Source organism: Vanessa atalanta, chromosome 8, assembly GCF_905147765.1.
Source record: "Vanessa atalanta chromosome 8, ilVanAtal1.2, whole genome shotgun sequence".
NCBI lineage: Eukaryota > Metazoa > Arthropoda > Insecta > Lepidoptera > Nymphalidae > Vanessa > Vanessa atalanta.
This window is the reverse complement of record NC_061878.1, coordinates 5,661,753-5,733,841: the sequence shown is the minus strand read 5'-3', so window position 1 is coordinate 5,733,841 and position 72,089 is coordinate 5,661,753. Positions and strand designations below refer to the sequence as shown.

General features: G+C 30.2%; 1 protein-coding gene across 2 annotated transcripts; it reads left to right on the top strand.

The window, feature by feature from the left end:
* Nucleotides 1–11,640: 11,640 nt before the first annotated feature.
* LOC125065748 lies at nucleotides 11,641–67,728 on the top strand. 2 transcript variants are annotated; one of them, XM_047673545.1, is made up of 6 exons: nucleotides 11,641–11,984; nucleotides 49,318–49,484; nucleotides 50,560–50,743; nucleotides 56,554–56,693; nucleotides 64,398–64,600; nucleotides 67,294–67,728. In XM_047673545.1, exons 1-6 carry the CDS (start codon nucleotides 11,954–11,956, stop codon nucleotides 67,304–67,306), a joined length of 738 nt encoding a protein of 245 aa, XP_047529501.1. In that variant the 5' UTR covers nucleotides 11,641–11,953; the 3' UTR covers nucleotides 67,307–67,728. The 2 variants fall into 2 exon arrangements, with proteins under 2 accessions (XP_047529501.1, XP_047529500.1); XM_047673544.1 differs by having other exon boundaries at nucleotides 64,398–64,617.
* The last annotated feature ends 4,361 nt before the right edge of the window (nucleotides 67,729–72,089 follow it).

The window sequence follows — 72,089 nt, the reverse complement described above, 5'->3', positions numbered from 1 at the left end:
TAGTATTGTGTGCATATTTTTGGAAAAAGAATCAGCAAAACAGTTTTTTATATAGTATTGGCTGCCTCGTTGGTCTAGTGGTTAGCTTGTTACGTTAGTGTTCAAGGTTCTAATTTTAAGACCCGAGTCGGGCCCATGAAACGTTATTCAGTTAGACTCAGAAAAAAATCTTAATAGCGGCTCAAAGCTTCGAAGTCTCGTAGAGAGCTCGTAAAGCAGTTGAACCTACACTTGAAAGCTCTCTGGTCGTGTCGCTATTCTGTCACCTTGGATAATGAGATTGAGAAAAAGAGATTTCATCTATATTGGAGCTCATACTCGTTGGCAATATTATTTCTGCAAAATTAGTAAGTCTCAAAATGGTCACTGTGATCGAAAACGGTCTGGAGGACTTTATCGATGAATGACTTTAAAAGACAATACTTTATTACAATTTGTATAAAACTTATTTGCTTGCATAATCACTAACACTACACTAAAAAGGATTTGGCAAAATTTTACCGACGATGGCTGTTTGGTGCCAAATTGGGAATGCTTTTACTGGTAGCTTCACTCCATAATACGTGTGTCGATTGTATTAAGAAAAGCGCGTAACGAAACCAACCAACTATTATATCCAAAAATAACCAGTTCCAAATATAATATTATTTTAATTAATTCTAGACATATCGCTAAAATTGTATATTTGTAATTTATAAGTACTGTGAATTTTAGTGTAGTTGTAAGCTCTATCTTAATCCTGCGTTTCTGTGTATAATTTTGGATAGCTTTGTTCAGATTTGAAGGGTGAGTGAGTCAGCGTAATTACACCACAAGGGTTTTGACATTGTAGATCAAATGATTGGCAACGTACTAACAGTTTTGGGATTGATTTATACGCCATCACAAATGATTATTATTGATAGAGGTCATGATCAGTCCTTCGATTACAGTTAAGTTTGAAATGTAATAATTATAGGTATTGTTATAATAAGCTGAATGGATAAATTAGGATTTATGAGGTTCTTGCACAAAACGTTCTTATATACACGTCGACATAGACGAATTTCTCCTGGTAAACATTTCTTTCGTAGTGTAATAAATGTGGGCAATTTGTGAGAGCGTTTATTACCTAAGGAAAAGTTCTGACGACATTTGAAATCGGTATAATTTGGCACTGGAATTCGTGAGGTAATCAACCGGGCTATACGCTTATCATTTGTTTAATATATTTTATTTTGACAGTTAGGCTTAGTGTGGGTTACGTCTAATGATTCTTATTAATAGGGGTTCAGATTAAACGCACATTTTTACGGCATTTCATTAACCTAACATTGAATTATATATTTGTATTATTATTTATTTATTAATTTATGAGAAACTATTTTTTATGTTATAATAACTGTAGATTGGGCCAATCGTTAGAACGCGTGCATATTAACCGATGATTTCAGGTTCAAACCCAGGCAGGCACCACTGAATTTTCATGTGCTTAATTTATAATTCATCTCGTGCTCGGCGGTGAAGGAAAACATCGCGAGGAAACCTGCATGTGTCTAATTTCAACGAAATTATGCCACATCTGTATTCCACGAACACGCATTGGAGCAGCGTGGTGAAATATGGTCCAAACCTTATCCTTAAAGGGAGAGGAGGCCTTAGCCCAGCGGTGGGAAATTTACAGGCTAATGTCATGTATGTAATGTAGTAATATTACTTAAAATTAATAAAACTTCACCAGTTAGTTTAATGTGTATTTCAAATATTGCATCTGAATTTTATTTAAGTACATCGTGGCTGAAGTTTTGAACACAATGTTAATTTTGGTTGCACATATTTAATTTGATTCTTGGTAAATTCTTGTTCGTGCATAATAACGTTTTATTTTTTAAAATTTTAGCGAATCCAAACTTAAACTTTATTAAACTCAAGGTATCGAGAGTTAACGGTGAATAAAAAATAGCGGGTTAATATTTTAGTGACATGCGCTTATACAGCTGGAAAATTTATAATATTATTTCTCGAAAATCAATTTTCTCCGAAAGTACTGAAGCGAAGTTCGTGTCAACGAAAAGTCACGTATTATGGAGGTAACATACGTTGCAAAATAATAATATGTTTATAGCTTCAGTTATTATGATAGAGCAGACACGGTTCGTACGATACAGAATGTAAAAAATGCTGTTTTATATTATGGAATTCGGATTACATTTTTTTAATAATTAGATACTGTTTTAAAGACTTTTGATTGTATGCAAAAGTAAAATGATCCTACTCTACTCTGCGACACTACTGCGGCTTATATATGCATTTAAAAAGATATCACAAGTTGAAAAAAAAATCTTCGCGATTGACCAAAATGGCCACTGTGTATTTCTAACTATGCTGAGAAATGTTTGCAAAACTTGAGGTACCTCAAGTTTTGTATAACACATACAAAATAACCATCGTTATTTTTTATAACCATTACCACCAACCATTTTTTTATGTTATAGGTGGCAAACGAGCAGGAGGCTCATCTGATGGAAAGTGTTTACCACCGCCCATGGACATCTGCAACACCGCGGGCTTGCAGATGCGTTGCTGCCCTTTAAGGAAGGAGTACGCTCTTTTCTTGAAGGTTCGCAAGTTGTATAGGTTCGGAAAATCCGCCGGCGAAAGCTGGTTCCACAGAGTGGTTGTGTGAGGCAGAAAATGTCTTAAAAATCGCGCTGTTGTGGATTTTCGTTAACCATTATAACCATTATCATAACCATTATTTAAATTATTTTAATATTATTATTACAATCTATTAATATTTTTTATATAGCCCATTTATTAGTCTGAATAAAAATATGAATTAAAAAAATAAGTTCATAATAAGATCAAATTCAATTTCGAATTTGTCAAATGTGCAATATTTGTTGTATAGTTTACAACACTATACTTTACTAAGATGTAAAACAGTTGTAAAATATTTATCAGTTTCTTGATAAATATCTTTAGATTAAGAACATTCATAAATAAGCACACAGTCCCAAATGTTGTAATTTCATGTCTGACAAGATCCTTTTCTTATTTTGTAATGTAAATTTTCCTTGTTCGTCGCGAAGTTGTCGAAATCTCCCTTTGTCCGGGTTGAATGTTGGTTACGAAGAAATTTTATACGCAGTGTGCCTGTACTTCCATCTTCAACGGTTCTAATAAACTATAAAATATTTAATATGAAATAGTAATTTAAAAAGAAATGCAAATCAGAATCAATGATAAATAAACGTAGTATGAAAATAAAAGATACAATAAAAGAATGGCGTTTGAAGAATAAAATACTTATTCTATTTTATCAAAAAAAAAAAAGCGCTATGAATAGTTCTTAGTTCGAAATATAAATAATTAATTCCTTTATTCGGATAAATAAGGTATCATAAATGGAAGGTCTGGAAATGTTTATTGAATCGCAATAGAAAATCGAGATGAAAGGATGAATTTTCATTTATTTTATTCCATTCGAATGCTTGACCGAGTACGAATGTTGTATCTGAACCAAATAGCTTGTCATCGATTTGGTTAATTGATTGTATACTAAGAACCATTTGATTGGGATAATACGATTACATAATATATATATAAATATATTTATGTTGCTTTGTATTTATGATTGATTGAGTTTCTGAGACTGTTCACGTGTATCGTTTTTATTCATCTTATTTTTTATTACAAAATAATATTATGGGTTAAGTAAAATTGTGGAGACGTGTTATTCTGTGAGAACTCGCTTCGTATCTCACTCGTGAAATATTGAATACTCACTTTCGATATTTCGTTGTTACAATCGATACAAACAGTATCGCTTAACGCTTCCTGATATTTGTGATATGGTGTTTTGCGGTAGGTTTCAGGGCGATCTTAAAGAATTGTCAGTAAAGTGTTATCACATACTAAAGCAGAAAACTTTACAAATTGAATATTTTTTTTTTTATGATATCGGTACGCGGATCGTAATAGACATATATGCCATAGACAACAGCACTGTAAGAAATATTAACTATTCCTTACATCACCAATGCGCCACCAACCTTGAGAACTAAGATGATATGTCCCTTGTGTCTGTAGTTACACTGGCTCACTCACCCTTCAAACCGGAACACAACAATACTGAGTGCTGCTGCTTGGCGGTAGAATATTTGATGAGTGGGTGGTACCTGTAGACGGTATTTCGATGTTTATTATTATTCCATGTTTTCCCTGAAATATTTTATTATATAATAGATTTTTTTTATCCTTCTTTAAATATAATTCAATACTATAATATAAAGATTTAACAAAAGAAATAAATGATATTTTGATATGATTACACAAGGAAAAAAAAAATTTAATACAAATTCTGTAATCACTTTGTCGTATCGCTACTTCCATAGTTATATAGATATAATTCAAAAAAAGAATAAGGTCTTTGCAAAATTCATAAATTTAGAGTTTTACCTAATCAAAGGAATGTTTTACTAAGCCTACGTTGTCAGAATTAACTTTAAACTATGATAACTGGCCAGTAATAGACACAGAATCTTAAGCGCTTTGACAATTATTAATAAGCGCTTTCGTTCTGGTGAGAATAAATTACAATGACCACTTATAATCAGATGACCCACTTGCCAGTCAGCCTACCTATTATAAATTAATTAAAGTAGTAAGAAAATATGAAAATTTAAATTTAAGTTTATATGCAATTTTTCATCCGATGCTATGGCAAATGTTCTCTAAATAAAATCTATTCCTTTTAAGAAGAATATGGTAATATCCTAAAAACTCTCCAAAATAACCGTAACACAAAGTTATATGAAACACCCTCAAGTATAATTACATTTTTTAAAGTAATGGAATAACTGCTTACATCTTGGCACATGACCAAATTATCTTGCAGGGGCACTTGTTCGCGTGTAACTTTGAAATTCTTATCTATGCACTAATTTTCCTTAGTTCAACTTTTTCATTTACCATTAATGAATATTATAAAGTCGTTATACGTTATTAATATAATTCGAAGAGATTTTCATATAAGGATATACTTATGTATGATGTTAACTGTATTATAGATCAGTACAATTTATTTTCACTTTTAATAGTTTCATCGAATTGAATGGCTTAGTAATTCTATTAGCGTCCGTTTACGTTTTGATACATGATTACCATAGCCTACTGATGTGAACATGTTATGTAATATTTATACAGTTATTCTATAGACAGAGATAAAACACAGATCTAAATCCACGATCACGGCCATAGGCCTGACTTAGCACCATCAATTTTTACTTTCACGTAACTAAAAAATTGTGTTTAAAATTAATCTAATAGTTCGGTGTCATTTTTTTTAAGCGTATAAACTTATCAAATTTAGGAAATTAAAAATATATATTAAAAACTCGACTGTATAACCGTATTTTAAAATAGTATTTTTTTGTAATCTGCCTGTGAAAAGTTGGAGCTAAATGTTCTATTTACTCGTTGTATAGCAAGTTGCCGCGCTGTAGAAAAGCTATAATTTACCCGTTCAGAACACGGCAAGCCACTGACAAATCTGCGCTTGTGTGTAGTGTAAAAGACAGCCGCGCTTCGCGTTCAAAATACAACATAAATAACCCCTTTTAATTCAAAACAAATCATATCCAATATGAAATTAGTAAATCCAATTGTATTCCATTATATTGTGACAAAATGCGATATAATTTTACTCGACTATTTTCCTTCTACGAGTGACAAATACATCATTCGCAATAAATAAGATTTTATCACATAATAACTATCAAAATTATAGTATCAGAATGCGGCGGCGTCAATGACTTTTCGTCCGGTCGAAGAGTGTCGTATAATTGGATTGTGTCTGTAGGAAGATTTGATAGCCGATAAAATGTCACTGTGGGAGAAAGATAGCTTTCTTGACGCTTCGCGATAAGTAATTCATATTATATATCGTTGTAAATTATTATTTATTGATAAATAATTTATATCGGGTATTTTAATTAAATACATTTTATAAATTAAACTTAACATATAATAATTCATAATCAAACATAGCTAATGTATAAATCATGACTCCCGTGGAATTGCAATTCTGTTTCTTTGGGCGTAAAATGAACCAGCTCTCTTGTCACCAAAGGGAATACGACAAGGTGTTATTTTATTTGGTAATATTAAGAAAATAATGATTATCTTAATATTAAATTATTATAGGTATATATTATTATGCTCTCAGTCAAGATCTATGCTATTTATTTTCCTGGAAGTCTTTATATTATTTGGTGAAAGTCCTAAACGTTATGGTTTGACGAAATCGTACTCATGAATCGTTCTTGGATGAGTCAGATTCAAATTATGATGATAACCTTCAAAAATAATAATTCTAATTCGAGTTTCTTTACTTTTTAAACACTTTTACGACCATTACCGCCTCAGCATCCATTCCATCACCTGGGTTTAAAGGGATATAACTTAATTCCCAAGGTTGGCCGCACATTGGCGACGTAAGGAATGTTTAATATCGATGGGTTCTTCGTACAGAGACGAAAGTGAAAAAGTACATTTTGCAGGAGAGTCGTTTAAAGTTTGTATAAAAGATCTCAAAATATTATTTTATGATTAATGTTTTCAGATAAATCAGTTCACCTCTTTGAAGAAATTAAGGAAAATTTACATGATAAAATGAATCTACACACGCGGTAGCGTGTCAGCCAAGTTCTAGTAACAGAACTGGCGAGCAGCACCGTGTGTAATATTACACAAACCATTTGGAGCCGCTTTTGACCTCCTCATAACTCAAAAACTAAAGTCAAACCTTAGGCAACAATATACTATCCCAAGTTATAAGAAGAAATGATATTTTATGTAGTTATAAATAAATTTCAGAAAGGACTATTTAACTTGGCACAAATTTAGATCTCACTTCTTTTGTCGTTGAAGACAACAACCAAGGTATATATCATAATATTTAACTTGGCTCTCATTTTTACATTTATGTTTTTAATGGGATACTACTATACTAAAATACATATTCGATTACAACGATATTCGATGTTTATATTGAAATATTTTGATTAATGTTACCAAAGTTAATCTAGTTATTTTTATATGGTTCTAACTTACAGTTAATTTTAATTTTTGTATTTAAAATAAAAGATTTATCAAAAGTTAATTCGCGTGCAAGATCCTAAGTGTATATTCAAATTTTGATGATTTATGCAGTTGTTGAACATATTAAATAATGTCGAAATTCAATACATGTATTTTGTCTCGAATCAAAATTTATATTTTTAAAAACTAAAATGAGAACAGGTTAATATTATTAATATTAATACAATACACACTTGTGAAGTCATTTGAGCAACCACTTTTATTATTATATAGAATTACTAAGTATTACTATATTGTACTACTTTTTTAAAACAAAAAATAATAATCATTGTTCTTAATTATTGCTGAATATGTAATTCTTTAGTAGATAATTCTTGGAACACTTTTTAATTAGAGATGTGAGTGAGCAAATCTCAAATTAATTTATTCCATTTAGCATTCGCAATACTTTCAGGAATTTTATTTGTCCATAGTTTATTTTTAATATTTATCAATGACAAATCACCCAATATAGGTATAGTTAAAATAGACAATTTTTTTTTAAATCGTATAATTAAGTATTAATTTTCTTGAATTTTCCATAAGCACGTAGTTTTATATTTTGGAAGAACCAAACAACTGTATTAAAGTAATGTTACACTTTATTATTATTATTATCTCAATCAAAAATATTTGCTAAAATTTGAAAAAAAAAAGTATCGTTTAATTTGATTAAAAATTAATGAATTTGCTTCATTTATATAAGATAAACATTATAATGACAATTGTTTTATTATTTGGTTTAATATTGAATATCTACATAGAGAAAGATAAAGACAGAATAGTCCTGTATCTTACTCCTTTGTTTTTCAATAGATTTTCTTCGATTCGTTCGAATGAAAAATAATAAAAAAATGGAAATAGATAAACTAAGTTAATACTTAAAGTTAATTAATGTCAGTTAATTGTAATGTTAATACATAAAAATTCGAACACTGTCATCACTAGTTAAAAGGTGATATATTTTTGTATCTATTATTGTATATTATAAATAGGATTTTAATAGTTTTGATTTTAAGTTAAAGAAAGTTAAAAATTAATGATTGTATAGCAGTTACGACTAGTACTTTCATCGCGTAAATAATCGAGCAGAGCACATGCATCCGTATTTCAAACAGTGCCCCAGCGAGACGTGTTAAGAGGACGTAGAGGCATTTACGTGTCTTTGATGGTCAGATAAACCATTTGGCCAGTTTTTGAAATTAGATCTATAATTAAGAAATATTTTTTGATTGAACTAATATATATTTACATTAAGCCTTAACCATTAAAGACGTATGTGCCACTTACGAATGACCTATCCATATCTTTTCCAACGCCAATTACGATCATCAATTGTGTGACCACTTACCGGCTTATTTGCCCGTCCGCCTACTATTTTATAAAAAAAATATCATTAAAAAAGGTTTCAAGAATACAGAGGTAATAATTAAATTATTAGAATAAATATCCATCTATTGGATAGCTAAAGCAACCGCGATCTTTGGTTAAAATAGTTCGATCGACTGGGCCATCTCTGGGGCGATTGACCATTGTCTTTTCGAGTCACGTTCTATGAAATTTTATAAGACAGCGCACTAAAAACTTTCAACACATACTAACACATTAAATAATATTATTAATATTTTATTATTAAAATTAACTACTTTGTAGGTCCTTGAGGAGGAGTTTTAAAAATGTCATTGAATTAAGTAATCACTGAAGCATCTGTTCTTCTTTTAAAAAGTTATTTAATATATACATTGTTAATAGTAAACTTAAGATGTTTTTTAAACATGCTAGATATATGCGTTTCGATAGATTAATTAAACTTCAGAGGAATCCGTTTTGTTGATAGCAACTGTCTGTCAACATGTTGACGCTTGTTAAGTTTTCGACATTGATAATTATCTGATTCTGTTAAAACTTATTTCTATTAATTAATTTTGCTTTATGAATAGAACATTATTCTCCTCAGTTCCTTTCATCGTTTCGGTTCAGATCTGAGGTATTTGTTTTAAAAGTATTGTTAAGAAGTTATAAGATTCAATAGGAATCCTGTATTGAATAAAATTTTGTTTAGACTTTGTATCAATCAAATAATTTATACAAATAATCAATATTTATGTGTGGATTTACATTTATTTACAGTTTATTCAATTTTATCATTTATTATCATCAAACTTCACTTAGATTAATTAAAGATTAAACCAAATTTGTGTTTAAGATAAATAAAGTTCAATGACCTTTTTGTATTCATAGCGCCTTTAATAACCTCGATATACTTATATTTGTCTTCAAGATGTGTTATTTATCAAAACACTTATTATAAATATAAATGGTTCAAAAATCAGCCGGAACATTGTAACCCAACAAAAAAGAAAGAATAAAAATAAATCTTTTAAAATTTCATACAAAATTTAATAATTAATGAAATATTTTCATTCTTCTGGAAGCGCTTGACTGTGAATCGAATAATTTCACTGTTGTATATTTAATTAATGCAAACGATTATGGGCTTGTTTTATCCAAAAATAAACTCGACCAAAGGCTTTCATAATAAAAACCTTTAAAAGGTTATGAGCAATATCCAAGTATAAGTTTGTTTGTACACTTCTTGTTTTCATTACTCTGTAAAATTATTAACACTATCGTAACTATCCCTACTAATAGTAAAAATAATTACGATATGTAATTCAAATGACATTTGATCCACAATTTTCGATATTTAACAAAATACTGTACCGATTTATTTTATATCTGTTTTCATTCGCGTGGGAGGGACGGGGCCAACTTGTATGCAAAATTTCATAATGATCAGTTGAGTATTTGAGACGTTTCACGTCTACATATAAACACATAAAGTCAGTTTTATATTTATATCTCCAAATACAGCTTCGTTTCTCCCTTCACATATCGAGCGTCCGTAAAAAAATAACTAAACTTCTGCTCAGTTATATCGCACGTTTGGCTTTTTGGTAATACATGCGTGAGTATAGACAAAGTTTGCTAGGGGTTGAAAGTATGACGCATGAGGAATAAATTACTTTTACCCGTTTGTCGGTGTTTGTTGCCCTGTCAAAGTTCAACACCCTCAATCGTGGGACCGTTGTATCGTTCAGGGTGAGTAATAATATCACTACGAACAGTTTATCTTTGTTTTGCATACAGTTTTGTAGACTGTTATTCGAGATTATTTTGTATGATGTTTATTTTACTTAATGATTTATTTACCTTGTCGGTTGTAATTAACAGTATTATGTAATTATATTAATTAACTAAGTATAAACTCTAAGAGTCTGTAAATACACACCGCTGGGCCATGGCCTTCTATCCTTTTGAGGATGAGGATTGAAGCCTACACACCATGTATCACCAGCCTCCAATATCTGTTGTTGTGGTACACATGTGGTAGATATGTAGCGGATTTAAATCCGACATATTATACAGGCTTCCTCACAGTATTTTTCTTTGCCGTATGAGATGAATTTTCGACAGAAAATAGACACAGTTGTGTTTGTCCTAGGTTGAACCAATGAACATCTGTTAAAACTCACGTATTCCTACTGGACCAATTGAAGGCAATCTTATTCGATTTCATATTAAAACATTAAGTGAATTATGAAAAATATAATGATATTTTCATCACTACCAAGAGTGTGGGCAAAATTAGCTCAATCGGATGGGCGGATGTTGTATTTTGGCGGTGTTTGGGCGGCTAACAAAAACAGGCGAGGATGAACACCTACACTATTTATATCTATACATATATAACGTAATATTATATATTGCAAGATATGATGACGTTCTTTGAAATTTTTAACAAGAAATTAAAAAATTAAAGAACTTTACATCTTATTTTAATTTGTACAAAGTTATATAATATACATACGTATTTTTGAAAGAGGGTTTTATAATGATATTTACACGTTAAATAAAGTTATATATACGGGGATGTTATGATATATTAAATTATTACAAAAATATATTGAAATTAATTTTGATTGTTATTAATTATAAAGTTTTGTTTGATGTCAAAGTTTCTGTTATTCGACCGAGTTTACATATTGTTCAAATGTCGTAAGGTTATAACATAAAAGCAAGCATGGAGTTTGCAAATTGGCTTTCAGTGGCTTAACTTTATCACTAGTTTATAATGTATTTACTGAACGCGTCACAACCACCCTTCCGACATGATGCCTATTTGTTGGGTAGCTTTATCAGCCACCGGATGCAGCCGCTACTCCGCAAACTAATTAATGTTCTCTATTCACACTACGTAGAACCATGTATTGCAATATCTATAACAAGAAAGACGGGCGAAAGGAATCGCCGTTTTGATATTTTTTTATCAAAGAAAAATGGCTTATTTGAAACTTTTCACTTAACGATTCAACCTCTTTGCAAACTCGATCTCATTTTATCAATTGTCAAAGTTTAAAAACTTAATCCACTTAAGGACCCTTTCGGAGAGTTCGTACTGCGCATGACGTTAACCTAGCGGGAAAACCAAGGACATTCGGCGAACGGACCCACTGCGGGTAGAACGCCTCGCTCCATGCCATTCAATAATGGAATACGGACGCGTCCGGTGACTTGTAAACAACGCGTGAATGTCAACAGGATTTATTTATTCCAATATTGAACTATCGAGCGCGTTCTATCTGTGTTTAAATGGTTCAGACTTTTAATTTTTTTTATGTTGTGTGCCAGTAATTATAAAAATGAAAATAAGAAAAAGACTTTATTGTGAGTTTTTTTGTATCTGCTAAGTTTTTAACTTTGACAGAAGTGCTGGTGAAGTTTGAACGATACATATTATGTAAAGCGATCAGTGCACAAAAACAAGACAATGAAGTTTTTAACGCTCATAGCGTTATGCGGTAAGTGCCTTTACCTGTGAAATAGGAGGATAAAAAAAAAGTAGAAACATTTAGAAATATTTTTTTTACGTTCTTTAGCCGTGTTTTAATAGAATTCGTAAGAAATGGCGTGTGAATTATTAATTAGCTAATTTTCTTCAAAGTGGTCCCTGTCTGGTAGAAATTTAAGTACTTTAATAAAACCGTTTTAAGTTATTAAGAATTGTTTCAATAAAAACTACAGAAACTAGTCATGATTGAAAAATACATATAAATATATCTTTACAAGTATAAGTACGGTTATAAAAATAAAAGTTTATAAGCAATTATTTAAGTAGGATTTTTATTAACTGTGGTTATAATCTTTTTCTTTTTTTATTAAATGCATTATGCGGGCACTACAAAAATGGCAGACATTAAATAAATCTTCACTTTGTACCACTATTAATATTAGTTCAGCACAAAGAATCTTATCTCGCGGCAAAAAGGGGTTTCCGAGCTATCATCAAAACACCGAACCGAAATGTTATTATATATCTATTCGAAGGAAATCTTTATTAATCACCAGGAACAATATTATTAATGATTTGATATTTCTAAAGATATTAATACAAAAGGATTGTTGATATTACCTAAACCGTTTGACGCGTTCGTGTATTTTTGTAGTGGGTATAAATATTATAGTTATTTACGACGGACGTTGAGGAAGGGTGAGATATATTTCAATTATCTAATGGATAATAGTAAGGGCGAGAAAAAGCCCCCGTAAGTCACCATTGCATACAAATTACTTAGATCACAGTTAGTGTCATGCCCTTATTTAAATATACAACAATGTTTATATAAATTCATTTTGTATATATAAAGGGATCCAAAAGGTTTTATTTATAATACAAAACAGAAACTCAAAAAAACAACGGGCGTCTGAGTCTGTAGAGAAAGAGTAATTTGTTATATGTATTGGTTATGTTTTAGTATTTAGTTTTAATTTAATGATATCAAATGACAAAGGCTATCTGTGCGAACCGCGTTCGTTATCTATATATAAAAATATTTATATTTTAATTATGTGGAAATCACAAAGTTACGCGTATTTGAAATTATAACAGGAAAAAATATTTGTAATTTATATTTTGAGATATACCTATCGTACTATTAACACAATAGTTTCTAAATTACTAATTTTGCTTTAGCTTGTTTGTTCTCTGTAGTGGCTACAGTAATCTAAATCATTATTTCGGAGATACATACTTTATCAAACGATATCCTTTAAATAATAATTTAATTGGGAATTGAAAGAACGTAAAGCTGTGCCTTGACTTACGAGTTATATAATCGGTATTATATATTGGATAAGACAGATGATAAAAAGCGTGGATAATACTTGTTGACTTCTAGACAGGATATATTACATATATAATTGTATTTAACTAACATGAATGTATTGTTAAATGTTTAAAAAGAGTACTGAGTTTCTTGCCGGTGGCTTCAATTAATATAGTTTGTTAAATGACGATTCAAAAGTGCTTGTAAAAGCGTACTTGAATAAAGTATATTTTGATTTTGGAAATATTTAATAACTTTGATCTGTATTGTAATAGTATTGAAATTACTATTAAATTACATGAATACTAATAAATATTTTACGATTGTGCTTTTGGCAATGCTTACCTTTTAAAAACGATTTGATACCAACTATGTTTGAAACAAATGTACTTGGTGCTAGGGCTGCCCGTCTGCTGCATAGGTACCAGTCATTTATTAAAAAATTCTACCGTTGAACATTAATACTTAGTATTGATGTCTATAGTTTGTAAGGTATGTGAGTTAGTGTGACTAAGCGCACAATGATTATAAAATCTTAGCTCTCAAAGTTGGGTGCGCGTTGGCAATGAACGAAATGTTTATTATTTAATACAACGCTGATGTGTATGTGTGTATGTGTACGTGATGTGTATGATTGGTGGTGACCACTTACCATCAGGTGGCCCATTTGCCCGTCTGCTTTTAAAACTGATCCTTTTTAAAATACATACAGTCATAGTATGACGCATTTTAAGATTAAGCGTACATGATATGTTAGTGAAATTTATAAGACCGTCTATAAATAGAGACGCTAATAATTGATTAGGGTCGAATGGAACGAGAAAATCCCTTCCTCATAGTAAGCTATAATTTGTAATTCTGTACCCCGATCCAATAAGGTTGTTTAATTTAGTATACACATAACACATGTGACCAATATTAACCTAACAAACCAACTATTGTTCATGAATCAGCTCGAATTTATCAATTAAGTGGGGTTTTTTTTAACAGAATTAATAATTTCTTCATAGTATTTTTTTGACAGCGAGTTTTAATATAGACGTAACGTGTAACGTTAATTTCACAGGTGACTTTTGCTTTTGCTCTTATAAGCACTTTTTAATTATAATTTTAGAAGACTCTATTGATAAAATGTTTAATTGTAGATAAAATGGATTTCAGATTCTACTGAGAAGATCGAGCTCAAATCTTAAGAGCTGGATATATGTCGATGCTATTACGATATATATAAGCCCAATAGTACCATTGATGCAGTACTTTTCAATGTACTGATATTAATGAAAAAAAATCTGTGATAAACATAGAAGCAAAAAGTGTACTTATAATTACATAATGTACTTTGTTTATTTATTTCCAATACATATATAAATTTATATATGTATTAGAAATAAATAAACATAACAATACACAGTTTCTATAAATTTGTAAAAATATACACTTAATTTTTAGAAAATATTTTCTATAACTATTTCCTGGAAAATAGGATTTAATGTATGAAATCTTTTTTTTGTATCCAAAATAATAACCGTTTCTTGTAAATACATGAAACGGTTATTATTTATATCAATAAAGAATAATTTGTGATAAAAAATAACCTTAATGTACCGCCAAATAGCAATAATTTGTTCTGTTTCCCGGTTTGAAGGGTGGGTGTGTGTTACACACGTAACGTTTGTGTGTACAAATCACCATGCGCTCATCATGGTTTACCTTTAACGTGCAATCCATTAACATATAAATAATTTCTTGATACTATATTGAAATATAACAGTATTTGAGTAACTTTATTTAATCAACCTTCATTCTTATAACAGCAAGATTTTACTAGTATTTGATGACATTGGATAACTTTAAAATAGAGAAATAACTAATTAAAGTCCAAAAATAGCTTTTGAATTAAAATGGCATGACATAGAGATATTTTCTTAATGAAACCAAAGGCATCACATATATAGTTGCTTTTAATCAAATGTCATGTATTTATGAATCGTGACATTTTTAATTAAAACGAAAGTGTTTGTCCACTGCACTCGCTAATGTGAGTCAGAGGAAAAACAAAGCTGCAATATTTTTCTAAAAATAGAAGCACATTTCTAAGATTAAAAACCGTCGTCGCTGAAACTGAATGCTTTATTTGTCTATGAATTTTGTCAAGAGTAGTAGTATGTTATTCGAGCCAAAACAGATGTAAGTTTTAATAGACTCGTTCATAAAATAAGATTCACGGTACCGCGTCCTCGTGCCAGGATTCTGAAAAATAGAACGCATTCGTTTAAAAACTTCCAATGTGCCCCTTAATAAATCAGATGTGGATTTATTTTAAATTTTATCGCGAGGTGTATCCGTGTGTTATGTAACAATAAATATTTATTATTTTCTACCATTAAACTTTTGGCTTTTCGATATTCTAATTTAAAAATAGAATATTATGTTAATACATATGATTATAAATGCAAATACCCATTCCATTTTGATTTTAAATATGTAACACTCTTATATAAATATGTATACATAATAAAAATAATATACATATATATAAACACACCTAACTGTAATGTACAGTCTTTCTACCTTTTATTTTAGATGTGTGCATTCTACACATGAAAACACTATTTAATTTATGTTAAGTACCTACGTGTTATTTGTAAGCATTTTGATATTAAACTTATTTAGGCGTGATAAGAGTAGAATTTTATTTTTAGGTGATAGTTACCTGAGAACAGTGTTCCCAAATACAATGTTTATATATAAACGTTGCAACAATGAACTTTAGCTTAGCCAAGTATACTAAATTATAAGCACTATTTTTTGTTAATTTTTGTCTTTACCCTACCGAAACCAGTGCTAAGGCAATACCATGAAATCTTTCGAAGAATAATTTCGGGGTTTTAACGAGCAGTAATAAGGGTAAAACCCTCGTACAAAAGTACTCTATTATTATAAAGATAAACTAAATATTGTATAAATATTGATTTTGAAATAAAAATATGTAATTCTAAAGCATTAGTAATTTTTAATTTGTATTTTTTGATGATCATATGATAGTATGTTATTTTAATAAGTACATATATTAAAATGAATAAATGGGTTTGTAGAATGAATTTAATTAAATATAAAACACAAGCCGCGCTACAAAACTATTACTATTCAGACGCTTAAGAAGTTTTGATGTTATCCGTTTGCATTTCTACCTAAATTGTTAGGTATCGTTAGGCAGCTTGATCTGCATATAGATTAGACTGAATTTGTGGAATATAAATGATAAGACATTAAAATCTATAGCATACGGTAGTACAGTTTCAATTATAAAAGTGAAATTTTTATTCATTTTAAATCGTACGTATAACATAAATAAAAAAGCAGTTTGGATAGTTTCATTTCGATATCAGAATAGCTTAAAAACAATAATGAAAGATAAGGTAATATTACATAGCAATATAACGTTAATATTATTTGTGATAGTGTCGGATTTCTATATCCCTCAGGTATTGTACCTAGGTTGCCAATCTCCCAATTAATCAACTCATTTTGATTTCGAAATAAATTTATATACTCCCCAAGCGATACCACTAAAATGATAAATATAAACAAAAAGATAAAATAAAATTGAAGTTATCTAATGAAGAAATTATATTAGGGATTTATTTATTTTTAATTAAAAATTATCTAAACAGTCGTTTATATCGTTATATGTTATCGTTAAATGTTTATAAAAATTGATAAATATTATAAATTTAAAAATACTGTTTTTAGTTTGTTGAATTGCTCATAGAGACAGTTAATATTCCACCGTTGAAAAAGGTTTTCCACAACGCTGCTCCAATGTAGGTTGGTGGATACACGTGTGACAGTTTCCCTCGCGATATTTGTGGTTTATGAAGTATCATATATAAATATGTTTCTTCATAAACACAATATAACTTGACGAGGCGACATAGAATAAATACGATACAAAACATTTCTTAGTTATACTGAAATTAGTTTAGCACTAGTGAACTGTGCCTTAATCATACTAAAAGGCTTATTTAACTAATTCAAGAAAGATATAATTCTGTTAGCTTCAACATAATGCGGCTTAATGATTCGTAGCAGTAGCTACGGGTCAGTGACCTCGCAAACAGGAAAGATTTGTTAGATTGAATGCTGTCGAATGTTGCGTAAATTTTCCTTTTTTATGAAATCTATACAAATTCCAAAAAATCTCTATCAATCACGAGATTAACCGATAAAACAATATGCGAAACTTGAATTTTGAGAATTTTTAATAAATAAACAATAGAAACGATTTCATAGCTTTGATTGCAAAGAAAGTTACGTGTATGTTTTTTTTTTATTAGGAAAAAATAATGATTTAATAATTTATATATATGTTAAATATAGATTATATATTACAAAGTAAAGAAGGCTTTACGCATATTTTGCACTGCTCAAACAAAGCAGCGTCGTTTAAATGATATAAGTATCGAACTCGCAGCCTTACATCCATATTCTAGCTTAGGGGTGGAATTGTTCAACAGATTTCATGTTATTAATGGCACCACCTTTTATGTATCGTAAAATCCGTTCACGATAATTGAAGGATATATCACGTAACATACAAACAATATAATCTCCGAATTCATAACCTCCTTCAAATTTATATTATAATACGTCTCTTATAAAAATATACATATTTGATATTTGTTTTGTAATGAGCAGCCATCGTGATTTTATTTGTGTGGATTTTACATTAAAATACGATTTTACAACATCTGCACGATTCTTGTATCTGTCATATCTACCAATAAAGAACAATGTTAAAATAATGGCTTCTTATTTATTTATTTTTTACATCAGCATTACCTTCAACAATAACACGCTCAGTGATTGAGGCTGATGACTAACATTTATAGATTGTAAGTATATCCTTAGAATCCAACAAAGCATTATTGTTAAAGAAACACGGGCTTTTCTGTCCCGACGACGTTTTTCATACTCCGGTATTATTGACCCGAGGAACCTAAGATGGAAAAAACTTATTTTTGTTAAGATAAGATACTTCACCATAATTTTACAGTACTGACAAAGAGTGAATGCATTATTAATAATTTTCCTGAAGTCGTTATAAATCATATTAATAATTACGACTTTTTTTGCGAGTTAAATATCTGATTTGATCTGAAGAACCTAAGAAGGAATACATGTCACGCTTGTCACGTAAATAGTCTAAATTTAAAGCTGGTTAAACTATGAAGCACAGATGATATAATATTCTATACTAAAATCTTTTGATATTATTTTTAGTAGTTTTTTTTTTTCATTTTGGCATTACTTTAAAAACGTCTCTCTAATTATTAGTATATATTTTATTTTATTAAAAAATAAAATAGCAGTTAATGTGAAACTATTGGCGTACTTTTGACATGAAGAAACTATTTTATTGTCATCGGTAGTATTCTCTCTGAAAGTGAAGATCCTTGTGATGCGTGCAGACACGTGCAGACTACGACAGAGTATTTTTTTTTTTTATTTTTACTTTATTAGGGAAACAAACAGTACAAGTCATTCTTAAAGCTAAAGCATAAAAATTGTAATCAAATCCTTTGTTATCTATTATAATGCTAAGCTATATTGATTTCATTTGTTTTTTTTTTCAAATGGAATAAAAAATACCTGGAATAAACGGCTACAAGCGAAAAGTCTGCTTGCATAATTAATTAGTTATATTTTTTATTTCTTCGATGTTTTGTACATGAATAAAAAAAATACGCAACAGATAATAAACATACTTCTCTAAAATTAAAATCTATACAGATTTTTTTGAAAAAACTAGTATATGAGATCTCCACGGTTATTTAGTTACGTGTAGCTTTTTTGTAACCTGATTGTAAGCGGCGACCACTGTCCACATACATTGCCTAATTCTTACATAGCACCAATACACCACTATCCTTGAAAGCTACGATATGTCCTTATGCCTGTAGTTATATTGGATCGCTCAACAAACCGGAACAATACTTATGACAATGCTGATACAATACTGATGATGGCGGTAGAATATTTGATGAGTGGGTGGTACCCACCCACACCTGCTTGCACAAAGCCCAACCACCAAGTAAATTAGCCATTATGTTTAGTAAATAAAGTTAGTAATATGACATTTATTTTTTGTTTATAATATGATTCTTCTTTTTGTTTACTGGTGTACCATAAAGATTATTTTGATTTTGATTTTTTTTTTGAGGTATGGCATAAGAAATATATACCCTTATCTGTTATTTGGGAATGACAAAGATGTAACATCCTTGTACGTTAAGTTAAGTTGTGTTAGTTAAGTTGTCTTGCTAAATCTCATGTCAAAACTGTTAAATAATATAAACTTTAATTAACGTCCCCGATATAATTACATTTTAAGAATTGATATTTGGTGGTATCTATCGGTGAAAAGCATGTACGACAATTACTCCTAATGAACGTACTAAACACACTACTACGTACTTACAGCATATCAAATTATGATGTCTACCATTATTAAGATTATAATTTCGATCCATAAATTAAATTATAATAAAATAATTATTCAATAACCATAACGACACATTAGTATTTCAAGGTTGAAGAGTTTGTTTGTATTCGCTAAATAAAAGAACGTCCGATTCGATTTGCGTTAGATATCGCTTTTACTTAGCAAGATTATATATTGTACAATATTAGCGATATTGTACGATTAGCTAACGCCTACGCTTAACGAAGGTTAAAACCACGTGGGGCATCTAGTAGTAACATAGTTTTTTTTTTTTATTATGACAATTGGCTGCCTAAATGTTGTTAACACCAGCGCAAAAAAAGCAAAACATACTTGGTATAATATCGTGTTTATTTAAAATAATGGAAACTATATTTCGACGTGAAACCATTAAAAACTGATTAGGATGAAAAGTTGACCAAACATTTTAACAGCTAAAGATTTTAATAATAATTAATCTTATTATTACAATTTATGTTTCGTCGTTATAAATGATTATTAATATATATTTTGTATTAAGTACTTAAATGTATTTTAAACATAATTACTATTTCTTGTATTATTAAGTGCTTGCTTTTTCAATCATTTCATGTATTCTGTTTTTACTCGAATACGTTTCTAGAAAAAGTACATTAAAAGTTCCATTAAATCATTTCCGCGTTTAAAATATTTGTTGGTTAATTAATTCTTGTCGATGCGTCGAAAAAATTGTTAAAGTGATAAAAATAATCAAATTATTGAAGCTTTTTACTGCATATCAGAATATTCAGCATGTCAGTTATACTGACAAACATGAATTGAATAATTGGATCTCGCGTAGATATTAACTCGTTGCGTGTAATTTATACAAAATCATTTTCCATTCTTTTTGAAAATAGTATAATTTTTGTCGTTATCTCTTGGTAGAATTTATATTCCAAAATATCCGATAACGCTTGAACAGTGCTTATGTAAGTATTTTAAATGAAATATATTCTAAATTTGATTTATGAGTCTCTCTTAAATTTCGGACACATGCTGCGATGGAATGAAGCGAGAAGGAAAACGTATTCGATTTCCTAAAGCGATAAGATAGACTCATGACATGAAGTCTGATGACTCAGTCACCTTTCAAACTGAAACAATAATACGAAGAATTGCCTTTGATGGTACAACTTAGTATATACAATGTTAGGTTCCCAGACGGGCGTGCAAAAAGCCAATGTACCAAGTAATGTCTTACTTAGGCTTATAAATCCTCGAATGTAATACTTCATTTATTACGTGTGAATATTTATTAGTAAAAATTTTAAAGTATTTCGTTTTGGGTAAGAACGGGACGTAGAAAAGACGAACTTGCATTTCGATTACCAAACGGGCGGAGAACTAATTGCGCAACTGTTCGCTAGAAACTTCCTTGTTGATTTTATTAAATGAGTTGAATTCATTTCGCTTTACTCGGGGAAATTCCAATTTTATTTGCGATAGATTTGTATAAAACGTTTGGTAGTACAAGAATAATTACATTGTTATATAAAATAATCCTTACATATTTTGAAGACCGAGATAAAGAACTTGTGTTAAATCATCAGTTTCGAGTCAAGATCTCTTGATGTCTCATTCGCTTATCACCTCGGACATGTAGGGTTTAAGTCGGAAAAAATAATCCATTTAAATTCCTTCTTCATAATCTTTTTTAATAATTAAATTTTAATATATTTTTTATATAAATAATAGATAAGGCCAGAATAAGTTTTCTTGTCTGTTGATTTATTTATTTCGTATATTATGAATCTGTGTAAAGTGACAGATAAGAAATGCAATGAAGCGTCCAGTTTAGTCGTGTGTTAAGAAAATAAGCCGTATGTAAACTTACTAGTTGTTACCCGCGGATTTACATGCGTTTTAGGGGCCGGACGTTAGGTGTTTTTCAAATCCACAACGAAATATCATCAAATTTAGTTCAATAGTTTGATCTTGACAGAGAAACAGACTATATAGATATAGACTATGTAGATATAGAATAGAAAATAGTCTTTGCGCTCAAACCTATCGATATAAATTTTCATGGCAATGGTTTTAACGGCATATGAGTAGATGTATTGCATCAGTAGTGGTGAGTTACGGCAGAGTAAAAATTATAAAAAGAGTCGCCATTAAAAACGCCATACACGAGCCAACTTCATGGCGATCGCTCAAACGATGTCGAGTTCTAATCAAACATCCATTTTTACATGGATAAATCTCAATTTATACCGACCGGCTAGTTCGAAAGAATTGATTGATTAAATAAAACCGTTACTCGAGTTTAAAGTATAACTTTAACTGAGAAAAGTCATACAATAATTCACTAACTATAAGAAAGTTTGAGAATTTTATTGCGAAATAGAATCAAGAATTTACATGAATATTCAGAAAATGTATACGCTTCTTTACAGTTGTAATAAAAATGCTAATCACGCTGCCTTTGCTCAACTGGTCTTATATGCTCCCGTCTGTAATAGTCACTGGATTTTAAGTTGTACGACTTTTACATAAGTTTTAGTTGCTCGTTTTTATTCTTTTATACAAAAGGCTTAATCCGATTTTGTTGTGACCTTTTTTCAAATATGTACATCGTCTTAATGTTTATTTTATGTTTTCAGAATACAAAGCCTTTTTTGGTATTGTAATTGTTAATGTGGATTTTGTGTATGATACTTTAGATTAACTGTTCAATGTACTATTAAATATTATTTAAATGGCCTGAAATGGTTCGGAATGTACATTTCTCCGGAGAAGAACCGTCAACGGTACTTTTTCTTTTCCATGATTCAGTATTATTTGTGACAATATTTTTTATCTGTAAAACCTAGATGTTTTTTCTTTTTTTTTTTTTTTGATATCTAATTAAGGTGATGATGACGAAGAGTTTAGTTTTTATCAACATTTGCAACAAAACGAATCGCTTCTTGAGTTAAGTAACAGGATCAATAAGGAATTTTACTATTTTAACATTAAGAAAGACCTTTGAATTTTACTTTTCTTACTCGAATGCTTACTTTAGTTTTGTATTATTAAGGTTAAGCCAACGTTGATGTATAAGCATGTAATGAGAACATACAACTAATTTCACGCCTTATATTTAAAATTCACTTTTAATACAAACTGTAAACATCCGAGTGACATTAAATATTTATGTAAGAGGGTTACAGTAAATGTAATTACAGAGGCGGGCCGTTTTAATCCCGTCAAAGCCCGGAACTCGGAACAACATCCAGTGAGTTCGTTAACATCTTTAAATTAATTTTCATGGAAATACGTCAATTGGTCGAATTGAATGAATTTCGCTGTCTTCGCTATGGCTGGCAGTGGGCCAAACGTGTTTTCATTTATTCTTTTCGTAGGCAACGTATTTTCAAACAATGCTAGCGGAAAAAAGGGTCAAGAGTGAATCGAGCATACCTCAAAGGAAAGTTACCTATTATTATGAAACCACTATATTTTTTCTATATCTTTGGGATTATCTGTGTAAATAACTAAGTATAATAAGTTTATAATATGTGCCAGTATTTATTCTTATCAAAATATTACTCAGACGATAAATTACAGTATTATTTGTTGCACGAAATGGCCCAGTGGTCAAAACACGTGAAAGATAAGACTGTGAGTTAAATCGGGGCAAGCATGGTGATTTTTTATGTGTTCAATTAGTTGTATTTATAATTCATGCCGTGCTCGTCAAAGGAATATATAGTGAGGATCCTTCACAATATTTGCATGAAATTCCATATCTATGTAATAGCCATTGTAGCAATGTTGGAATAAACTCTTAATTATTTCAAGCCTCGAAAGCAAAGAAAGCCTCGGCTCAAAAGACACGGGATATATACAAGGTGTTACATTTATATTTCCAAAAATTCTCCTTTTAACGTAAATTCTGAACTAAGGTTATATTAACATCGTTTATCAGTTTAATATGACTCTGAGTGCGCAGGAACGAACTTGGAAACGCATGGTAAGCACTTCCAAGCTTGTTGCAAATGCAGTTTCGACAACATATTTCATATTACACTGTCAACAACAAACTAAGAATGCAATTTCTCTTAAGAGCGGTCGGAGAGTGTATCATAGGATTGAGGCCATTTGAATGATGCCGGTATTCGTTCAATATTGAATCATTATTGTTTATATTTGCTATTTTTCAATATGTCTTTCTGTTTTTTGTCTAAGCGATACGAAGCCTGCGGTACTTGTTGTACATTTATGTTTCTAATTCACAAACCTTCTAGGAAATTCTGTTGGAAACTGTAGTTTCCATGCAGGAGAAAGTTTCTATTTATTTCTATAAAAAAAAATCGTATTTCCCGCTGACTTTCTTTCGTCGTTTCTCTTCAGGTCCGAGGTGTTTATTTCCGAACCGGTGGTAGCTTTTAACAATAAATAATTAAGTGAAACGCTTCTTCATTAGGTGAAGATTTTGACTTAGACTTTGTATTTTATAAGTAATGAATAAAAATCGCTATCAAAACTTGAAGAACTTAACTATGTTTAATGTTTATATCTGTGGAATGTTCCCGTATAATTGACTACCAATACACAGATTAAACTAAAAAACAAATGGTCATTGTGAAATATTTCATTTTTAGGTTCTCTTTCTAGACACAAATTAATTCCAACAGTATTTTTGATTAAACCAAGATAGAAAATATAGTCATACTCATTTTTTTTTTATAAAAAAAGCTTAGGTTTTTATTGTGGACAAAACCTCGGCTGTTAATTCTAGATAATATAATGTAAATAACCTTTTTCATTATTCATAATATTTAATATAAAAAAAAAATGTTTATATAACTAAAAACGTTTAAATTTCGATCGCCTTTCACAATTGCTTCATTCGACCGTTCACAAAGAGATTGTGATATTTGAAAAAAAGTTATATAAACGGAAAACGTTGAAAAACAAACAATACCTGTCGATATAATATTTTATTTGTATAGCCTAGCTGTCTATGACATGAGAATCGTCGATGAAAAGCTAAATTGTTAATTCTATCGCGCCGTAACATACGGAACCATGTTTGAGCTGCGACGGCTTGGCAACCGGCCAGTCGACAATTGTACTTTACTACAGCGATTATTTTCACTGCACAGTTCAAACTGCTCTAGAATCCAGCGTCTGAATAGACATGAAAGAATTTTCGTGTGCACCGACCGACTGTAACGACGGCCGTTTATTTCTAAGGCGAACCATATACGCGATACTTAGTGAAAGAATGTGAAAAATAATACGAAATTAGTTTAGTTTATGTATTTCGTAGTCTCTAATAGTAATCATACACATAATTACGAAGTATTTTTTACAATGTGCTATTCACCAATCGTTTGCCATAATGCCACTATTATGGCAAATGTTGGGGTTTTTTATGGTATAGGTTAGGTCAGGCGGACGAGCAAATGGGCCACCTGATGGTAAGTGGTCACCACAGCCCATAGAAAATGAAAATATAAGAAATAATAATCATTCCTTACATCGCTAATACCACCCACCGTGGGAACAAAGATACGTAACATCTTTGTTCCCACGATAGTTACACTCACTTACTCAAACCGGAACACAAAATATTTAGTACAACTGCTTGGAGGTAGAATGAGTGGGTGGTACCTACCCAGACGGATTTGCACAAATCCCTCCCAAATTTTCACATTTATTATCATGAAATACCATAGCCCAAATATAATGTAAATAAAACTCTTATATAAATGTAATAAAATAATGTTTTGAAATAAACTAAGGCTCCACTATGTCAACTCAAATGAAGGCCTTTAAGGTTAAGTTTCTTTAAGGTTTCATTAAAAAAAGCATATGTTAGAGAGATTTAGAAGAATTTCTTTAGAAATCAAGACTTTTATACAGAAAAATACACATCAATATTTTTTTTTTCATTTAAGGCTTTTGCGCTATTAAATTTGACCCAAAATATCAATATTGGAAAAGAATATGAATAAAAGTTATCGAAGTAAATATTAAAATATGTCGACAACCCACTTGGCATATTTTTCTTTCCTTTATGTATTCAATAAATTCAATCATTCTTAAATTCATCTCGGTTGGATTTTATTTTTCTTTCTCTTAAATGATTCATATTGATCCGTACAATAGTTAACTTGATTAATTATTATTTTTCGGTCGATTTATATACGGTCGCAGATTCGACGTCTTAGGTTTAAATCCGATAAGAAATTATGGGATTTGTCCGTTAAAAAAACTCATTAACAGCTGGAAGGCTGGAAGTTAGAAGTATGTATACTCCCGAGCTTTGAAAATCACGTAAAGGCTTTGGTCTTGCGCCTGTGAGACTCTTTCTAGTTGTATCGGATTTGCCGTCCCATCGCTTTATAAGAGGGAATAAAAAGAGCAACTGTGTATGCTCATTATAATCCTGCTTATTAATCTGGTCTCTCTTGGCTGTATTCGGTCAGGACGACATCATCACCATATTAGTTCATTTATAATATTAAACTGTGTGTTAGGTGCTGGCTTGTAAGGCCGATTCCGCTCTATGTTAAAACCCGAGTTGGAACTATCTAAAGTTTTTTTCTGTCCGAAAAATCTCAGTAGCAGAGTGAAGTATGGAAGATAACAGTGTTAGTTCTGCGCGTAAATTCTCTCCTGTCGGGTAACCAGATCGGGTTATGAGAAATAGGGAATAGTGAGTGCTCTTTGAAAACGTAATAGAGTATTTTTGTATACATATATACTATGTGCGGAATATACCTTAGTACTGTTTTATTCTAGGCTATTTTCCGTTGAGAAACAGGCGTAACAGAAGGTATCCTACCGCTTATCTTAATTGTCATGTTGATACCACTGCATTTTATATCGTTATAAATATAAATGTATGACATAAAAAAAAATCATAAAATAATTGTAATATTTAAAATTGCAATTGAAACAAAAATAAATCTCAACTTTAATATAAATTGTAACAAAATTACGTTCCTCCGAGAAATAATTTATTACCTAAAATCTCTCTGTAAATTATATACTACACAATGAGGCGCGACTTACAAGGAAGCCAATATTGAGCGTCATAATTTATAACTCAAACATTGAACTCAAATATTAATTTCATTACTCGCACTATTTATCTTATAAAACAAGTTAGATTACATTCGCTATTAGTTTCTAAGCTTTTAATACATAACTAAGTTACATAAGTCGTAAAGTTAAAATGACATTCAGTCATATAACTTTCAACAAACATGACACCTACATAACATTAATTTCTGAGTTTCACAGTACCAATTAACCCGTTCCACGTCGTAATGGGACATAATAACCATAGCTAGGTTCTACGTATACGTTAATACAGTACCTAGGATATCTATACGTCTATTGCAATACGTTTTCACACAATATTTAAATCCTATAAATTGTATAGATCAGATTCTAAAAAAAGTTAAAAAGAAAAAATATATATTACGCAATTCATTTACATCACACTTGGTGGTCTGCCGTCAAATAGGAAGAGTATTTTTGTGTTCCGATTTGGAAGGTGAATGAGCCAGTGTAACTAACACAAGGACATAACATTCCAGTTCATTAGGTTGGTGGCGCATTGGTTATGTAAGAAATTGTTGAAATGTCACACCGTGTGATACCGTGTCATACGGTCCGGTATCTCCGGTGTTCCATTTGCCCTTCCGCCTACCTGAGCTATAAAATTATAATTTTATTATATAGACGATAGTACTACTAATACAATGTTAATATTTGAATTAAACTAAGTCGTTGACTGCCAGTAAATCTCATATTGTCGAAAGGAGTTTAAGAATAAGTCAACGTTGAATACATTAGTGTCACCGGCACACATTAGCTTCTCGTCTCTAGACTTACTACTTACGTTAATGACTGTCGTCTAATATAATAATTATTTAGACTAATTGTTTCACTTATTTGGTTTCGGTTACAAGTAATATAACACTTAATGTTATAGGTTATGCGTTTACAATGATTGACAAAAAATATATTTATTTCTTATTAATCGTTTGTGTGGAACTGGCCTAAAATAAATTAACACATTTGACACACTACCGGGCGAAGTTAAAAGCTTGTAAAGTGTATACAATCGAAGGTTCATCAGGCTTATGACCTTTGTTAAAATAGGTTTTTTGTCAAGGGACCTTATTTTGTAACTTATGACGACACGCCACGTAATTATAATTAATTTACCATTTATTACGCGACACTTGATATCCTTATATAACGCGAACCATATCGACTTGTTGTACAACAAAGTTATTACACCAAGATATCATTTGAATTATAAAAGTAATATTAGCATTAAGTTTTTTTTTGGACTAAATATGCGTCTCCTTAAATAAATCAAAAGATAATGCCCAGCTTGCGTTACAATAGGTCTATGAAAAGTGATGATTGCACTAACTCTACGATTAACACTAAAATATTTTCCATAGTTAATTGTCATGACAATCGCTTGATCGGAATATAAGTATATATAGTGCAGCACTATTAACGTTCTCAATTTTTTTTTTATGACATCGGCAGGCGGACGAGCAATTAGGACACCTGACGGTAAGTAGTCACTACCGCCCATAGACAATGGCGTTGGAAGAAATATTAACTATTCCTTACATCACCAATGCGCTACCAACCTTGGGAACTAAGATGTTTTGTCCCTTGTGCCTGTAGTTACACTGGCTCACTCACCCTTCAAACCGGAACACAACAATACCGAGTACTGCGCTGTTTGGCGGTAGAATATCTGATGAGTGGGTGGTACCTACCCAGACGGGCTTGCACAAAACCCTACCAAGTAATAAAAGAATAAATTAAATTGAAACGTCAAACGGTCCCAATGTCTATTAATATATATAACATATAAATAGGAAAATACGAAACCTTTCCATTCGTTGTATTTTAACAAATATGTTTTATCTGGCCTATCGTATTATATCAGTATTTATTAAAGTCGGTCACGAGGAAATTAATTCTTTTCTTATTCGATATTTAATTAAACAACACTCCATAAAAGACCCTCAATGAAACACTAAGTGCTCGGCAAATAAAAATAACATTTGGAAATATTTGATTCGGTTCGTTTATTTTGTTTTCATATTGAATAAAATTAATATTTATTTATATATAAATATATCGAACAGAAAACGATTCATTATAAATATTATTAAAATATTGTAATATTAAAACTATAATGATAAATGATATTGACGAGATCGTGAAAATTAATAATATACATACTCGTATAAAATTAAATTAACTTTAATTTTAAAAATAATGTTTGCTATTAAGCAACCGTTCAATCAATTTTAATATATTTCAATTAAAATGATAATATTGTACCCTTTTTGTAAAATAATTTGAGTAAAATATTAATAATAGTCCGCCTTTCGCAAACAATTAATGTTTTTTAACAGAATTAAAATAAAAACTTTATAACGAAAGACTATATTAGTTATTGTGCGAGAACGTCCTTCGGAGAATTTTGTATTGTTATTTATTAATCTTAAAATTCATTTTATTTTTATCATAATAATTTGAATGAATTGCTCATAAAATGTATGCCGTCGAGAAATGTCAGGTAAAATAACGAAAGATAAAATAATAAAAGTGCATACCTGTGTAATAACCAAGAATTAATCTCACAGTTGGCAACACAGGGGTAACTTTAGCTATATAGGGCAGTTTCATATGCGTCCCACAGAGAAGTAGAACGATGGATGAGTGCATATTGTTCATACGCGTTAGCGCGTGATACATTCCACGAGTCGAGGCTTACCTTGTATTAAAAAACGTACGTGAAAAATCATCTGCGATACTGTTGCGGTGATAAAAACTGTAAAAGTCATAATAAATACATATTTATCGCGTGATAATTAAAATAGATTATCTATATCAGCATTACAAGCTTACGCTGCAAATTTTGTGCATTTTTAATGTAAACATATTTTTATATTTTTTTATCATTGCAATCCAAAAATATTATTATGAAAATATAATAAAAAAATATTCGATTAATATAATAAAAATAGTGTAAAAGGAATATACATATATATCTGTGGTACTTCTAGGTTATCCATGTTAAGTCTGCAACTTAAAATTAATTATTATTTGTTTAAATACAATTACAAACCCACATTGAATTTAAACATACGTAACTTGTGCAACAAAACAAAATTAAAAATATATTTCAATTAAACATAAAACATTATACGAAACTCTATTACATTTTGTTCTGAAACATAATTAGCAACAAAAAGCAATTAAAACGAAATTATAATTAGTCATGGCAAATCTATTTTTCATGTAATCTTGAAACTTGCTTAAGCAATTCGAAGTGAAAAATACGACGGAGGCTCACAATTGTAAGAAGCGATTTTGGCTACCAGCCAGCGTTGGTGACAATCCCACCTTTTTGCTGCTGATAACATTCCACCGCGCAAAATATTTTATACTACAACTATTATTACGTACAACAACTTAACATTTTCAATTACGTAAAGAGCATCAGTTTTTTTTTTTTTGATTGACTTAACTCCGTTAATCTCGGGACTATATAGGATTGTTCTCCTGAGGTGAGTCCCTCTCAGTATCTTAATAGCTCCTAGTTTCCGTCTTTACTAACCAAAAATAATAGGGAACACGATTTTACTTTTAACTTTAGCTGCATTTGTTAACTAACGTCGAACGTTTAAATTCAGATTAATGATCTCGGATAGTAAATTGCAACGATTTGTGTAGCTTTTGTTGGGGTTAATGTCTGCGTGCACTGGCTTTTGTCTATTTTAAAGTAACTATCAAAATTCAATTGATAACTATCACAATATGATGATCGCCATCGATCAATACACATCATTATTTATAATAATTTATTATACATTTTAATATTCTATGTTATAGAAAAAAAATATTAAGTATACACAATCATATTCGAGTTTTTAAATTTTTTATTAAATCATAAATAAAATTATGTTTTGTTTTTATAAAAATTAGCATTTTATGGAGAATATTTGCGGTAAAAATCTTCATAAAAGATTTTGAATAAACGACTACACAGAAGGATGTGCTATGATATATATATAAAAATATCAACAAACGTAAAAAAAAGAACTATAAAATTTAGTGTTGGAATAAAAAAAAATTTCCTTATAATTTAATAATTTATTCACCCCGAAGTGGATTCACAATCAAAACTATTAGAAATGTAGTATTAGCTTGATTCTTCCATTTTTTCGATTATAGTAATAATGACAAATTATAGGCTCACCACCGAGTTCACACTCGAATCTTAATTACAGATTTCGGGTTCAAATCCGACCAAGCAATCCGGTGTTTTCTTATTATGCTTAATCTGTATTTAAAATTCATCTCATGATCGGCATTAAAATAATCGTCTTGAGAAAAGCTAAGATGAGAATAAATCCGCATTGAAGCACAAACGTCCAATAAGCAATCAACTTTTTCTATACGAGGTGAGAAGCCCTTAGACCAGTACTATGATTATAACAGGCCCTTATAATCATAGTACTGGTCTAAATCTGGTCTGATTACTAGAATAATTTTTATATACGATAAGTCAAAATATTTCCAAAAATAAATGCGCGTTAAAATCCATAACACTTTTTATGCTTTGATAACGTTATTTTATGAAAATACAAAATAATGTAAACGTAAATACTTTTTAATTCTGATTTTTAAAGTGCTGTTTGAAAAGGAAAAATATCAATCTTTGTTATTTTAAAGGCCATTTCAAGAACACTTTACGACATAGTAAATTAAAAAAAATACACTTTAAATATAAGAGGCGCTCATAAAATGCTTCTTCAATAAGAACTATTTTTGTTGAAGTATATTTTAATACATGAACAAGAATTTTGATAATTATGAAGCAAGTAGCTTATATAATGCAACATTCTTCACAATGCGTTTTTTTTCTGGTGGTTGTGATGAACCATTATCGGCCACGGCGGATATTCTTTAGGGAGATTAGTCAACTATACTTTACCGGCCAGACCTATTCGAACCCAGAACCGCGGAATCTAAGGCCTTGTTAGCCACTAGACCAATGAGGCAATCAAGTTATTTTGGTATAAGTATAAATTTTATCTTATCTGTAAAAAAGATATACTTTTCTTTGTGAAGGGGAGAGAACAAATGACGACCTTCGTCCACAGACAATCGAATTAGGCACAAGGAGCGTAATGTCTTAGTCCTCAGTAGTATGGCGGCGCATTGACCGTATAAGAAGTTATAGAAGGGTATTATTATGTTTTTGTTTTGTATTATATACACATATATAATTTCTTATACTATTGGCTAATTACTTGGTGGTAGGCCTTTGTGCAAGCCCGTCTGGGTAGGTACCACCCACTAATCAGATATTCTACCGCCAAACAACAGTACTCAGTATCGTTCTGTTCTGGTTTGAAGGTTGAGTAAGCTAGTGTAATTACAGGCACAAGGAACACAACATCTTAGTTCCCAAGGTTGGTGGCGCATTGGCGATGTAAGGAATGGTTAATATTTCTTACAGCGCCATTGTCTATGGATGGTCGTGACCACTTACCATCAGGTGGTCCATATGCTCGTCCGCCAACCTATGCCTCTCACTCAAAACAAAATATAACAATACAAGGTATTGCTCTTTGGTGATAGTATAGCACAATAGTGGGTGAATGGTACCCAGAGAGGCCTGCACTGAATCTTACCTTGAGTACTATTAACAAAGGTTTCATATGTAACTACATCGGAAGTCTATGAATGTGTAAGTAAAAATAATTTATAACAAATAATAAACAATTAATAGTACAAACTGTATAGAAAGTCTGTATAGAAATATTAATCAGTTTATGCAATGAATAGACGAATTTATTTGGCGGTAATTCATTCAAATCCACCTGGGTAGGTACCACCCACTCAGAAAATTATGTAATTCTACCGATAAATGACAATAAAAGGACAAACTTCATCGAGTTTAATTTGTTTTGACGAGCTATATTTTCTCCTATCTTCCATTATTTATGATTATTTATATATAAATAACAATACTGGATGACGATATCGAGCAACTTAATCTTATTATATACCACAAATAACCACATGAAGTTGTTCAATATACATAATAAAACAATTAATTAATATTATTCAACACTATTATAATCGTTATTATTATTATTTTTAAGTCTAAAACACGTAAAAAATGCATAATTTGTTTAGATAATGATTGAATTCAATATAAATAATACATAATCATCATTAGATATATATATATGTTTAGATATATGTACGTAACATATAAATAATAACGCTATAATTTTACGTTTTACGTACGACCGAATTTAACAAAGTTTTTTAATAATTGAAAAACTTACATCAGCGGTAATAAATTGTAATCGATAAAAAGGTAAGCCCACTGGGAGATTAGACACACCCTTATACGAGTATTTGCAGGGTTGAATATATGAATTAAGCTAATGTGTTAGACACTTACTTAATATATTTCAGGTATAATCGGTGTATTATATATTTAACGTAACTATGATTCAGCATTCTATGTAAGCTAGATTTTATGTTACTTATTTTTTCACGCAATGATTACATTGAAAATATAGTGATATATTTAATTTTGGACATATACAGATTCATTTTTATAATTATATTGTTTATTAAATTGGTCATACATCAAACTACCAACCTTATAAAAAATATATCTTGAAAAAAAATTGTCACTTAGGCTATGACATTCATCACTTATGTTCTCATTGAGTAATTAATGTTCAAACATTACATTTTAATATAAAATTATTAATAATAAATGAAAACGTTAGCGACGTCGCGTTTTCTGAAATATTTATAATGACCCATTTGTAATTAACATCAAATTACATATTCATTTTCTCTCCTAAGGAACTCTGTTATCTTTTTTTTTCGTTTACAATCGTCAGTAATGAACCTTAAATGTAATCAACATTTTAATTTAAATAAAGAACGTATTTCTCTTTTTTTTCCGCAAAATAAATTAATTATAGCTTGATTGAAATGCAGATATATATTTTTTCTTTCTAATGCGAATAATATTTTTATTATTAAATACAATTGGTACTGTTGTTTATCGTCGTCGTCTTTGTGTAATTACAAATACTAGTTAGTGTTCGCCCATTGGTCGAAATTCGGCCGTAATTCATTGCTAACAAAATATCGGATGTGTTGATTCGAAAGATACGTAGGAAAAACGAGGCGATACTTTGTCACTACTATAATAAAAAAAAAACAAATTTAAAAAAATATCATTGATTTTATTCTTTGATATGACTTGTGTTGTCATCGGTAGTATGAACGTAAACTATGAATGTTTCATATTAAATATTATCTAGATAAGCGTGTATGTGTTAAACGTAGTAGTGTGTGTAATGTTCTTTTTTATTACTTTGAAGTATTTTAATGCATATTTTATAAAAATATTAGCATTCTGCACTCTATCTCAACATAAACTATAATAGTGTCTAATTTCATATACCTTTATTCGCGTCTTTTTGGTATAAAAGAGTACAAAGTTATTGTTTCACGTATTAATATATAGATAACAATAACGTTATAATAATTATAGATAGATAATATTCTAATTATGATAATTATTAGTCCTAGGAATTAATCCCGTGGTTGAAATTATTTTTTTATGTTATGACCTTCAACGAGTTTGTTATTTTTTGTGTATATTGCTGGCTGTTTGTAAGGTCGAAATTTAAATCTAGTTTTAAAAATATTTTTTAATAAATAACACTATCAAACGACGGTATATATATATATAAATATACGTAAAACGTACTGTTAGCATTCTTTGATTTCCATGCCTTCTAAATAAATTTAATTGTGATTATTTGGTTTTACAATTATATTTGAGGAAAAGTGTTTCTTGTCGGTTTTTCTTGTTCAAATTTATTTTCCCAATGGTGGTAGCTTTACATTCAATTTAATCCTGCCTATAAGAGCCTACTTGAATAAAGTAAATTTTGTTTTTATTATATTATTGAGTAATTTTCGATCTCGTTTTATTAAAAAAAATACGATAAATTACCACAATTTTCGACGTTCATAAATTGAGGTAAATTTCTAGAGTAAATAATTGACTTTATAAGGAAATCATAATGCTCTTAAGCTTCATAAATATTTCTTGTTTTAATAATAAAAGCGGTTTTAACAAATATATCTATGAATTCTCTAGTAGATAAGTACTGAGTTTGTTGTTTAGTCAACCTGCAACAAATAATCAATAATTATATAATCTTACATCTGTATTGCACGTATTACACACATTATTATCACGCTGATTTTATTTGCTAAAATTTAACGTGTGTATCGTTTACTATTTTTGATTTTCTTAAATTTACGTTATCATACTGGAAACAATTATAATAGTAATAATATTTACTATTATGAAGAACTGAAAATAGAAACATCTATGCGACAGATATGTACCCAAACTATGAATGTTATAAATATACTCATAGCTGGTGCTTAACTACTGTCTAGTTGGTATTTAAGCGAGAACATTTTCTATCCCCCTTGAGGCCAGCTTCGGACAACCACAGGCGGATCACGGCACGGAAGGTGCTGCAGACGCGTGATGTACAAATAATACCAGACTTAGACATTTCTAGAATGGGCATTACAAAATGAAATGTGAGGAAAAAAATGCTTATATACCTTAATTACGTCTTTTCTCTGCGTCAAAAAATACATAACCGAGATCTTCTACCGTGACTGAAATCAGGCTAGGAAAATGTTTAGTATAAGGAGAATAAGGAACATATTTAACTGTCAACAGTGTAAGTAATTTATGCGTGAACCAGATGAATAAACGAATTTCAAAGCAATAATAACAACACAATTACTGTAGGTATAAAATTTCGTAACTAATTTTCCTCCCAAAATATTTCGTACACAAAGTAAGAATTTTATTTTAAAGATAAACACTTTATATTTTGAATAACAACGTTGTATGCGTCGTTTATCTCCAGCAACTAAACAAATTACACTGGAAACTCCCAACGATAATTATTATTCAACCTTTTATCTTGGGCAAATCGAGTAAATTCGTTCCAAAATTACTTTTATTGAAAGCATTTCTTTCCCTCCGACGAACCAAAGTGCTAAAGTAGAGTAAATGGACTGGAATTTCCGTTTGAGGAATAAATTATCTAGGCGCATTGCTGTAAATAAGTTCATAAAAATATGAAGACAATTTGTTACAATATATTGTGGATTATTATGATACGCTCGATTTTTCATTCTTATAACGTCACTTCTATATTAACACAATGAAAAAACTACATATAATTTTTTTTTTTAAATATTGACTTTGCTTTTTGTCAAATGATATACAAACTCGTTAAATGTAAATAACATATATTTTGTGTAATAGTTAGTCGGGTGGTTAAATGGGCCATACCCTATAGAATGGCGTTGTAAGAAATATAAGGATGACCAATGCGCCACCAATCGCGGGAACAAAGATGTTATATCCCTTGAGTCACCCTTGGCTCCGGAACACAATTATATTGAATATTGCTGTTTGACGGCAGAATACCTGATGAGTGGGTGGTACCAACCTAGACGGGATGAGCTAGTCATATTTGTCACTATTAAAATCCTGCAGATTTTTCCAAACGTTATATTAAACTATGCATAATATTTTTATTTTCATTCAAAATGCTTAATAATATTCTGTATCGAATTTTGTCAAGTTATTCGTTGAATTCATTATTTTTGTCGCTTATTTTATTATTTGTTGACGTTGGAATTTAATTAGCCGAAATAATATACGCTATAATAATACGAGAAAAACAAAATAATAAAGTATCTTATTTATAATTGTATCCGTGTGATGTACGATTCAATACTGTATATGAATAAAACACAATTATATTTCGTTAGTATCATTACCTCAAGTTCATTCACCCTTTACCTGATTATAAGCTGACAATACAATTTAGGATTCATAGAATAGAAATACAATTAAATTTATTCTACATACGACGGTGAACTACCAAGTAAAACATAGACGGTAAAAGGACAGAAACCTGTGAAGTTTTATCAGATTATTATGGACTTATGATAATGTAAGCTTACCTTAGATCTATAAAAATATTTAAGTTGATGCAACAGGTTTATTAATGAATTTATCATTCGATTTCTTACTTAAGGATATTTTTTTAATTTAATTTTAAATTATCAGTACGAATGAGCTATTAATCTGCCTCGTTAGGATATTGGTCAGCGTATAAGGCTCCAGATCCTGTGTCAGATCGATATAGAGTTATTATGTTTATTATGTCAATTTTAATGGCAATACGTAGTTCAAAAGTTAATGTGTTTACTTACGTGCCCTAATAAGAAAGTAAAGCATCCTGCACCTGAATTCGTATCGCATTATGAAAGTGAGAGGTTAGAGTGATAAGGTGTTTATTCACACATGTGCAGTTGGCTAGTAACCAATGAACATATCCTTTGATGTGTGTGTAATCATTACATGAATCGATAACGCACACTGTTACGTAATTACAACACAGCTGAACGAGTAATAAGGCATGTCTCATTTGACATAAAACATCGCCAAAATTATTATCCTACAAAATGTAATACACCCTTCTTTATTAAGAGATATCAATCAAGATATATAATTATATGTAACAAGCAATTGCGATATACTCATATTATTATGATTCATTAATATGACAGTATACATCGTGATAACTTATTTACAAGTTATATACAGCTGTTATATTTTGACTTTTATTAATAAATAATGTACAATAAAAATTCAATCTTTAAATATATGTATGTATAAAACGAGTAAAATATATTTTATTATTTCTTATTTGTACTTTGGACGAATAGTTTTCGGCCGTAAACGTGTTTTAAGAGAACACATTTACTCGTAGAATAAAATACGGAGCAACGCGTTTATGATCTATTAGCACTTTGTTTGGTGCGTGATCATTGAACTTTCACATTGAATTTTAATATTACCCGTCTATAAATAAATATATCACGATGATAATGAGCCTAGATGGCCCAGTGGCTAGAACGCGTGTATCTTAACCGATGATTTCGGGTTCAAACCCAGGCAGGCACCACTGAAATTTCATGTGCTTAATTTGTGTTTATAATTCATCTCGTGCTCGGCGGTGACGGAAAACATCGTGAGGAAACCTGCATGTGTCTAATTTCAACGAAATTCAGCCACATGTGTATTCCGCCAACCCGCATTGGAGCAGCGTGGTGGAATATGCTCCAAACCTTCTCCTCAAAGGGAGAGGAGGCCTTTATCCCAGCAGTGGGACATTTACGGGCTGCTAATGTATGTATGATGATAATGATCATGAGTATCCACGTTGCTTGCTTGGTGGTATAACCTCCAATACTTTCCCTTAAATGAAGAAGAAGCCGGACCAGAAGAAAGACATATAAAGTAAGGGCTAATATAAAGAGTACTGCAACTGCACCGCCACCGCGCCTCTAAGCTGTGTATGTGCGACGTTGCCAGCCCGATAACGCACCACCACCGTGTTCGTACAACATCACTTGCATTTGTTTAGTACTTGTTTTGTTATTCATTGTCAGCTACCTGTGCACTGCACACGCTTATTCGTTAGTTAGCAATGTAATAAGTGATATAGCAAGAGCAGTGGAGATGGTGTGACTTCAATGTTTAAGCGCGGCTTAAAAGAGGCCTGTTAAGTTATCATGTACTGGGTTGAGGAGAGAGAAGATGAAGAGAGCTTCTTAAGAAAAAGGTTTGGAGCTAATTCCATCACATTGCTCCTATGCGTGTTTGTAAAGGACATATACGGGCTGATATTTAATTCCTTATTTTATATCGGTATGTATATAAAGTACCTTTTTCTTCGTTCCACACGAAAAATAAGCACAAGTCGTAACTAATCATAATAAACTCCCTTCCAAACTTCGCTATTATGTAGAGAACTTGCTGAATATTATTAATACTAGTATATTGTCAACAAAATTGTTGAGAAGTTAAGACAATGTCAACAGTTATTAGCTCGGAGTTAGACTAAATATGTGTTCACTTACATATAAAATTATGTACTTACTTGGAATAAAAACAGAAAAAATGTGTCCTCCTAGTTTAATACATTCAACAATATAATAATTATAATTGCATTATAGCTTAAAAAAGTACTCTTACAACTAATTTAAATCACACACCAAGAAGGCTCATACGTTTAGAAATAAACTATTTATATTATTATTTTCTTCTGAGTAAACAGTCAATTAAAATCATCAATCATACATATTTTGATATGTTATAATCATATGCACAGTTAAATTAATGCATTTTGTAGGAACGAATACTAAAACCAAGGTAGAAAAGCGGTGCTTGAAATATATTCTTTGGTAGTTTTAAAATTATATTCGAGATAGCATATGAATCAAATATCCTGTCTCAGGATGCAGGATGCATCCTGTATTGAATTTTCAAAGACGAAAATTCAGTGTCACTGACTCATATTTACTTATTATGTTTATAAAATGTTTGTCACTGTTTCGATAAAAATAATTGATGTCGTGATTGAAACCGACGATGTTCTTGTAAATGTATTGTGACGATATTTTAAATATTCGTGCTTCGTTGAAAACACCCTCAAGGGGGATCTTGGTTTGGTTGGTTAAATAAATATTATATATCTAAAGTGTTACTGCAAATTTATATATCAGAAGGGATGTTATTATGAAAACAATCAATATATTCAAATCGAGCGATATCGACAGTAAGTTGTCTAACTATTCCAATCATGTGTGCTTCTGAGCTGTCTATCTTTATGGAATGACAAATGAAAATTCCAGTGAAACTTTGAATTTAAATTAATTTGTAAAAATATCGAATTATATACATCAATGAAATTATACTGAGATATGTTATTTATCATAAGCAATTCACGTTATGATTTACATTGAATTAAGACAACACTTATTTATCTTTTTCCTAATAAATTTTTAATAACAAAGATATCTTTTATGAAAAACAAAAATAGTAAACGACCAAAAATGTTTATAAGGAACAATTTTAGTTTAATTCTAGAAAAGTTTATCTCATTTATAGAAACTTGTTAAGTTCTTGATACATCAAGAGCTTTTTCTTGAACATTTAATGTTTAAATTATGTTATGTGTCTACAAAAGCATTTCTTCGGCCACCCAATTTAATGCTTTAGATATTTCAGAATACTCTTAAATAAATTTCTGATAACTCTCGTGTAATTTACCTGGTGGTAGGTTTTGTGCAATCCGTCTGGGTAGGTACGACCCACTTATCAGATATTCTGTCGCCAAACAGCAATACTTGGTTTTATTGTATTCCTTCTTGTTGTTTGTTTGCAGGTTGAGTTAGCCAGTGTAACTACAGGCACAAGGGACATAATATCTTAGTTCCTAAGGTTGGTGGCACATTGGCGATTGGTTAATATTTCTAGCAGCGCCAATGTCTTGGCGGTAGAGATCACTTAAAAAAACCTTGAGTAAGTCAGGAGAGATCACTCAAGAAACAGAATCGCTAACAATAAAAAACCTTTTATACGTACCTAAATATCGTTAAATCCAATTTATGTTTTATATATTAACTAGGATTATTATCGGCTATGTTTATAATGAAAATTTTGACTGAATTAGTCATATGTAAAATGATTTATAATTGATATATCATTGAATTTTACTGAGAAAAACCATATTAACATGTACCTACGCAAGGTATTAAATTAAACAATTTAGAGGAGGTAATTAAACTGACGCTTAACGCCGTTTATTTAACAAGCCTACGTTGTAATCGTCACACATAATTATATATTATGTATTTATTAGTATTAACATATATTTAAGAGTCACCTTAAGCGAGAATTATTCTCCTAGAGACTAGCAGTGAATACATATCTATTTTATATTTATCAATATAGTCGATCGAATGAGCCTTTACGACGTTTAAGAACTACAATATCTTTTCCTAATAATATCAATGATAATTCACTCTTACGTAACAACTTCACAGAGCTTCGAATATTGAATATGGAAAATAATTTAAGGCAATTTAATGAAATTACTCATGCTTTGGGAATACCTGAAAAATTAGGACTACGAGTATAATCAATACTATATCGCTCGACACTGGCTTTTAGTAAATTTATATCTTATGGTTTCAATATAAGCAAATTAAAATACAACATTTTACTTCTTTAGATCTGACCCTTTCGTTTGTACAATGACCGCTAAAGTTTTTGACACGATCCCCAACTTCGCACCTTAATTTAGTCTGTCAGTTTGGGACTGCATAAACTTTAAATTAAAAAATTTAAATTCAGCTAGCGAAATACGAGTTTCAAACTTTTTAGTTTTAAGCGCTACAATAATCTTAAAGTTGCTCTGTAGTTAAAATTTGCTGGTTTATTTGTTATACGATAAAAGCATGACATAAGATTTTAAATTAACATGGTTATTTTTATTACTATAAGTATTTGAAACGGGATATTTACCGTTTGGTAGTCCGATATGGACACTTCTAATGCCGTCAACATCTACCCGCAAACTTTAGTCTCGTGAACAAGACATTCGTAAATAATGTCGAAATATCGAGCTCCACCAAATAAAAATAAAAAACATGCTAAATATCCCGCAAATACTTAAAGCATGACATTATAATTATGTGTGTTTTATAAAGCACTTGTCGAGTTTAACGCTTGAAATGTTGAATATTTTTTTATTTACATGAACTTTGATTGCCAATATAGTTTTTTATATTTATTATTTTTATTTATTTGTCTTACATAAGACATAAACTAACTTCTAATACTTAGCAATATTATAAGAATATAGAGTTACGTTTCCCTAATAGATTACTTAAAAATAAAAATAAAAAAAATGTAAATATTTCATCAGTTAATTCTAAAAATAAAGTTTGCAAAGGTTCAAGGGTCGTTTTATCATTATCACAGAATTTAATAACCGTCATGGCTCATCTAAGAATTTACGTGTTTCGTCTAAATTAAGTATTCGCAAATGAATCGCCAAGAATAGCTTAATATCAATCATCATTTTGACACATCAAGGTAAGAACTATGAACTAACATTTTAAGTGAAATATTTTTTATAGAATATACTACGCGGTAGTTCATTGGTGACGGCGAAATAAGGTTGGAAAACTAGACTTTCGTCGGTTGTTGAGCAACGCAAATAGATGGACAACTTAGCCGAATTAAATTTCTCTCCATCCTTTCGAATCAAATCAAAATATTATACTTTATTCAAAGAAGCTTTTACAAGAATTTTGGGATTGTAATTTTTCATGATTAAATTATTTGTAAAGTAACTCCCAACTCAGAATATAAGTTCTACCTAGAGGAGCAAAAGTATAGAATCTGATTCTGAATTCTGGCCTAGGATATCTATAATATCAGATAAGCTTTAAATGATGATTAAAAATTTTATTTGAAATTGGTGTTGAAAATTTTCTGTACCAAATTAAATTACATAGTCGACTTTAACAATAATATTTGATCAACTTTATATAAATTGTAATAATAAATTGTCATGAGCAAATAATACGTTGGTAATTTTAAAAATGTTTTATCTCATATATTTACATTAAGAAAATAAGGGGACGATTTTTGCGAAAATACAAAAGACTGTCCCATTAGAGAATACTTGTTTAGTTTTAACTTATGTATGAATCTTTAGATCAAGAGATTTCTCTTCAAAACCTTTTACAGATAGTACTCAATATAATTGGCAATATTTTTTTTATTATATTTTTTCTTTTTATATATTTTTTCCAATACTTTCTTAGTGGCTTACATTATAAATATTATAGTGAATATGAAATGTATATATAGGTTTTTTTTATGATATCGTTTGGCGGACAAGCGAAAGGGCCGCCAGATGGTAAGTGGTCACCATCGCCCTCTGGCAATGGCGCTGTAAGAGATATTAACCATTTCTTACATCGCCCATTCGCCACCAACCTACGGAACTAAGATGTTTGTCCCTTGTGCCTGTAGTTACAGCGGCTCACTCACCTTTCAAACCGGAACACAACAATACTGAGTAGGAATAATCTGAGTAGGACTTACTGCAAGCCTGGATACGTACCACTCCTCTCTTATTCTACGGATATTTAAAATTTCTTTCGCTTTCTATGATTTTAGGTGACAACTGACATTTGCCGACGAATCAAAGTTAAAAAAAAGATATGTTTTACCTGAACCGACACATTTAAAAAAAATACCTCAAAAAGAACTAAAATATAAGAAAATTATAATATAACGTTATTTCTTTATTACCCACAATGGAATTGTAATACAAGGTACAGTAAAATTAATGTACCAAAGAACATAAAAAATAAATAAAGGCAATAGTGTGAATGGTACATTACCGTATGAATTACGATCGAGAATAATGACATAATGTTGCATTAAGAGATGAGCGAAATGAGGAAGCCCAGACGAATTATTTAGATTGATAATACTCTGAGTCACTTTCCTACTTTATGGCCCACCATTTCTCGTGCCGTTATTATTATGTCACAGATCCGTTACTACATTGCCGCCTACATTTCAAATTAGAACTCAAGCACATTCCTACATGGTGACATGCGTTTAGTGTTCGTGACATCATTATGAAAACATTTAATTGAATTTGAGTTCGAAAATTGAATTGATAAACTCAAGATATTTGAGTTATTTATTCAGGGTATTCACTTTCAGAATACATGTTTATAAAAATAACAATACTCGAATTGTAAAAAAGAAGGCAATCGATATTAATCTTAACTCATGTGCACGCTCAACAGAACACGCCAAATTACATACTATCGTACAAAATCCTTGACCGTACATCAAATGCTTCCAATAAAGCGAACAGTCAATTTGCCGTGACTACTGGGCGTAGATTGATTTATATCAATGGTCTAATCTCGGGACATTTGACAGCTTCTTTCGTTATCGTAATGACTTCTTTTAGGGGACGGAAACTTAGTATCCGTTGTCGCTAAGTCATTTTATTCTATCGAGAAACTTTTTATTTTGATATTATATGTAAGATTATATTCAGTTCTTGAAAATTTCATTTCTTAAATAATATTGAAATTAGATTTTTTCTTTTCCATTTTTCTTAACATTTTATGGATTATATTATTATTCTAATTTAAAATTTAAGACATCGGATAATTAAATATATATATAAAGGATACAATAAAATAACCCTCATAACAAACATTTAATCTGATATAAAAAATGATATTATAAATTTCAGTAAAATGAACAAAATTGTATTAAAAAGGCAGATAAAATGAAAACCTACGTTTATAAAATACAAAAAAAAAAAAGTTTTAAAGAAGCAGCCCAGACTAAAAAATAAAAAGCCATTATTTTTATCGTCCAATGTATTAAAACGTTAAGTTTGTATTCAAATTTATACATTTTATTATTTATTACTTTATTATGCCCATTCATAACAGTAGCAATAAATATATGCGTCAGAGCTGGCGGGATTGCCACTTCAGTGAAGATTTTCAATTTAGATAAAGCTCAGTGTAAAATGGGCACTGTTTTATAGCTCTCCAATTATTATTGTTTCAAACAAATATCGTTGTTTATTTTAAGTAGTTTCAGAGTAGTTATTCCTTTTATGCTTTTAATAGTGGAAAATAACTCTTTTCATTTTAAATAAATTTAAATAAATTGCTTTATGGTAAGTATTTAATTGTATTATATTAATTATTGCAAATTTAAAAGATATTTCAAGTAAGAATAATTTGTGTATCATCCATTCCTTTATCTAATTCATCTATAATATAATATATAAAAACAGAAGAAACTCTGTATGTCTGTCTGTTGTTCTTTTAGGGCCAAACCACTGAAGCGAATTTGATATAGTTTGGTATAAAGCAAGCTTGAACTCCAAGGATAGAAATAAGCTACTTTTTATGCCTTATACTCGACGACCAACCTGCGAAGTGAAGTCGCGAGCGATAACTAGTTAGTGTATAAAAGACTAAACGTTTATAACATAATGTCATTGTTATTACTCATTTTTATAAAGATATAAATTAAAAAAAAAAAAATTTTTTTACTATTATTATTATTTTGCAAGTTTAGATCTATAATACCGATAGTTAAAAAACATAAAACCTTCTAATAATAAAAAAGTGTAAGCGACTGGTTTTATAATATGATGAGGAATTAGTGAGAAGTTCAGCTTCAGTCAAATTAGTTGCATGTTTGTGTAGACCGAGCCCGTACGACCTCTGTAAACATTTGTTTCCTTTCCTTATTATGTTTGCAATGTACATATTTTGTCTAATTCCAGAGCACAGGCAATATGACTTTGCGTTTTGTTTCAGCATTAGGATATATTAAGATTGACCGTAGTGGTCGTTGTTAATTCGTAATTAGATACAAACACTCATTAGATGCATGATTGTTCAGTTGTGTGTCAACATTGGTTTCCTGTATTATATTTGCAGCTTATGTTATTTTACCTATATATACGTAGCTATAGGATGCGTTTTGTTAGTCATTAATTTCAAGAGCCTTTACTGTCAATGAAATGGTATATTTGACCAATGTATGCATATTAATGTTTCAAGCACGCCATCAACAGCCAATCAAAAAGTTGAAAGCGAATATTTTTTGACATAATAAATCTTTGAATCATCATCATCATCATCAGCAGCCTGTAAATTTCCCACTGCTGGCCTAAGGCCTCCTCTCCCTTTGAGGAGAAGGTTTGGAGCATATTCCACCACGCGGGTTGGTGGAATACACATGTGGCAGAATTTCGTTGAAATTAGACACATGCAGGTTTCCTCACGATGTTTTCCTTCATCGCTGAGCACGAGATGAATTATAAACACAAAATAAGCACATGAAAATTCAGTGGTGCCTGCCTGGGTTTGAACCCGAAGTCATCGGTTAAGATGCACGCGTTCAGTGGTTACACTGGGCTATCTCGGCTCTGTGAATAAAAATGTTTATATATAATATAATGAAAAAAGGCAATGCTACTGAATAAAATAAGTGTTCAATGAAACAGACACTCATCACAAATATTTACCTCATTAGAAATTTAATTCAAAACGCGTATACTCTATTTGTGTTATTCGAACAATTTGAGAAAATAAAATCGAATCAATATTCTACTAACGTATACTGTGTTCGGACAATTTACATACTTGTACGCACGCCCTATACCAAGTCAAGTGTTGGTGTAACAGGTGATGAAAACTTATTCGCTACGAGTGTATGTTTCGTGTTGTTGTTTTTCAGTGTTTTTTTCTGTAGTCGGTTTTATTAGTAGGTAAGGCTTAGTGTATGGTGATTAGAGAAGGAGATGTTATATCCATGTTGTATATGGCTGTATTGTGAGTAATACTATACCAGCCTGTAATTAATGGTCAATGCCCTTTACAATGTAAATGTATTGATAAGTAAAGTGAGCGAAATATGGGAATTTACGTCAATCGTTTACCTGAATGTAACCTTTTCAAGTATCAAAAAGTAAAACTTAAAATATACCAAACGTACATAACTAATACTAATATTTAAGTAAATTGATGTTTGTTCGCTCAAAAACTTTGTGCACATTTAATTAAAAACATCGTCTGTATAAATTATATCTTAACTCCGAGACTCTTTTAATAAGATTAATTAATTAACGTTTTCGTCTTTTAAGTACATTTAATTATTTTAAGTACATAATTTATTGAATAAAATAATCAATACAGACCCGCCAAGCACCTCTGATATTTCATGTGCTTGATTTCGGTTTATAATTCTTTAATAACTCACATTCAGAGTAGTGGAATAAACTCTCTCCTCTATTGTTTTGAATATAAAGTCAGCAGTGGTATATGTACAAGTTGTTATTTTCGCCTAGCTTATAAGAAATTAGATACCACATGCGGCTTCCTCTGCGTGAAGGCAAAGGAGTGGTTCAGGTGATAAAAGTACCCGAATGTGCTATACCAGACTATTATCTATCTCTATGTCAAATTTCATTCACATCTGTTCAGCTATTCTAGCGCGATTGAGCAACAGACATCCATTCAAACTTTCAAATTTATATATATAAACATTTTTAACACGCGTATAAATAAAAAACGTTAAACTTATTTTATATTTCGAATGATAACAAAATCTTAAATTGTTACAAAACGAATAGAACTGAAGTGGGCCCTCACAAAACCATTAGGCTTAAGTTTCTGAAATATATTCCGACTGTGTTTATGTTAATGTACGAAGCCACTTCAACATACGTGATATTTCTGTAAAAACAGTGCAGCTTGGCGTCGCATTGAAATACCAGTTCGAAAGTGTTTACCACTTAATATGGTAATATTAAATTTACATGAAATAATAATGTTTTGTTAGCGCAGGATATTGTACTAGCTCTATGTTAAGTAAAGTAATTACATTTGTTCGTTTGGATTCAATAATATATTCAAGGTTTGTATACATAAATATTAACTTAAAGTACATTGTTATATTTAATGATATGGTTAAGGAAAAACAGTCTAGATACAATATGTTAACAAAAGGTGCGAAATATAATGGTTATAAAACACTAGTTAAACTGTGGCTTTACTCGCGCGAAAAAAAAAAACTACCAACCCCTGTTTTACTTCCTTAGGGATGGAGTTTCGTAAAATTCGTTCTTAGCGGATGGGTAAACCCTATGAACCTACCAGCCAAATTTCAAGTTTGTTGGTTTTATTGTTTTTGAAATTTCGTGATTAAGTAGTTTAAAATAACTTTTTTTTTGTAATGCCTAACTGAATAAGCTACTAAGAGTTGAAATTCTCAGCTTTTTATACATAAAAACCTTATTGATGAAAACCGCATTAAAATACGTTGCGTATTTTAAAAGATCTAAACGTACAGACGGCGGGAAGCCACTTTGTTTTATACTATGTAGAGAGCCTCCCCTGCTTTAAATTTATATTTATGTTGTTGTATTTTTTACAAACGGGAATTTGATGTTCTTTTTAAAAATATAAACCCCTTATTAATAACATTATTAAAAAAGAAATGTATCACTCACTTACTTAAATTAAGAACTGAATTTATAATTATTTATAAATTTTAATTAAAAATAGTTACTACTAAATCTTGACCGCTTGGAATGGTGGCAAGAATGCTCGCAGCATTTCCCCGTTGAATCGCAACTCAGATCCTCTGAGCAAAAATCAAACCAACCCTCTTTTAGCCTCAAGTGGAGGCAATAAGGTGCGGTGTTATAGTTTGTAATACTGCTCCAATGTTCGACTGTTTCAACAGCAAAATTTTGGAATAAGACACGAATATTTGGATCAGTATTAATAATATTCATTAATATTAATTGAAATAGTAAATGTTCCTACAAATATTATAATATATCACTTCGAATTTATTAAGAGAGCTTTAATAATACATTAAAGTAATTAATATCTATTTTAATGTCGTACTAATTAGCTAAGTTGGTTTTAGGAAAAGTGGAACAAGATAAGTTGTCAAAATTAATTTAATTAAAATTTTAAAAACCTCCACGGACAACGTTGTGACATTTTGAATTAATATTTCTTTGTCCTATTAATAAACTAACGGAAAAAGGTGAATAAAACATAAAATTCATTCTTTTAAATTAGAAATATATAAAATAACAGTGCCACAGAGTAATTAAAAGATATGACATCTTTTTGCTCATAAAACGATATTAATGTAAACAGTCTGTTGTCTATCACAAAAGTAATGTTTAAAAACAAAAGGTTTTTATTTTTTATTCCAAAGGGTTGCATTAATACAACACGAAACGTATTTACAGACTTTAATTAAATAAAATGTTGCCATAAACATTAAATTGCGTTTAATTTTTTTTTATTAAAGAATACGTTTTATATCTAAGTTGGGTTAGGTTAGCCTTATTTTAAAGCTAGAGGAGTATCGATATTTCATATTGATACGCAGTTTTAATATATCTTACCATACCCGTAAGTTCTTGCTAACATCTGGTCTAAGTTGGACAGTATTAACTTCTAAGTTTTAATTTATGGATTATGATTAAATTTATGTAATGATAAGTTATTTCGTAAGAATTTTAATGTGTTATCGATAACGATCAACACGATTCTTATTTGATAATTATTTATATAACATTTTAGAAATATCTCGTAATGTTTTATTGTTTTATGATTTTCTCATAACATTATGAAAAAAAATATATATTTATTTATTTGTGTCCCTAAATTACAGTATTATATAGTTTTTGCGCGAATCTGTCACGATCAAACGCAACTTGCTACTGAATATCAGTATATATACCAATATCTATAATAATAGCATTACAAGTGTTTCTACAATTTGATGTGAAATTCGAAGTTGTTTTTTAAGAAATTAAATACCATTAGTACTGGTGAAAATGTTATATTAAATGCTTACAAATCCAAAATTAAAAACATGCCTTAAAATTCTTAATTTTGTTCCAGCTATAACATCGGCGCACAAAATCACTCAGCTAAAGGTCCCGCTGTACGCTGACCCTCGGCGAGCGGCGGAGCTGAGCTGTCATTTTGAAATGGACGATCAGAAACTGCACTCTGTCAAGTGGTACAGAGACATACACGAAATATTCAGATACAATCCCTCACAGAAGGTAACATTGATTTATACTCTGTGGTGTATTTAATTTAAGTTTGTAACTCACGAATAAAATATTTAACCGCTTTGCGTGATTTGAAAAACATGTTTCTCTTCTGATATTTTTTGGTTTAATTTTATTAAAGTAAAATGTAATTATTTAATGTTCATTAGTAATTAAATTAAACGTGTAGGTAAACTTTTAATTAAACCTTTGAAGACTTCAAATTAGGTCGAACAATTGTTTTTATTTAACAAAAGTATTAACGGTTACATACATAACATTTACCTCCCGTATGCTATGATGGGATTATAAAATATAACAGAATAATAATAATAAGCGTTAGTAACGGCACCTGAATTCTCCTATCCAATATTCGAAACTATTTCCAAATGTAACCTAAATTGTGATAAAAAATATCGTATTTATCTATTCTTCTTTCTATCTTTCTCTTTATATTTCTATCTATCCTTTTGACTTGATAAAACGAAGTCTCGTGTCCACGTGGAGTATGCTCACTGTACATTTTAATGAGATACAGTTGCTCAAAGTCTATTTTTAAGTCCTGACTATGTATTAAAATGATATTAAAGTCATTAACGACATTAATTAGTACGTTAATGTATATCAATGCAATTTCTGAGGTATAATATTACTTTAAATTTTGACATCAATTAATTTCATCAGGACATGAAAAAAAAATCTTACATAATTTACGAATCAAAAAAAAATTTACCGAGTTACTTATTTATTCCTCTTGGCTAAATCTACATTCCGAAACGGTGGTAGCATTAAATTTATCCCTGTGAAATGACGATTCAAATGCTCGTAGGAGTGTACTTGAATAATAACATTTTTATTATGTCAGTGAATTTGTGTAATTGCTTTCGTTTGTGCACTACAAAAAAAAATCTGAATAGTGCGACATGGGTACTAAATTTTGCATAATGAGACATCCATTATGAATGTAAAATAACTTAATAATTTTTAAAGTTTTAAACGTAAAATCAAACATAATTAAGCTCACTATACGGTTAATTGCACCCATAAATATATTGTATAAAATATTAATAATAGTTAATCTTTCCAGCCACCTATCCGCCTGTTCAATATAACGGGAATCATGGTGCAAGGTGGTGATTGTCAAAAAGACTCCTGTATGGTACGCGTAATGCCACCCCCCATCGCAACACGCGCAGCGTACAGCTGTGAAGTATCTACAGAAGGGCCTAAGTTTCAAATAGCGAGGCAAACGAAACATATGACTGTAGTTGGTGAGTTTCTTTAGTTTTTATTATCTATAAATAATTAAATAATTTTTAAGTAACTCCACTTTCTTCTTTTAAAATTAAAATAAATATAGACTTATAAAGACTTACATATAAATCTTTAATAGCATATTGTATCCATTTTGTAAGGAACATTAATTATAAGTATTTTAATCCATTACAAATTAACAAATATTTTTTTTATGGAAAGCCATTTTTTCACTTATTATTATTCGGATACAGTTAAATATGTTAGTTACCTTGGACTCGTATTAAAATTATCTTTTACATTATTTTATTCGAATGTATACTTACATCAAAAAATATGTGCAGCGAAACGGTTGGTTGGATAGTTGTAACAATAAAAATTTTAAACTCGGCTCTTAAAAATACCCAAATCCTATAAACCGTGGACAAATTGTGATCAATTTTTAAGAATAAAATTACGATTCAAACTTATTTCTTCGTCCTTCCTTGGTGTGCAAGCTTGCTTCATACTAAATTTTATTAAATTAGGTTCAGTGGTTCGTCCATGACAGAGCTTAGCTAAGCTAGCATTTAGCTAAGCGCACTTTTCGTTTCCTTTATTTGCATCCGTACGAAGCAGAAGTAGTTGACGATGGTAACATTCCCATATACATTGGTTCCGTAAGAAATTGGAGTGATACAAGCATAATGTGATGTGATCTCACGCATTATGCATGACAACAACATGCCACTTCATAATTATACTTATACAGTTCATATCTATCTTTCTATCCGTAGGATAGATAGATAGTAACATAACGTAACATGACAAACAAATTACAATACTAAAATACCGTTTAATTGTATACTACCGGTTTTTTATAAGGTGACACGTTAACACATTTTTTTCTTAATCCATCAAATAAAATCTTATATATTAATAGCGTAAGCCGATTTCTGTCCCAGTGATTATGGGACGTTAGCTGCACATAAAAAATCGGAGCTCCAGCCGTAGATGTGCAGAAAATTAAAGTAATTTCTTGATTGCATTTTACTTAATTATTACAATTTAACAAAGAATTAATTTTAGGGAGACGAAAAAAGGTACGAAAGTCCTAAAAAATCTTTTGAATAAACACGAAGTCTCGCGGGAGACCCACTAATTAATAATTAATGTATCATTTCTTTCCAAACACAAATATAACACATAATTGTTAATTATTATGAAATTTTTATTATTATTTCGATTCCATAATAATCGTTTGCTTTAATTAAAGCGATCTAAATTCAAGTTTTGTTATTTTCTAATCACTATGTATGTATATGTAAATTATAGAATATTCGGGCAAGTTTATTCAGTAAGTAGAATTTGACGGGCGATTTGGTCCTAAAGTTAGGATTAACAAACATGTTTGTCTAAGCACATGAGCTCAAACTCTACGTTCGTATCATATAATTAATATTTTCCGCCCACGTCTTGCGTCATTAATTTACTATATTATAAATATCACCTTTTTTAAGTAATATTAATAATGCCCTATTTTAAGTTATTCACCCCTCCAATTAAGCTTACAGCTTGTGCTAGAAATGGGAACGACAATAGCTCAAGGGTTCAGGATCAAACTTGCGACTTTTTGCATCGCGATCTTATTTTATAAAAAAAACGATTATAAATTAATTAATGCTTAGAAATAGATATAGAAATTAAAGGTATTACAATATTATATAATAGACCATGTTAAACATGTGTAAATAAATAATTGTTATATGAAGAAATTGCAATTAGCTAATGGTAAAGTAATTTTTAAGAAAACTCTATTTCCCCGGCTTTGCATTATTTAGTCATCTTGTTTTATTTGTAAGCGCTAAGGGTGCATTTCCACTACGTTCGTTCCGCTGCTCCATCTATTAGCGGCCCATTACGAAGTTCGGCCTCATAAGTGGTCCAAATTAGTCACAAATACTACTATTACCTACTGACTATATTCATAAATAGTCAGTAGTTTTTAATAACTGGTCAATACTTTGTTAACGATTTTAAAATCCAAGGTCATTGAAAAAAAAAATAACGGGTCAAATTAATCCTAGGAATTGAATCTAAAATTATTTGAATTGGTCACGATTGGTTAGTTATTTTTTATAAATGGTCAACGTTATTCACAAATCAATTTAGAAAACCATTTTTTTGTGGTTTTCTTGTTCCCCTGTAGTTCTTTTTGAACTGCTGCGGTAGTGAATAAGTTTACGCTTTTGTAGCGTGCAACGTTGCGTGCTGTACAGTAAGCACTCCAGCTGACGGCGGCTTTTGTACGAAAACAAAGCGGAGCACTATGTGATCGTGGCCACTGGAGCAGTTACTGATGCACATTTAGTCCACCAACGTAGTGGATACGCACCTTAAAATGCTGCTCGTACTTTTCGTATTAGAGATACCTCGTTGGATCTCACTCTGTTAAGCGCACCCGAAATGTGACATGTAATGGGACCAGCTCATTCTACACAGCCAGCGAACTCATCTTTCACTTGTGAAGATGCTAAAAATATGCTAATGTAGATTAACGTTTTTAATATCTTATTGGGATTATATTCAGTTATTTATTTAATCTTAAGTAGATTATATATATATACTTATAATACTGTGAATTTATTATTTTTAGACAGCGCATTTTAGAATAATGTAATTTGCTATGAACGGAAGATGTATTGACTCTAAACATCGTCTAAGCGGTATGAGCGGCTTAGAAAAAGGCTAGGCTGCTAATTGAATGGATACCTAAATAACCTAATTGTCTGCAACAAGTACGTTATAGATAAAGACTCATTATTGTAGTTGCTATTGTATAAGGCTGAAATTTCCGACGCTATGGGTTAAAATCTTTAGCCTGGTCAATAGAAATCTATTGACTTTTTCTAACAAAAAAATTTCAGTTACAGCCCAAAGTTTGAAAGTTATCAATATTTACATCCCTTGCCTCGAAAACTATATAAAGCCGTTGATGCGTGGGTCATGGATTGCGAGCCATCGGATTATAAGTGAGATGGAAAAGAGAGAACACCTGTATTGCCGTGACCATATTTTTGTTCAGAAGGAGATCATAAAATCAGACCAAAGTCAATCCTCAGATTTGATAAAGAGTCTTTTTCAAAATCCAAATTAATTTTCGTCCGATAACAATCATTTGTCTTTTCTAGGACAGTCAAACCCCGAAACTGAAATTAATAATATCAACGGTAAATTAGGTACCTACTTGTGTAATCATATAATATGAATATTTTTGTCTATGATAAAACTAGTTTGAATATAAATGTGTTAAATATAAATGGGATTGAAAAAAACCATAAACTATTTTTTTAATATCAAACCGGTAACGTAAAATAAGTTTTCATATATTAAACTTCTATAACACCAATAAAGTTATGTCACTAAATAAACCAGTGAACAGTCAAAACTTGTACAATGGAAGTCATACATAAAAACCGGTCATTATTTGTTTTTCTGGTACACAGAAGAAGAATGACGGAGAGTTACATTGTATTTACATGAAAAAATAAATTCATACTAAATATATTAATTTTGTAGAAAATTAATGTAATCTTTTCGTAGGCGGGACTCGTTTGAATAAATATTTCTATTTTGTTCGGAGAAAATGACATTGTTTGATTCTACTAAATTTAACTTGTAACTTTTGTGTGTGTCAAACAATAAATATCATAAGGATATATAATGCTCAGATATAATCTTATCTTTCTATTAAAAAGATTTTTATGCGAATTTTGCAGAAGTCAAAAGTCAGTATGTCTCACAGAGCTGAAGCCTGCTATATACAAAAATGAACGTGGCTCGTCGATAAATATACGAGTATATTATCTAAAAAACGAGTAGAAGTAGCCTGTAAATGTTCCACTACGTTTGTACATAAGTTTATTTCGTTTTGAGAAGGTTCGAAGCCATTTCAATACGTGTTAGTAGAAACACATAACTGTTTTTTTTCAATTACAATGTTACTAGTGCTTCTGCGAGTTTCCACCCACAATATTCGGTTACAATTTCAATTTAAATCTTTATCAACGTTTTTTTCAATTGTTATATCAAAATTACTTATTTAAACATTCTTGCAAGTATTGAACATTATTTTAGTCACTATGAAGATAGATTATAGGAGTAGATGCTTCTAGAATTGCTCTTGTACATATAAATACAGAGTCAACCGAGGATATTATTCTATATATTAAGATTTTCACGCTACTATTTGAAACAGCAGGCCTTTAATGATTTTTTTTTTTATTTAATATACAACATACACGGGCTCACAGTTGCCCGTACCTTTTTTTACTTTTTACTTTTATAAATTTTGGCGTTACTTTATATTTTTACTGAACATCAGCAGATGGACTTTGAGCTTGTCGTCTTCTTGGATGACGTGGCCACACTGACATTTTTTTTTCATTTTAAAAAGATTTAAACAGACACAGGACATCATCTGTGGGGTTTTGTTCGCATAATGTTATTACTAGACTTAAGTATATTTTATCTATATGGGGCTTTGATATATCGTCTTAAACAATTAACTAATTAGCACAATTTGCAGTTAAAATCCGTAAATATATTGTTGGTTGGTATTGAATAGGGATTACATTCAAATTCGAACTGGAAATTCGAAGCTAGAGTCTAACAAGACCAAGTTGTACCGAAAACTTTAATTACGCACACATTTCTACTATTCCACACCAAAGCGCTTTATGTTACTGGAGTTCCTTTATAGGATTATCTTAATCGCCAAGTTCTCTGCTATTTAGCTAACGTCCCTCTCACTTCCTAATTCAGACAACGAAACTTTATCCGACCTTATAGATCTTTTATGACTAAACGACATTGATGTACGAAATTGGAAATCTGTCAACTGTCGATATGTTCTTTTATGTTTAAATATTCGGTTTAGTGTTCATGTTATTTTGTTAGTTAAAAGCGTGGGTACAGATGTTTTTTTAAGCGAGAATTTTCAGAGGTTTTTATCAATTTACTTGTGGACGAAAATAACTCATTAAAATCAAACTCGCCACTTTGTCGTAGAAAAGATATCTGTAAATAATTAACGTATTAAGACCTATTATTTACGTATTATATCAAATACGAGAAATAAAAAGATACATATTTATAAAACTGGAGAGAATACAAAAAAAGTTCATAAGATTTCTTTGCTTCAAGCACTTTAAAGAATTTAACGATTATGTTGATATATGTAAACAATATAATATTGAAACATTAGAAACGAGACGACGACATTACGATATGCATGTAGCATATGCAATAATAACCGGAGATATAGATTGCAACGATTTATTGAGCGTTTGGTATTTTAGAGTTCCTAATCGCTGCACACGACACACAGCACTATTCCACACGCCTGAGCTAAACACTAATTATGCACACAACTCTGTCCTTAATCGCATGGTCCACACATATAATTCAAAATACTCAGAAATAGATCTGTTCAGCATGTCAAAACTAGCTTTTAAAAAAGCTATAATTAAAAAAGATAAAAATTCACGCACATATTGGATTCCCATCCGTAAACAGTTGTACTTTTACTACCGTCTTCTAGTTATAAATATGTTTAAGTTACCTGTGTAATCCTATTTTGGTTTTAATTATATGTTATATAATAGTCAATATATCAACTTATATAAAACAACTTGTATAAAAACTGTTGGATTACCAAATAAGTAAATAAATAAATAAATATTTTGCTTCAGAAATAAACAAAATAGAGTACGATTTACGTACAATTTATGTGACCAAATAAGAATCATTATTTGTATGCGATTTACTTAAATCAATTTCTTTGCAGCGATGCCGGACAAGGACCCCATAATAATTGGAGCTCCCAAATTAGTGAAGCCTGGGGAGCAAATACTACTCAACTGCACGTCCGACTACTCGCTTCCGCCGTCTGACATTAATTGGTATATAGACAATGAACTCGCAAAGGTTCGTATATATTCACACTTTTAACGCCAAAGAAATGCTTAGTCGTAATAAATGTCTTAAAATTTGTAAACATCTTTTGCATATTAATAAAAGAACACTGAAATGTTAATTGAAACGATTATTAATTAAACGATATCGTACTAAATATTAAATACTAAGGAACATTTGTTACTCTGAGACGTTGTTTACATTTAATCCAGTTGCTAAGTACAGTGTTTAAATAGCTGTCAAATTAAAAACTCTATGAATCTGTTATTTAGATACGCTAAATAACTAAATGATGTTAATGGTTAGGCTGGTGATACTGGTTATGCTAAGGAACTATCAAAGAATAAACTACTTTCGTGGAATATTTATACTATCACTAAATAAATTACTGCTATAGTGCAGTCCAAGGAACGAACCGAGTGGTACACTTAAATAACGAGCAAGCCAAAAACTTAGGGATTAAGGTCTGCAACCTCTCGCGGAGAGTCTAGCTCTATGAAGTTAGCACTTTATTGTCACTGTTTCTTAAAACGGTTGCGGGATTTTTCTTCATCTTAAAACAAAAGTATTATTTGTTCAGACCTTTCTTCCTTCCGCCATCTTGACTTTTACCTTTATGCGAATGTGGAGCTCTGGGATAAATATAAATAAGAATAAATAAGAACGACTTAAAATTGTTGTATACGTTTTATTTACAGATTGTGTTTTAAAAATGATGCAGTTTTTCGAGGTCAATAAAAGAATACTTTTAAACTTTTGCGATTTATGTAAACTATACTTAACTGTATTTGTTATATTCGAATTTTAAAAGTGATCCTTTCTTTCTTTTTCATATATTTGCCTGACGTGATTTATTAGTTCTAAACGACAGAAATGTCGTGGCGAGCTGACGATCACACGCTCTCCGTCAGCGACATTTAGTATCTTTTTTCTTCTACAATGGTCCGAATAGAGCTAATTGATTTAATTTTAAGAAAATGAGAATTTAAAATATTAAGTTTCTTAATTTCAATCGCCTACTAAACCTCGATTGTCATTTTTGTCCTTCAAAAGAAACTTTTGCCTAAATATCTTTACGGCGTTTCGCATCACCATATAAGTCGTAACCTTGATATCGTAAGTATTTGCTTAACAAATACAGCCTTAGATTTATGAGACCCTAAACAAATTGAACATGAGCTGATACAATATTCAACAGATACTAAAATAATAAAAAAGATATGGTAGCAGTTAATAACAGAATATAAAAAAAAAACATATTAAATGATCAAAATTAAAGTTTATCTATATACGTTTTTATCTTTCATACTGATTTTTAATATTCTTACCAAGTTTAGAATATCGAACTATCCGAACGAAAATAAAAATGTAAATTTGAATGAGGTATAAAATTCACGATCCAAAAAGAGTACGTATTTATGTACTAGCTGCTGTATCAGTATCGTGTTAAAGGATTTATATACGCCTCGCATTTTTGAATTAAAACTTCTTAGAATTCAGTAGGAGTAAATTTTCAAGTGGAATTTAAATACAACGTTTTTGATACAAACTCATTTCTATCACCTATAGGTGGTTGGATTTTAGAACATTTCCAAACTGCAAAGTGTAAATCACCATTTAAATTATTTTTAATAATTAATTTTATGCATGTGCTTAATGAAATTATTTCACATGGAAGTCATTCCATATGAAATTATTAGCAATGAAGCAGCGTGAAAAACTTCCAAATCATTGGAAGCCAGCAATGGAAAATTTACAAGCGGATTTTTTTAAATAAATTGCTTACAATATATGTTAGTATTTTATAATGCTCTGATAATTATGTCATTCTTAATATTACCAATTTAATTAACGCAAAAATAAATAAGGAGTTTAATACTGTATACAAATGCTATATTCCCATTGGAAACTTGAAGCTATGAACTCCAAGAATTAAAAAAAAATAGTTATAACATAAACATGATATTCAATTCAATCGTATCGTATTATTATTCACAAACAATTCGTGAAGTCCCTTTGCTGGATAAAAATAATTAATTAAACTATTAACAATATAATGACGGGTTTATTTACTAGATTATATAATCGTTATTATTAGATGCGCACTTGACAATATTTACATATGGTACACGGTATTTGAACTACTGCAAGCCTTTAAATTAAACTTTTTACACATAAAACCTACCTACTATTACCGATATTATACATTGTCACAAGTTAATAAAGTTAATTTAAGAGTTTTTTCAGTAAATAAATATTAGAATTGTAATACTTTTATATTTCAAAAGTTACTTAATGTAATTACTAGAACATTTATACATACTCTTATCCTTATTCTCTTAACACATATTAGAATAATAGAGATTGTCAATTAATCCCTATGATATAATTAGGAACCATTAGGTTTAGGTTACGAGGTCATGTCTAATATCGTTTACAGCGTCAATGTGATTAGCATATCATTGGATTACATTGAGTCCGTGACCAACTTCCGCTTACAAGACACAATACAGGTAAATATATGTATATAAAAATATATCAATATTGGATTTTCTATGCATATTAAAGAATACCTTTCATTTAATACGTGTTTCATTAGTTGATGGGCGGGCTACGTGGAAGCTGTTGTGGTTACGTACCACCCACACTTATTATATAACAAAAACCCGAACAGAAATTTTCTAAAGAAATAAAATACTAAAATTGCTTTGACTACACCCACGCTAAACCGTCTGTTTGAAAATAAATGCAATTATTTTTTATATGTGACTTAAGTTTCTACAATACGAACAAAACCAACTAACATAGAGAGAAAATTAAAACAACTTTTTTTTTTAAAACAAATTATTCAAAAATTACAATTCGCAACTGAGAATATTTCAGAATTCCCTTTAAATTAAAGAGCCAAGGGGTGTGTGTGTGGGTGTGTGTGTGTATTTGCTACGTTTCAAAACAAGCTATGAATATGCTAATAACAAAATGCGCTCGTTACAAAAACTACGAAGCTAGAATTTTTATTTTTACATAACCTCATATTTGGATTTGAGTTCAAGCTAGGTAACTAACCTTCACATCACCCTTCATTAGAGAATTGTACTGAAGTTGGGTATTCATAAGTATGTCACTAACATTTTATTGAAATGTATGACAAGATGTTTTCTGTTGTATTTTTAACTATTCCATTTTATGGACACGTCTGAAACATGTTTGGGGGCTTAGACGCTAAATAATAAATGAGTCTGTCTGGGATTTTGTATGCTATGACAGTTTTATGAACTTTGAATTTAGTTTTGACTCTTAAAGTCGATAGTCATCTTTTTTTTATGCGGATTTGTTATAATTTTATTTAAAAAATAATCTGTTGAATAAAATATTTATGAAAACCATCTTCATAAATATATTCATATTTTTAAGAAATATTATGCTAGAGCTAATATCATTTAATCGTTTTTAATATTCAGAGGAAAAATAAATATTGTTTATACACACTTATTTTTATAAAATTAATTATATATATTATATAAACTTATACATACAAAACTTCTGCTAAAACAACCCTGCGAAAAAAATATAATATTTTAAAAAGTTAAGTTTTACTTGGTGGTAGGGCTTTGTGCAAGCCCGTCTGGGTAGGTACCACCCACTCATCAGATATTCTACCATCAAATAACACTGTATTGTTGTGTTCCGGTTAGAAGGGTGAGTGAGCCAGTGTAGTCACAGGCACAAGGGACATAACATCTTAGTTCCCAAGGTTGGTGGCGCATAGGTGATGTAAGGAATGGTTAATATTTCTTACAGCGCCTTTGTCTATGGGCGGTGGTGACCACTTAACATCAGGTGGCCCATATGCTCGTCCACCAACCAATGCCATAAAAAAAGAAGTTAAATTGTTATTGAAGTATTAAATTAAAATGTTGTGTTAAGTGCCAAAAGAGACAGTTCAACGATTGTTTTTAGGTAACTTTAAAAAAGAATGTTTTTATCAATTTGCCCGTATCTATTTTTATCTATATAAGCTTATATTCGTGTTTATGTAACTGAACTCCTAACTGAGACCAATTTCGATTTTTTTCGATGATTTATATTTGTCTGCGTTCGAGAAATTTATAAAATAATTTTATCACTCAGACGAAGTCGAGACTTACAGCTCGTTTTGCATATGTTTTTTGATATTGGCGCCAATTGTGATCAGATATTTATTTTAAAACAAACGGTTTTGTATTCGGGATGAATATTTATAAAATGTCGGATATATTTTATTCCGGGATTTGATTAAAGCTTATAATTTAAATAAAATCCATCTCGTGATTTCTTCGAAGACATACATACACATAATTATGTAAACACTATTCGTATATAAATACATATACATGTAAATGTTTAAGATATAAGAGTGCTCTGTATAATATATATTGTTTGACCTCAATATACACACATTAAAAAAGACACAGGTTAAACTAAGATTATTATTTTTTTAATTTTCCTATGTCACAGTCCAACATCTATGGCACAAACCAAACCAAAAAATTGAATTAAAAGCCTTGTGTAAATAAGTTACGTTTCAATACTTAAGTTTTTTACCGAATAAACACATTTTCTTAATGAAATCCACAAGCAAAAGCCGGATAACCCATAGTGCTTCCGACGCAGTAGGCAGTGCACTCAAGAGATAGGCTAACTCGATTTAACTGTTTGCTCTCTTGCTCGCCTAATGGAATCAGGAATCCAATCTGACTGGATTAGGTACTATCAATTATTGTGATTGAGCTTAGTCGGCAATTGAATCGACAAATTAAAACAATTGCAAATTCAACGATTCCTTGATGTAATTTTTACATTTCCTCTTCCGATTGAAATAGCTTGTTCTTTTGTATTAAGAAAATATTATGCATTTTTATATTGGCTCTGTTCCGATTTTGCAAATTACTTACGTTTTGAACTTTGCCTACTCGCATAGTAAGAATAAAAATAATAGTATTTTTTTAGAATTTTATCTCAATTTAAATTGAAAGTACGTTTTATAAGTAGAAAGTACATCATTGTTAAGTAACACATTAGTCAAGAGATAAAATTTTAATGTTATTAACTTTATTTGCCTAAGCATTTAAAGTTGTGTTTACTTGTTGAAATATGAAATTTTTACTATAAAAACTTTTATAGGTCTAGTTTACAAAGTAAAAAGATAAAAAGAAGGGAAAAAGAGATATTAAAATGTTATAAAGTTTTCGGTTAGTATTTGAGTTAGATGATGAACGCTTAAACAGTATCTTTCTAACAAGGTCTTTTTATAGTATATTCAGATGACGAACTTATTTTGTTTTTTGGATTCCTCGACCCGAAAAAAATAATTTGTTTTTCTACCAAAATTATAAGTTAATTTTTGTTAGAAGTTTAATTTTAGATTCAGTGATATACGTATGACCTAGTTGCTAGAACACATATTTGATATATGAACTTTAACGGAAGATTGTTGGAGCACAAATAATTTTCATGCGCTTAATTTATGTTCATAATTCATTACGTGGTTGGCGGTGAAGGAAAATTGTATTGTAAGAACTTGGTAGAATAAGCTCCTTTTCAAGAGAAGAGGATGTATGGGTCGGTGCGTATAGGCTCTACATTGCATTTAATTACAAAATCAATTTTAATACTTTGATAGATATAAATAAAATTACGAGCTACATTTAATAAAATTAAGTCAGAGTCGATATAATATTAAACTTGTTATCTTCTAACGTCCTATATCTCGCGAAACTGAATTGAAAAAATATATATTTTAAATTTAGTTTATAACAAATTAATATTGCTCGTAAATATGTTCGTCAAGGATTGAATTGCGTTCGCTGAGTTATCATCGACACTGGATATTTTTTTATAAAAATGCTCATCCGAAAATAAAAGTTTTTTGTATTTTTATATAAATTAATCTATTACTTATATTTTTAATGCGTTATCGTAGTTTCAGCAATGGTCATTGTCTCATTAAAATAAAAAGCACGCTAAAACGTTACTGCTATAATGTGCTATCACCTATTAGGTATATTAGTATTTTTTTGTAAAGTATCTTATTATTATAGTAACATAGTATTTATAACCTTTATTTTATTATAAGATATTTCTCTATTTTTGCGCAGCTATTTTAAAATTCCCTTCAAATATCGATAATATAGTTATATATATTATATAGATACCGTAAAATTTTACACATAAATTTGCATTCCAAACAGATATAATCTATTGTAGAATTAATACAAGAATATGAATAAAATGACAATATGTACGTAGGAAGATGATTGTCGGCCACTGTCCTAGGATGAACAGAAGCAGACACCTGTCACGTGTAGATACGAGTTGTTCCAACAATACTATAAGTCACGAGGTCGATATTATATTATCATATCATGATACCAAATCGTAACTATATTGTAGCCAGATAAATCCTCAAAAAAAAAAAACACATAACTTATTAATAAGTTTTGACTTACAATAAGGCAATACGTCGTACGTAAGCGTTAAAAGTTTGAGCATGGCATTGTCAAAGCAAGCAAAAGTATTAATTTTCTTGACCCTTTTTATTAAAATAATTATAATTGAGTTGTATTTAATAATTAAATTAATACTAAATTTGAAACTTACATTAACAGCTAAGGGGCGTATTATTTACGAGTAGCCTACCTTCACCAAGGAACCTTTATAGTAACTTGAAGCGTTTGTTTTGTATGCTATTAACTGAGCTCATTGTTGAGACTTAGCAGTCGAGGCACTTTAAATCTTCACTAACGGCCTTTTAAAATGGTTAATATATTTTGCGAAATACTCCTACACTATGCACTAAATTTCATTTTAAAATATCTACTGTATTTATTGTATGGCTTATTATGCTACTTTGAGAAATGGTTTCAATTCTGTCTGAAGATTAAGAAAAGACCCAAAAGAAAGGATATATAAATAACTTTCTTAATAAATACTATAAACCCAGTCCAGTAGAGTTCCATTGAATTGCAATAATTTAATGTTTATATTTAAAAATTGCATGATTATTTTTAAAATATTTTTATTATAAGCTAGATTTTCAAAGATACAATAAAACTTAATAGGTCGGCGTTTTGTCTTAATAGTGACAACTTGTTGAAATAAATTGGATGCTATTATGCAATGTCAGGCGCTATTATGGACCATAAAGAATGAAAATAATAACATTAATATTTAAGTAAAAATTGGATCAAGAGGTTATTTTTTTTCAATACGTATTTATGGAATGTATCTTTCTAATAATAATAATAATTGAGACAGGAAAAATAAAAACGTAACTAATAGGATTTTAAAAATAATCTACCCTCTTTATTCTGTTCTCTAGTTTAAGTAGTGATTATAATAAAGAACGAATATATTAATTTATACGCTTTAGTGCATTGAATGTGTGTATTAAAATTTTCATAAGCATGCGTGATAAGTGTTTTAAAATATTTAATTTGAATAAGTATAATATGGTGTTAGATGAAATGATTATAACTGTAAAAATAGTATTCTTAGAAGAGTTAGTAAAAAATATTAATTCATAATTTGTATACGTTAAAATATTTCAAATAAACTGTTATATAGCAGCGAATGTGTAACATTATGGAAATCAACGAATTATTACACTTTAAATTACCCAATACATTGAATTTATTGCGTTGCATTGTTTTATTCATAATAATATTAATCCAACAGACCGAGCCGTGGCAACGTAGAGAGCTAAGCGCTCCCCAGCCGGGTGGTCTACGCGCATCGTGGCGAGTGCTACGTGTCTCCGTACCCACTACAGCGAGCGGCGCTTTACGCGTGCGATGCGAAGCAATGCTCCCCGTAGAACCTCCTGTAGTGCGAGATACAGTCACAACTATAACCATATATTCACGTACACAATTGTCCAAGTATGTTTCTAACAGAGGTACGTATTAATGTTTAATAATTTAATAATGGTTTGCAGGTGTTAGGAAGTTTAGTTCGACGTCTGTTTTTGCCGCATTTAATAATAGGTATATTCTCGTTGTTAAAATGTAACTTTAATAACAATCGTCAGAATATTTCGTTAGTTAGATATTATTTTACTTGCGTTAATAGTAAGTTCACTTGAGTATTTATTCATTTTATTATTTGATGTACTTATATTGTTACTATTATTACTTTCGAATTACTTGACTCCTTCAATAGATCAAAAGCCATATTCCCACAATATATATCGAGGTGATTCTCCATGAATATATTACGATCTAATATTAATTCAAAGTAAGGCTAGTAGTAAGGCAGTCGTCCTGTTAATAAAGTTAGTAGACAAAAACCAATAATATTTTGAATGCAAAATGTATTCAAAATTTAATATATTTATTAAGTGTTTAAAAAAAAAAACCCCGATTTATATCAGCGTATCAGTTGCGTTAATAGGTTAATAATTCCAATATAAAGATTTTCTTACTCACGAGTTACCAATCTGTTTTCCGTTTTAAAAATTTAGTCTCGATGGATGACGTCATAGCATCCACCGTGGGGTATATACCCAAAGGTGATATGAAACCACGCAAAACGTATATGAATAATTGATTTTATTTTCAATATTTGTGATTTTACGTTTACGTATAATATGTTCTGTGGTATAATTTTGAACAATATCACTGAAGCAGTCGGGTCATGTACACAAAATACACTTACATGATATACATATATGTAAATTACTATATGTATACATTACCATATCAATTAGAGGGATAGGCGAACAGGCAAATTGTATAAACATATATTAAAGTTTTGAAAGCATATAATGCTATTTGCTTAAGATAGTGGAATTTTAATTACCTAGGTCCGATTAGTTACTGAACTATTTTGTATTCACGAGTATTTTTAATAATATAAATATATTTAATTATTCGTGTACAGCATATGTATGTATTTATTAAATGATGAACTTAATTGAACTCACAATACATAATCATATCATACGATATAAAAAAATTAAATGTGTGCAGCGGTGGTTAGTAAGAATTAATGTGTAATATCAAAAGATTGAGATGAGAATTAAACTCTAAGAGGTAGACTCAAGTCACACAGCTAAAATATTAGATATTTATTTGTACAACGACTTCAGTTCGAGAAATAATTTTCGCCTTAGGTACCAAATTCTCGAAGATTTCATTAATAATTCATAACGTTTCCCTTCAAGTTTGATAGAAATATAAACGTCTATTTCGATGTTCGTCTAGCGGTTTATGTGATCGCGAAAAAGAGATAGAACACAAATATTTACTTAGCCTTGAAACATATTTGTACGAATATTTATGGTTGGCTATATTTTTTATATGAATACAAATGTTGGAAGGACACATGTTTGGTATTTAAAATAAAAATATTTTTTCTCTAATTATCAGATTGACGAGGAGGATCGGCTTAATCTACAGTGGTAGATACACTAGTAGTACAATTTCACAAGAACATACAGGCTAGAACCGAGATGACCTAGTGGTTGGAGGACGTGCATCTTAAACGATTATTGCGGGTTCAAGCCCGATTATCAAACCGGGATTAATTTGTTTTTATTATTCATTTCCTGCTCGGCGGTGAAGGGAAATATCGAGAGGAAACCTGCATGTGTCTTATTTCAATAAAACCCACATATCTATCCAACCTACCCAAAATTGGATCAGCGTGGTAGAGTTTGCTCGACCACGCTGATCACGTTGAGCGTGAATTGTCTGAAAATGATGTGCGACTTTGTATTTAATATAACATCAATTTTATTAAAGGATATAGAAATTAAAAGCGTATAACTGTTTCCAATAATTTACGATTGAGATACGAAGTGATTACTTATAGAATGGTCTGTCCTTATCCTAAAAACAATGGTTTCAAATTGTAATGTAATAATCATATCACTACAAATCCAAAATAAATGATAAGACGAACTAAACAAGCACTAAGTTTGATGATATACTTGATTACTAACTTTTCATACTAACACAAATCAATAAACAGCCACTCGGTTTCGTGGGACTTTAGCCAGGAAATGAAATGCATAACCTATTCAAGATACCTATTCAGAAATAAAAATACATTGCCATAAGAAAAAATAATATTTGATAACAAATATAAAAAAAAAGTTAAAGTGTTCTACAATAGACTAACGCGGGTTACCGTTTTAAGCTGCCCTGGGGAAATTAGTGGCTAATACTGGCAACACTGAATAAATTTGTTATTTATGCAGTGGGTTCTCTCTAACCACTTATTTGTAGTAGAAAACAAAATACACTTTTAGACTTCACAACGAGCTAATTATAACTTCGCTTTGTCGAATTGGATGATTAATATTTCTAACGTAATGCATGAGACAAAATTAGACGGGTGTCGTTTTCTGGGTTTCAAACTCATATTACAAATTTCCAAGATATACTGCCGGTACTTCCACGATATGCGCAGCTAAAAGCATACATATAAAGTACTTACTTAGTCAGTTGTGTGATACTTATATTTTGTGGAGTCAAACTAACAATTCATTCGTAATAAATTATCGAAACAAATAAAATTGAATATATTTCATTTTTAATATAAATTAATTAAATTTAAAATTTTGTTTCAGGTACATGTATTGAATTTAAAGCAATGATTGTTTTGATCTGGACTTTCAAAGAAATATCGAAGTTTATGAGCTTATGAGGCTTGGTTTGAAGTACTTTAACAGTGATACTAGAATAAGTGTAGATAAATGCTCGCATCAACGCATACATGTATAGTCTAAGAGCTATACAACATTTTGTCACGACCAGTGAACATAATTAAAAGGTATATGAAATGGATTGATATTCCAACAGTGGTTAATGATGCTGCATTTATCGCGTCAATGAAGTAAATGTTTGATAGCTCTTGGACTATATACTATAATATTGTGTACGATTATAGATCGTACATACTACAAATAAAATGAATTTAATTCAGTCTATAGATATTAATAGGTCAAAAACACTGTATGAAGTTATTATTTTTTGTACATTCCAAAGTGTTGTTTATTAAAATATCGTCGAAATGTATGTATAATATATAAAATAAACTTATTAGATAAATTAATGAAATCTAAATATATGTAGACTTCAAATTGTTTAACTTATTTTATTGTTTCATTTACCATTTCTTGTTTATATGAAAACACAACAAATTGTCCTTAAAATAATTATTTAGAAAATATTTTAAAAAAAGAACATATTTGTCATAATGTGATTGGTCCTCAGTACAAGTTGTAACTACCAAAGTAAGTTCTTGAACTTATCGTCAAGTTAAATTGGTTGCACAAAGCCATAAAAGTCTTGTAACATGCAAATGCATAATATAAAATACTTGGCAGAGGAAAATGTCAAGATTAAACATTTATTTCTTTTCAATTACCTATTCATATTTTGAAATCAAACTTTACTTATAATTAATCTCTTGTATAAAATTATTTATTTTATACGTTATTTTTCTATCATTATCATATTGATCTTTGCTAGATTAAATGGACTTCTAAATTTTTAAGTTAATTGAAAGATTCATGTTTAATTTTAAGCAGAAAAATAAACAAAAGGAAATTTTATAAACAAATATGGTCTTTGTACAATAATTTAATTTATGTTTTAAGAAAACTTTTAAGTTGAAAGAAGAAAGTTCATAATATTACCGTCAAATATTATCATAGACATTATATTATACTTCTTTTGATAAAAACTATCATAAATACTATACGCCCATTAAAGCTATATTTTATGGGCAAAGAATTCGCAGAAGTTATTGAGCGCTTTCACAATTATAAGAGACTAGACCGCACAGTGTCCCGCTTTTTAAATGGACGACGATGACAATGTACGTACTTTTCATACATTTATTATCAACGTTACGTACCTACTCGTATGTTTTTTAAACGGCCTTAATAATAAACGTCGTAGCGGAAGAAATCTTAACACATATTTATCACATTTCTGACATGCTCCGCTCTACAATGTTTATTAATAAGTAACATATTTAAGACATGTTATGAGAATTGTGGCAAAACGTTTCATTATTTTTAACCCTCATTCAAATTTTAATATTAGTAGATAGTATTTTGTTTTTCTGTGCACTTACGTTCTATTAAGACAAAATAACTATATCCAAGCTGTCCATCAATCGAAATATCAGTGAAGAGTAAACAATTATATTTACGTACCTATATCAAAAATATTTTCATTTCAATGTTCAAAACTGTATCCCAACATTCAAAGTCTATGTAAATAAAGCCGCGGGTACAATAGCTCTTGTCCTACCACAGTATAACAACTCAATGACAGCAAACAATTAAAATACAATTCCGGCGTATACCATATATTTCGATATTCAAATCTGTCACCTGCCATAACATTGCACTGAGATATTGCACGGGCCAGTGGAAACAGGTCACAAACTACAATATATTTGGAGAGTTTGAATAACCTGTTATTGTTCCTTTTTCAAGTTACACTGGTAACACTGATTTAACTATTCATTTTACTTGGGCTAAGTTTTAATTAGAACGTTTTCTGCTTAGCTTGAAATATTACGAAGTTCATAATTTTATATCGGAATAAATAAAAAGTATTTAAATATTATTTTGTTATCACTTGTCTATCACACAAGTGTATCTTTTTCATGAAGTAGTAATAATAAAAAAAATAACTTATGATCGCTACTTAAAGTGGTTAATATACACCTTAAAATCTTAATTTCGATATATGTTACAACTTCAGTTAAATAGAAAATCCTGAATAATTTCGTTAAGTTATTTTATTTAAAAGTAAACGTTAGTATTACATGATTTTTAATGCAATTATTATATTATATACTTTCTTGGTGTCGTATTGAAATAATGCAACGGTAATAAAAATATAGGTAATTGAGGGAATGTTTTATTAAATAAAATCAAAACTGTGTTCGCTAAAATATCGTTTAATTTTAAATGCTCTTGTAAATACTTATGAAAATAAAGTGTAATATAATCTGATTGAATTTTCATATAAATTCCAAGTAATTTATTATTTGGTTGAACTTTATGTTAATTACAAATTACAAAAGAAAAATAAAATAGTACTTTGTATTAGTTAAAATATTTATAAAATATAGGCGTTAATCTATGGCTGTGTTTCACTTAAGATAATGTCAATTCTTTGCACGAAATCATCTTTTATCTTTAATGTACAGTTAAACAGAATATTTGTTTTAATTAATTTGTTGTAAATTAAATGGAATACGTAAATAAATTATGATATGAAAGTATGTTTTTTTATTTTCCTCTATATCCAATGGAATTAATAGTATTCTCAACATTAGGTAAAACATTTCTATTTACAAGCTTTTATTATGTGTCATTTGTCTCCGTGTGAGTAATCAAATCTTGCAAGTTAAATTTGCCCATATCCTATGCTCAGAAATTTGACATGTTGGTTCAGTTCCGATGGCAATGCATTTTTATGGTAGCATTGACCTGATGCTAAATCCATGATTGGCTTTAGACGAAGGATTTTTTTACGTACAGAGGCTAAGTGTTAACAGTACAGAGACAAAGTATTGTATAAATGTTTCATAATTATATGTCTACCTCACTCAGAGCTGGCTTCCGATAAGCAATCTTCTTAACTCATTCAATTGTAATAGCTCGTCCTCGATGCCACCACAACATGGCTTCTGCACTCAAATATTACTCCAGACGAGCGAACTCCTTGACAGAATACAGCACAGATACAAAATTTTGGATACAACATCAATTTTGATAGGACGTTTTAAATGCCACCTTACTATAACTACTGCATTCAAGAATAGCCTGCATTCAAGTCAAGCCCGCATTCATCAATTAACAACATAAACACGAAATTTTGTATACGCTTTAATTTTTGATCAGTTCATTCTCCGCGCTACCATGACACAGTTGGTGTGCTCAAATTTTGCCAACGGTTGACGGTTAAAGCACCGATACAAAATTTTGGATATACAATCAATTATTGTACCGTTTTAAGTGCTGTGATAGCTGATGCTCACAAACATTGTTCCCGATGAGTCAACACCTCAACAAATAACAGTACATTGAAGATTTTTTTGTAAAGGCATTCAATTGTTAAAGCCCGTTATATGTGCTACCATGACAGAGCAACTGCATTCAGCGTTGGCTTCTGGCGAGAGAACTCCTAAGAAATTAACAGCATGGACAAGATATCGAATAGACATTCACTTTAGAAAGTCCCTTATAAGTGTAACTATGGCAAAACTGCTGTACTTGGCGTTGGCTCCCAACGAGGTAACTGCCCAACGGTCAGCAGTACAAACACTAAATTTTGTACACGCATTTAATATAAAATTCCCTCTTATATTCTTGCCTAGCAAAGACGGTTTTCATGTTATTCGTCGAATATTGCAAATCACGTTACGCTAAGATTGCACGGTACACAAAATGCAGCGTAGTACTGTCGACAATACCGATTTCTATTTTGGATCAAAGCTGGTCGGTTTTGGCCTATGTTCATTTAAGTATGGTCAGGTCACTACGTTTCCTTATTAAAGAACTAAATTGTAGTAGATTAACAGGTAAGCGACCGCACAGTAATGACACATCAATTAAAATTAACAGACTTTGAAACATGTTTAGCGAAAACGAAGAATATAATATTTAATTAACTAATAATAATTCCAGGTTTTTGATACATTATACAATTTCAAGTTATAACTTTAGTAAGTAAAAATGTTCGTAGATATTTAAAGAAAAAGACAAGTAAATCTCTAATAAAGGTCTTATGGTTTCAAGAAGAGAGTGACCCAGAGGTTTTAAACGTAAATGCAAACAAAACAAAAACAGTTTTTATTTGATTTTTCAAATTATCCCTTAAAAAAACTTTAAGAACCCCGTTAACGATGACTAACTAGATCAGATAAAATAGATCCTATAGAACACAGAACAAGTTAATTAAAATCAAGTCACACAATGCCAAAATTTTATACGTAAACTTTCCGTGAAAAGTCGTACCAGATTGCACCGGTTTCATTGGAATCCTGAAATTAATAGAAAAATTTGCTATTATATAACAAACTTCAATCAAATATTAATATTATAATATTTCACAGACCAAAAGTTGTAAGGTAAGGAAGAAAGTTATAAGAAATATCAATAAACGATACATATAACAAAACTAATTTCTGTATTTATAAATGAGGCGACTTTTTTTGTATTATTTAACTGAAAACACGACTAAATCAGTCTTCTATATATATAACCAGAACAGACAATGCGTTTTGGAGGAATTTTATCTTTATATATAGTGTAGGTAATAATCGGTCACTTCCGCCCATAACCATTAGCTCTGTACGAAATATTAAAGATTTTACATCGCCAATGCAATGTTAGGA

Bases quoted from the DNA above. Each gene is read 5' to 3' on its own strand.
- LOC125065748 (XM_047673544.1), top strand. From the start codon at position 11,954: ATGAAGTTTTTAACGCTCATAGCGTTATGCG. The intron at 49,485-50,559 runs GTAACATTGATT...TAATCTTTCCAG, and splicing joins GATACAATCCCTCACAGAAG to CCACCTATCCGCCTGTTCAA. The intron at 56,694-64,397 runs GTTCGTATATAT...TTAATCCAACAG, and splicing joins TAGACAATGAACTCGCAAAG to ACCGAGCCGTGGCAACGTAG.